Source organism: Salvelinus fontinalis, unplaced genomic scaffold (assembly GCF_029448725.1).
Source record: "Salvelinus fontinalis isolate EN_2023a unplaced genomic scaffold, ASM2944872v1 scaffold_0300, whole genome shotgun sequence".
In the NCBI taxonomy this organism is placed as follows: domain Eukaryota; kingdom Metazoa; phylum Chordata; class Actinopteri; order Salmoniformes; family Salmonidae; genus Salvelinus; species Salvelinus fontinalis.
The window spans coordinates 5,529-77,617 of NW_026600509.1; the positions used below are offsets into that span (position 1 = coordinate 5,529).

Below are 72,089 nucleotides of genomic sequence, written 5' to 3' on the forward strand. Positions count from 1 at the left end.
CTCTTTCCAACTTCATAGAGTACCACAGCATGAGTCATATTACCCATAAAACCTAGCTGTCAAACAGGGAAATAGTTCCATTCGTTTTTCCACCATTCATTTGTCCCATAGATTTTAGAAACACTTAAAATTATTACACTTCACTTGGCACCCAGCATCATAACATGTTATGACAAAGTCATAACCATGTCATATGTCATAACAGCTAACATAACGTGTCATAATATGGTCACAACACTGTCATGATACATATATTTAGACCTATTGTGACATATCTTACATTATTTTATGGTTGGCTATGACACCTACATAAGAGTCAAAACCCACAGAACCTACCACTGTTGTTATTTTATGGCTGGTTATGACACCTACATAAGAGTCAGAACCTACCACACAGGGCAAAACATTCCATTACAACATAGCCTATATGATTTGCTTAAATTTACCTTTGACCATTAAATGATCATTGTAATTGCCCACACATTGATGTCAGACATGTACCTACCCCAATGCTCTGTTGCTGATGACTGGGATGAATGCAGAATTTGTCATGAGGCTGAGAGAAACAGTCATGTTTTCTTCCCTCATATTTTAAATTAAACTTGTAGAAAATACACTTAATGACACTATCAAGAAGCATTATGACCATCCTAATCATGCAAGCCAGAAAGGCCTATCATGCCCTTATGTCAATCATCAGTCAAAAAGAGTGTGTCTTGTCCTGCTCCTGACATCTGCTCCTGCATTCATTCCATGTTTTGCCTTGTGTGGTAGGTTCTGTGGGTTTTGACTCTGAAAAGTGCAAATCAATCCCAGAACAACAGCAAAGGACGTTGTGAAGATAACCTTGAGGAAACTGGTACAAAAGAATCTATATCCACAGTAAAACGAGTCCTAAATTGACATAACCTGAAAGACCGCTCAGCAAGGAAGAAACCACTGCTCAAAAACCGCCATAAAAAAGTCAGACTACGGTTTGCAACTGCACATGGGGACAAAGATCGTCCTTTTTGGAGAAATGTCCTCTGGTCTGATGAAACAAAAATATAACTGCTTGGCCAAAATGACCATCGTTATGTTTGGAGGAAAAGGGGGACGCTTGCAAGCCGAAGAACACCATCCCAACCGTGTAGCATGGGGGTGGCAGCATCATGTTGTGGGGGTGCTTTGCTGCAGGAGGGACTGGTGCACTTCACAAAATAGTTGGCATCATGAGGATGGAAAATTACATGGATATATTGAAGAAACATCTCAAGACATCAGTCAGGAAGTTAAAGTTTGGTCGCAAACTGGTCTTCCAAATGGATAATGACCCCAAGCATACTTCCAAAGTTGTGGCAAAATGGCTTAAGGACAACACAGTCAAGGTATTGGAGTGAGATTGCCTATTTAACTAGGCAAGTCAGTTAAGAAAAAATTCTTATTTCATTGATGGCCTAGGAGCAGTGGGTTAACTGCCTTGTTTAGGGGCAGAACGACAGATTTTTACCTTGTCAGCTAGGAGATTCGATCTTGCAACCTTTTGGTTATTATTCCAACGCTCTAACCACTAGGCTACCTGCCGCCCTGAAGTTTTTGCATAAGTCGCATCCAGGTATGTCGAGAATGAAAGGCCTAGCGAGGTCATACGTCTGGTGGCCAAAGATGGACCACGACGTGGAAACTGAGGTTAGCCAGTGAGCAGATTGTCAGAGTAACAGGAAGTCACCCCCCACCGCACCATTACATCCATGGGAATGGCCGGAAAAACCATGGACACGACTACATGTGGACTACGCTGGACCTTTCCTAGGAAACATTTTCCTTGTGCTGATTGATTCTAATTCAAAGTGGATGGATGTTTACCCCATGAACACGTCCACATCGTACGCTACGATTGAGAAGTTGAGACAAAGCTTCAGTGTTATGGGATTGCCTCAACTATTGGTTCGTGACAATGCTACTTGTTTTACAAGCACTGCATTCACAAGTTTCATGAAACAAAATGGAATTCAACATGTAACGTCGGCCCCTTTTCACCCATCTTCAAACGGATTAGCAGAATGTGTGGTTCAGACCTTGAAGGAGGGGATGAGGAAGATGCAAGGGCCCATCATTGAAACAAATGTCTCAAGATTCTTGTTTAGCTACAGGATTACTCCTCAAGCTACAACTGGGTTGTCACCTGCAGAAATGTTGATGTCAAGGAGGTTAAGGTCAACCTTGGATCTCATCAGACCAGACCTGAAAGTGAAAATACATCAAAGGCAATGGAATCAAAAATGGAATCATGACAACCAAGCCAAACTCAGAAGTTTCTCACCTGGAGATGATGTCTATACAGAAACTATGGGTTTGGTCCTAAATGGATTCCAGCTACCATTGAGGATTGCTCAGGGCCAGTGTCCTATACTGTGATCATCGGAAATGGACAAAGACTAAGGAGACACGTGGATCAGATCCGAGCTAGAATTCCAGTTCCATCCGGTGATCTGGATCAATGTGTAAACGAGCAGGACAGGACATTGGAACGTTCACCAGAGTTGCAGTTGGACAAACCACCTGAGGCAAACAATGCTCAACTTCCTGAGACCACCAGTCTGGGACGACCTCCTCCTGTGAAGTCTCCACAAAAGGACTTTGTTTCACCATCAAGGGGTGAAGATCTGGTGGCACCAGCTACACCACCTCTGAGACGTTCTATTAGGGAGAGACGTCCGCCAGACTTTTTCCGATCCTAAAGGAGATCATGTTTGAAAAAATAAATATGTAAATAGCATAGCTCAGAATGGAATTAAGTTGTGTTATTAGCTTTAAAGGGGGGGAATGTAGTAACATGGTATATTTATGTTTACCAATAGATGGTGGTATTGACTCAAGACGGGGGTTTGCTTCCCGCTATCCGTAGCCATTTCCTATGTCTGCCTATATAACCGTGATTAACAAAGCTTCAGGTAGCTTCAGCCAGGTGCATTAGCGAATGTTATTCTAAGTTACAATTCAATACTAAACCGTACTTACGTGTCAGGAGTCATCAATCTACATCAGTAGTGATGGGGACTGTTATCAGCAGTGATGGGACCTGTTATCAGTAATGATGGTGCTTGTTATCAGTAGTGATGGGGGCTGTTATCAGTAGTGATGGTGCTTGTTATCAGTAGTGATGGGGGCTGTTATCAGTAGTGATGGAGCTTGTTATCAGTAATGATGGGGCCTGTTATAATTAGTGATGGGGCCTGTTATCATTAGTGATGGAGATTATCAGTAGTGATGGGAACTGTTATCAGTAGTGATGAAGCCTGTTATCAATAGTGATGGAGCCTTTTTTCAGTAGTGATGGGGGCTGTTGCCAGTAGTGACAGGTGCTGTTACCAGTAGTGATGGGGGCTATCAGTAGTGATAGAGAATGATATCAGTAGTGATGGGGGCTGTTTTCAGTAGTGATAGAGAATGATATCAGTAGTGATAGATCCTGTTATGAGTAGGTTTGGGGGCTGTTTTCAGTAGTAATGGAGAATGATATCAGTAGTGATGGGGGCTGTTTTCAGTAGTGATAGAGAATGATATCAGTAGTGATAGATCCTGTAATGAGTAGTGATGGGGGCTGTTTTCAGTAGTGATGGAGAATGATATCAGTAGTGATAGATCCTGTTATGAGTAGTGATGGGAGCTGATTTCAGTAGTGATGGAGATGTTATGAATAGTGGTGGAGCTTTTTAACAGTAGTGAAAGACAAATTCAACTCCATCTTTCATCGAATCATGGCTTATTCATCACAAAACCATTTGATGTTGCCAATTATTTTCATGATTACTTCATTTGCAAAGACGACAAATTTAGGCAGGAAATACCACCAGTGAACAGTGAGCCATTGTATTCCTGCATAAAATAAAAAATAGTAAAAGAAAAGCATTTTCTGGTTCTAACAGCAGACCTATCAGCTTGCTCCCAGCTCTGAGCAAACTGTTGGAAAAAAAATGTGTTTGACCAAATACAATACTTTTTCTGTGTAAACTAATTCACAACAGGCTTCCAGCATGCTTATTGAGAAGGGCACTCAACATGGACTGCACTGAAACAAATGACTGATGATTGGTTGAAAGAAATTAATAATAAGATGATTGTGGGAGCTGTACTGTTAGATTTCAGTTCAGCCTTTGATATTATCAGTGGTGTAAAGTACTTCAGTAAAAATATTTTAAAGTACATCTCTTATGTCGTTTGGGGGGTATCTGTACTTTACATTATTATTTATATTTTTGGCAACTTTTACATTTACTTCACTACATTCCTAAAAAAAAGAATGTACTTTTTACTCCGTACATTTTCTCTGACACCCAAAAGTACTCGTTACATTTTGACAGGAAAATGGTCCAATTCACATACTTATCAAGAGAACATCCCCGCTGATCCCTACTGCCTCTGATCTGGCGGACTGTGTTGGAGTGTGACCCTGGCTATCCGTCAGTAAAAAAATAAAAATAAAATTGTGCCATCTGGTTTGCTAAATATAAGGATTTTTAAATGATTTATACTTTTACTTTGACTTTTGATACTTAAGTACATTTTAGCAATTACATTTACTTTTTATACTTAAGTATATTTAAACCAAATACTTTTAGACTTTTCCTCAAGTGGTGTTTTACTGGCTGACTTTCACTTTTACTTGAGTCATTTTATATTAAGGTATCTTTACTTTACTTTTACTGTATGACAAGTATGACAATTGAGTCCTTTTCCACCATTGGATATTATTGACCACAACCTGTTGTTGAAAAAAACGATGTGTTATGGCTTTTCAATTTCTGCCATACCATGGACTCAGAGCTATCTATCTAATAGAACTCAAAGGGTTTTCTTTAATGGAAGCTTCTATAATGTCAAACCTGTAAAGTGTGATGTTACGCAGGGCAGCTCTCTAGGCCCTCTACTCTTTTCCATTTTTACCAATGACCTGCCACTGGCATTAAACAAAGCATGTGTTTCCATTTATGCTGATGAATTAACCATCTCCACATCAGCAACCAAAGCTAACAAAGTCACTGAAACCCTTAATAAAGAGTTGAAGTCTGTTTTGGAACGGGTCACCAGTAATAAAATGGTCCTGAACATCTCTAAAACTAAGAGCATTGTACTTGGTAAAAATCATTCCCTAAGTTCTAGACCTGAATCTGGTAATGAATGGTGTGGCTGTTGAGGAGACTAAATTACTTGGTGTTACTTTAGATTGTAAACTGTAATGGTCAAAACATATAGATTCAATAGTTGTAAAGATGGGGAGAGGTCTGTCCGTAATAAAGAGATGCTCTGCACACTCCAAAAAGCAAGTCCTGTAGGCTATAGTTTTGTCTTTTCTTGATTATTGTCCAGTCGTGTGGTCGAGTGCTGCAAGGAAAGACCTAGTTATGCGGCAGCTGGCCCAGAACAGAGCGGCACGTCTTGCTAATCATTATAATCAAAGGACTGATATACAGTGCATTCGGAAAGTATTCAGACCCCTTAAATTGTTTTTACGTCACAGCCGTATTCTAAAATGGATTTTTTTTAAATGATCCCCTCATAAATATACACACAATACCCCATAATGACAAAATGCAAAAACAGGTTTTTAGAAATGTTAGCAAATTTAGAAAAAATATATAAATAAATGAAATATCACATTTACGTACGTATTCAGACCCTTTACTCAGTACTTTGTTGAAGCACCTTTGGCAGCGATTACTGCCTTGAGTCTTCGTGGGTATGACGCTACAAGCTTGGCACAGCTGTATTTGGGGAGTTTCTGCCATTTTTCTCTGCAGATCCTCTCAAGCTCTGTCAGGTTGAATGGGGAGCATCGCTACACAGCTATTTCCAGGTCTCTTCAGAGATGTTAGATCGGGTTCAAGTCTGAGCACTCACTGGGCCACTCAAGGACATTCAGAGACTTGTCCCAGAGCCAGACCTGCGTTGTCTTGGCTGTGTGCTTAGGGTCGTTGTCCTGTTGAAAGGTGAACCTTCGTCCCAGTCTGAGGTCCTGAGCGCTCTCGAGCAGGTTTTCATCAAGGATCTCTCTGTATTTTGCTCCGTTCATCTTTCCCTCGATCCTGCCTAGTCTCCCAGTCCCTGTTGTTGAAAAACATCCTCACATTCCCAGGCGGTCTCCCGTCCCAGTACTAACCAACATGTGTGTTCAGGGGGTGTGGACACAAGTATATTTTTTGTTACCCCATTTTCTCCCTTGAATTAGGTCCCTTGATTCATCTCACCATCTTCTCAGTGGGTTCGGGGGATGCGAAGGTTGAGTCATCCGTCCTCCGAAACATGACCCGCCTGGCCGCTGTGGCGGCTGAATCAGAACTATCTTCTCCAGCAGGTCTGTGACCTGAGTGTGGTCCTCCCTCTCTCTATTGTTAAAGACATGAAACCTGTTCTCACAAACATTGATGACTTTCTGACGCTCATCACTCTCTGTCAGGAATGCCCTCCAGCTGATCCGGCCGAGTAAGTAAGATTGTGAAGGGTGAAGCGTCTGGGTGAAGCGTCTGCTCCAAAGTTCTCCTGGATCCACTTCACAGTGTTCCTCTCCTCCTCTGTGAACCTCCCCAGTCTGATCACCAGCAGGAACACATGGGGTCCTGGGACTGACATCTCAATGCTCTCATCCATTTCCCTCTTTATCTCCTGTTCAGACAGTGTTGTATCAATGAGGCCTGGGGTGTCATTTACTGTTATTTTTGTTCCTGGAACATACCTTTCACCTTTCGTGTTTGGTCACAGACTTTGGGGAGGCCTCTGCTTTAAACACGTTTCCTGTTGCACTCTTTCCTGCTCCAGTGTTCCCCACCATAACTATCCTCAGGTCAGAGGGTAGAGACACTATATGAAGTATAAAGAATAACAATGGAGAATAACTCAACAGAGTCGGGGTCAATTCCATTTCAATTCAGTCAATTCAGGGGTACAAATGTCCCAATGAGAAAATTGTTTTCCTTGAAAATGATTTTGTTAGTTATGATAAACAACAATAAACAGACGTTTAATTATCTCGTGAAAAACTAAAGACATCTGATCGTTGTCAAAATATTGTTAGAATGCACATGATTTCATGATTTCTATTGCCTGCTGAGATCTTTACTCAAGTTGTTATTTGTCCCTTGAATGAAAGATGAAGATGATGAAATGACGATTTGCAAGAAAACATAATGTCTCTCCATGCTAGTGACTTTATCTAGTGAATATTATGACTGCATGGAAATAAACCAAGGCTCTGTCAGCATCGACAGCAAAGTACTGAGATGTGTAGCAGTGGGTTCATGGGTTAATCCTTTACACACTACAAGGGTACAAGACCAATCATGTTTTTCCTGTTTATATATTTTTTTAATTGCTGCCTTAAATTCAATTAAATTTGTTTTCCTAGAGATCTACACAACCTACTTTTCAAAGTAAAAGGAAGTTATTAATAATCCCCTCCCCCATTTTCTTTTTAAAAGGTTGTGTAGATTTGTTGGAAAAAAATCGAATTGAATCCTCTTTAGAAGTAATTTTAATGCAGCAAAATGTCCAAAAACAATTTAAGTGTGTGATGAATTTCTATAGCCACTGTACATGTCACAGGTGTGCCAGATGCCCTAATTATTGTGCAGGCATTGGTCCAGGTGCACCTAATTGAGTGTTTGTTAACCTAGAGTCAATTTCTGCGACCCCGCGGAAATCTAATCAAAATCTAAAAATCCCCATCAAAATCCATCAGTTTATGCTAGAGATATGTTCTTGGATGGGTCTCAATCCACCACATCCGCAGATGTCACACTTCTGCATCTGCGGTGAAAGCTGACAGAGCTAGAGTGGTGTTTGTCAGACCATGAGAAAAATCGGTCTTCTCACAAAATTGCCTATAGCGTTTGAATGGTTTGGCCCCTCTATTATGACAAGATGAGACTCTCACAAACACAATGCTATTCTCCGCTTTGCTCTACGACCTCCACAAGAATCTTGGGATTCGTCAGACATCGGTACAGTCAATCTGCCAACTTCTCTCTGTAGCGACAAAACAGTTTGGGCTACACACTAATATGACCCCACTGTGGAAAGGTGAGACTCTCATTAACACCTACATGTCGTTTGCTCTAGGACCCCAACAGGCCTCACAAGACTCATCTGAATGTCCCCCGGTACCATTTTTAAAAAATGTATGGAAGTCTATATGGAGACATTTCAGTGCCAAAAATAAGGGGTTAAATACATATATTTCTCAAATGTAGGACAGACACTTCAGAACAAACTTCCTTTAGATGTGTGTGGGGGGGACAATCCATGTTACATGTTGTGAATCTGTTATTCTATGTGTTTTTTATGGGCTAATAGCATTGAGGACAAATTATATTGTTCCTCAAATAAGTTTTTTATTTATTTATTTTGAGACTTCAAGGGGTCTTAAAATTGCTAATAAAATAGCTTGATGTTTCTTGGAATGACCTCCTTTAAACAATTCCATATGTTAGCTTAGTTTAACCCCCCTGTAGAGGGTTAAACATTGTTTGAGCTACAGACTTTTGGATTTGTCTATTTCTTCTGCATCTGTAGATTTAACCATTGGTCTGTGTAATTAATGATTTAAGGAGAGTGAGGACAGGTGTGGAGGCTGAACAGTGATTAGTAGCACCTGATGCTTGTTGAGGAGCTGCGTTCAAGGCAACTAGAGTAAGTATTGGACGCAGGCGTGGAGGCTGATTGGCAATTAGTAGCAGCTGGTGCTTGTTGAGTTGATGGGGAGCTGAGTTCAGTGCAACTAGTTCAAGTCTGGTCCACTCTCCTGAATTTGTGTTAATTCTTCTCACCATCAAGTCTGTCTATCAGCATACTGAGCACAGCCCTTTTATAGCTCAAAGAACAACGTTTTTTATTTTTATTATTTAACCTTTATTTCGCTAGGCAGCTCAGTTAAGAAGAAATTCTTATTTAGAAATGTTGAAACTGTTCATTACTGTTCACAAAACAATGTCCATACAGGCTAGAACACTTTACAATGTGAGACGATACCGGTAGCTTCTAGCTTTAATTGTAGGCTAACTTTCCTTGCTAGCTTACAGCTGAATTCACTACCCCTAGTACTTTGTTTGTGATAGTATGCACACCATAATGCAAAATATGTTGATTTGAAAGCTGATTGCCACCAAAAACGTTATTAATAACCAATGTGAATCAATATAAGCAACATAATAACAACATACCCATCAAAATACATCAGTTTAAATAATATCCAAATTGATGAGTTTTCTAAATGAGATATTGTAAACTTTTTCCGAACTAATCTACATGAAGAACTTCTCAGCTTAATTAAAGTTTAATTCCCAAATAGCCTATACAGGTTTGATTTATCATTAAATTGATCAATCAGTAAAATGTGGGTTTTGCAAAACCCATTCAGTAATCCAGTACTGACAGAAGTCCTGCCCCAAGCGGGATTCCCATGTGGCTTGGGAGAAGTGTACCACAGTGTTGAATGTTCCCAACATTTGATCTACTGTTTACACATATGATATCCAATCAATGGAGATTGCATGGATTATCGTTTCATTCAATTGAATAAGTTAAATTGTTGAACATACCTTAATGTTCTTCCAATCAAATGAGACACGCTAGGGGTCAGATTATTATTTAATTTTTTAAACGTTCCCAACGTAAACGGACATTTTCTCTGGCCCAGATCGTAGAATATGCATACAATTTACAGATTAGGATAGAAAACACTCCAAAGTTTCCAAAACTGTCAAAATATTGTCTGTGAGTATAACAATACTTATTCTGCAGGCAAAAACCTGAGAAAATATAACCCGGAAGTGATCTTTTTTTTATTTTTTTATCTGTGTTTCCTGGACCGTCTATCCTCTATTTAAAGGAGTATCAACCAGATTAATTTTCCAATGGCTTCCTCAGGCTGTGACCAGGCTTTAGACATAGTTTCAAGCTTTTATTTTTAAAAATGAGCGAGATGTTTCATAAGTAGTCAGGTGTCCTCTGAATGTTTCCTGCACGCGAGACAGGGGCTCCCCATTTTCCTTTTCTCTCTTATAGAATAGGTTATGGTTCGGTTGAAATATTATCGATTATGTTTGTTAAAAACAACCTGAGGATTGATTATAAAAAACATTTGACATGTTTCTACGAACATTACGGAAACTTTTTGGAGTTTTCGTCGAATCGAACAAGGCTTTGGTTTTCTGAACATAACGCACAACCCAAATGGCATTTTTTTGTTATAAAAGTCATATTTATCGAACAAAAATAACATTTGTTGTGTAACGGTGAGTCTCATGAGTGCAAACATCCGAAGATTATTAAAGGTAAGCGATTAATTTTATTGCTTTTCTGACTTTCGTGACCATGCTAATTTGGGGCTATTTGTTGAAGCATTGATTGATACACTCACAAAAGCTTGGATTGCTTTCGCTGCAAAGCATATTTTCAAAATCTGACACGATAGGTGGATTAACAATAAGCTAAGCTGTGTTTTGGTATATTTCACTTGTGATTGCATGATTAAAAATATTTGTAGTAATATTTTTGAATTTGGCGCCCTGCAATTCAGCGGTTGTTTAGGAAAATGATCCCGCTAACGGGATCCATAGCGCAGTGAAGTTAAACTAGATGATAGGAACACTGTGGACAATTTTCAGCAAGTTTCAACCATGAAATAAAAATAAAAACTTTTCCATAAACAAGCTTAACTTCTTATGGCTGAAGGGGCAGTATTGAGTAGCTTGGATGAAAGGTGCACAGAGGTGCCCATATTAAATGGCCTGCTACTCAGTCCCAGTTGCTAATATATGCATATTACTATTAGTATTGGATAGAAAACACACTGTCGTTTCTAAAACTGTTTAAATTATGTCTGTGAGTATAACAGAACTCATATGGCAGGCAAAAACCTGAGAAGTTCCACTTCCTGTTTATATTTTTTCTGGGGGTGCCAAATTTTCAACCAAGGTCCCATTGAAATCATAGCGAGATATTCCACTAGATGTCAACAGTCAATGGAACTTTGTCTGATGAATCTATTGTGAAGGGGGACCGAAGGAGACAGGAATTAGTGACCACTGCCAGGAGGTGATCACGCATTGAACACGCGCGTTCACGTGATAGGCAGCTCCGTTCCTTCGGTCAACTGAAGTCGATGAAATTCTCCGGTTGGAACGTTATTCGAGATGTATGTTAACAAAGGCTTTTCAAGAGTCCTTCAGTAGAGTCAAGAGGGGAAAGGGAGAAAGATATTTATGGAGGGGTCATAAACCTTAGCCTGTGGGTAACGTCATGAGAGTCCCCTCATGTTGGGTTCAATCTTGCGATTAACCTGCACGTTGCAAACCAACATTAAAATGACTGTGGGTTGACCTGGTTGTGGACCATTGGACCAACCCCCTTTCCTTTGTGATACCAGCCATCATGTCGGCTCCGTCCACCAGGGACGTTTTCTGTATGACATAATTTGCATTCTTCATTCTGGGGCCCGTAATGTACTAGTTACATAGGTGGGGCCGGTAATGTACTAGTTACATAGGTGGGGCCTTAATGTACTAGTTACATAGATGGGGACATAATGTACTAGTTACATAGGTGGGGCCCATAATGACCTAGTTAAATAGATGGGGCCCATAATGTACTAGTTACATAGGTGGGGCCATAATGTACTAGTTACATAGGTGGGGCCATAATGTACTAGTTACATAGGTGGGGACATAATGCACTAGTTACATAGGTGGGGGCCATAATGTACTAGTTACATAGATGGGGCCCATAATGTACTAGTTACATAGGTGGTGCCATAATGTACTAGTTACATAGGTGGGGACATAATGTACTAGTTACATAGGTGGGGACATAATGTATTAGTTACATAGGTGGGGACATAATGTACTAGTTACATAGGTGGGGACATAATGTATTAGTTACATAGGTGGGGACATAATGTACTAGTTACATAGGTGGTGCCATAATGTACTAGTTACATAGGTGGGGACATAATGTATTAGTTACATAGGTGGGGCCCATAATGTACTAGTTACATAGGTGGGGCCATAATGTACTAGTTACATAGGTGGTGCCCGTAATGTACTAGTTACATAGGTGGGGCCCATAATGTACTAGTTACATAGGTGGTGCCATAATGTACTAGTTACATAGGTGGGGCCCATAATGTACTAGTTACATAGGTGGGGCCCGTAATGTACTAGTTACATAGGTGGGGCCATAATGTACTAGTTACATAGGTGGGGCCCATAATGTACTAGTTACATAGGTGGGGCCCATAATGTACTAGTTACATAGGTGGGGCCATAATGTACTAGTTACATAGGTGGTGCCATAATGTACTAGTTACATAGGTGGTGCCATAATGTACTAGTTACATAGGTGGTGCCATAATGTACTAGTTACATAGGTGGGCCCGTAATGTACTAGTTACATAGGTGGGCCCGTAATGTACTAGTTACATAGGTGGGCCCATAATGTACTAGTTACATAGGTGGGGCCTTAATGTACTAGTTACATAGGTGGGGCCCGTAATGTACTAGTTACATAGGTGGGGCCATAATGTACTAGTTACATAGGTGGGGCCCATAATGTACTAGTTACATAGGTGGGGCCCATAATGTACTAGTTACATAGGTGGGGCCCATAATGTATTAGTTACATAGGTGGGGCCATAATGTACTAGTTACATAGGTGGGGCCATAATGTACTAGTTACATAGGTGGGGCCCATAATGTACTAGTTACATAGGTGGGGCCATAATGTACTAGTTACATAGGTGGGGCCATAATGTACTAGTTACATAGGTGGGGCCCGTAATGCACTAGTTACATAGGTGGGGCCCGTAATGTACTAGTTACATAGGTGGGGCCCATAATGTACTAGTTACATAGGTGGGGCCATAATGTACTAGTTACATAGGTGGGGCCATAATGTACTAGTTACATAGGTGGGGCCCGTAATGTACTAGTTACATAGGTGGGGCCCGTAATGTACTAGTTACATAGGTGGGGCCATAATGTACTAGTTACATAGGTGGGGCCATAATGTACTAGTTACATAGGTGGGGCCCGTAATGTACTAGTTACATAGGTGGGGCCCATAATGTACTAGTTACATAGGTGGTGCCATAATGTACTAGTTACATAGGTGGGGCCCATAATGTACTAGTTACATAGGTGGGGCCATAATGTACTAGTTACATAGGTGGTGCCATAATGTACTAGTTACATAGATGGGGCCATAATGCACTAGTTACATGGGTGGGGTCCGTAATGTACTAGTTACATAGGTGGGGCCCGTAATGTACTAGTTACATAGGTGGGGCCATAATGTACTAGTTACATAGGTGGGGCCATAATGTACTAGTTACATAGGTGGGGCCATAATGTACTAGTTACATGGGTGGGGCCATAATGTACTAGTTACATAGGTGGGGCCATAATGTACTAGTTACATAGGTGGGGACATAATGTACTAGTTACATAGGTGGTGCCATAATGTACTAGTTACATAGGTGGTGCCATAATGTACTAGTTACATAGGTGGGGCCGTAATGTACTAGTTACATAGGTGGTGCCATAATGTACTAGTTACATAGGTGGTGCCATAATGTACTAGTTACATAGGTGGGGCCATAATGTACTAGTTACATAGGTGGGGCCCATAATGTACTAGTTACATAGGTGGGGCCCATAATGTACTAGTTACATAGGTGGGGCCGGTAATGTACTAGTTACATAGGTGGGGCCATAATGTACTAGTTACATAGGTGGTGCCATAATGTACTAGTTACATAGGTGGGGCCCATAATGTACTAGTTACATAGGTGGGGCCCGTAATGTACTAGTTACATAGGTGGGGCCATAATGTACTAGTTACATAGGTGGGGCCCATAATGTACTAGTTACATAGGTGGGGCCCGTAATGTACTAGTTACATAGGTGGGGCCATAATGTACTAGTTACATAGGTGGGGCCATAATGTACTAGTTACATAGGTGGGGCCCATAATGTACTAGTTACATAGGTGGGGCCATAATGTACTAGTTACATAGATGGGGCCCATAATGTACTAGTTACATGGGTGGGGCCCGTAATGTACTAGTTACATAGGTGGGGCCATAATGTACTAGTTACATAGATGGGGCCCATAATGTACTAGTTACATAGGTGGGGCCCATAATGTACTAGTTACATAGGTGGGGCCATAATGTACTAGTTACATAGGTGGGGCCCATAATGTACTAGTTACATAGGTGGGGCCCGTAATGTACTAGTTACATAGGTGGGGCCCGTAATGTACTAGTTACATAGGTGGTGCCCGTAATGTACTAGTTACATAGGTGGGGCCATAATGTACTAGTTACATAGGTGGGGCCCATAATGTACTAGTTACATAGGTGGGGCCATAATGTACTAGTTACATAGGTGGGGCCATAATGTACTAGTTACATAGGTGGGGCCATAATGTACTAGTTACATAGGTGGTGCCCGTAATGTACTAGTTACATAGGTGGGGCCATAATGTATTAGTTACATAGGTGGGGCCCGTAATGTACTAGTTACATAGGTGGGGCCATAATGTACTAGTTACATAGGTGGGGCCATAATGTACTAGTTACATAGGTGGGGCCCATAATGTACTAGTTACATAGGTGGGGCCCGTAATGTACTAGTTACATAGGTGGGGCCCGTAATGTACTAGTTACATAGGTGGGGCCCGTAATGTACTAGTTACATAGGTGGGGCCATAATGTACTAGTTACATAGGTGGGGCCCATAATGACCTAGTTACATAGGTGGGGCCCATGAAGACAATACATCTCTTGGCACTGAATAGATTCATACTATAGTCAGACAGGAAGAAATTCTTTAACTTCTCCAGCAAACCAACACTGGAATGAATGTAGTCCAACAAGAAAGACAGAAGAGAAAACTCCTTACAACACCGTTCAATTGAAATGGGACACCTTTCCCTTATCCAGATTGACATTCCTCTAAACTGTGAAGTAAAAGTGAGTTTAACATCATCACTCCCTTGTTCCAGCTTAATCTGTTCACTATCACATAGAGACAGATCAGATTCTTGCAAAAAGCATTAAGGCTTTTCAGATATATACTTTCTTGTGCCAAACTTTTAGGACGCTATAGAGAGAAGTAGGCAAAAATTAAAACAATTTCAAAAATGTAAAAAAATAGTAAAATAAAGAAAAACCCTTAAATGAGTAGGTGTGTCCAAACTTTTGACTGGTACTGTATATCAGCTTCATATCAAAATGTTGAAAATAGCATGAGATTAGCTGGGTACGTCTCACGTTACTGTGTCCGGTTACATATCTATCGCCATAGGATGGTGGGAAATCCTGCCTAAAATGTAATTTGCTCATCAGAGTGTCTGTTATATTCCTGTGGAAGGATACGCCCGACTGTCTCGACTACAACACTGCCCCCAGGTGACATGGTAGTGCCCTGTGTTTTGGTTGATCATGTCACATGACCTGGATTTTAACTTTTATTTAAAGCCTTTTCCGGAAATAAGAATTAGACCAAAACTTTAAGGAATTGTCTGAAGATGGTCCTGAACCATCTGACATAAAAGAAAAAGGGGACAGTTTGATGAAAAATAGTTAAGTAAAGGTTAATATCCAGGTCATGTGACATAATCAACCAAAACACATGACCTCATGATGTATTCTCATCATGTTGGTAGTTCGGGACCGCTGAGTTAAAATGAACCTTATAAAATGAACCTTAAAATTAAGTTATTTGAATAGAGCTTTGTATTGGTTGATTCTGATACCTCCCAAGTGGGAAACTCCAACTCTTCCACCTAGGTTAGCAAGTGGGAAATGTCTGAGTTCCCAACATGATGTGAAGTCGGCGTTAGACATGGGGAATTGCCAAAGTAAACTTTTCAGATTCCACAGAAAAGTATGCATCCTTCCAGTAATTGACAATAAAATGTGGACTTTATTTAGAAATCTACTATATAATGTTGATACATTCTCTGTAACAAGGTTTTGGTATTCTCTGAAACACTGAAAGTCTATCTGTAAATGTTGATATTACTAATATTGTATCCTAAATGTATATATTGACATAATGTAAAAATACTCACACTGTATATGTATAGACCAAGCTGTAGATTTAGAATTAAACTAAACAGAGCTTGTTATAAGTAGTAATGGGGCTTGATCAGTTGCAACAGTTTTATGATGCAGTCTGCTGTAAATGGGCCTGTCCTTTACCTTACTTACTGTATATCTTGTGAAAGTTGTATGGTGCTGCTGTAAATGGGCCTGTCCTTAACCTTACTTACTGTATGTCTTGTGAAAGGATGAAAAAGTATGAATATATGAATCAAAATGTGAATATGTTGGTAAGACGTTTTAGAAAAGTGATAATTCCCTCGAAGCCGGTGCTTGGAAATATAGGCACGGTTTGCAACACCAGTGGCACCGTTTGCAACACCTATCACCCCTAACACCTAACACCCCTAACACCTAACACCTAACACCTAACACCCCTAACACCTAACACCCCTAACACCTAACACCCCTAACACCCCTAACACCTAACACCCCGAACACCTAACACCCCTAACACCTAACACCCCTAACACCTAACACCTAACACCTAACACCTAACACCTAACACCTAACACCCCTAACACCTAACACCTAACACCCCTAACACCTAACACCTAACACCTAACACCTAACACCTAACACCTAACACCCCTAACACCTAACACCCCTAACACCTAACACCTAACACCTAACACCCCTAACACCTAACACCTAACACCCCTAACACCTAACACCTAACACCTAACACCTAACACCTAACACCTAACACCCCTAACACCCCTAACACCTAACACCCCGAACACCTAACACCCCTAACACCTAACACCCCTAACACCTAACACCTAACACCTAACACCTAACACCTAACACCTAACACCCCTAACACCTAACACCCCTAACACCTAACACCCCTAACACCCCTAACACCCCTAACACCTAACACCCCTAACACCTAACACCTAACACCTAACACACCTAACACCCCTAACACCTAACACCGTGCCAATAACACTCGTTTGTCACTTAATTAGAATTTTCTACTCAGCATTTTGACTCAGGGCTCGCAGGACAGGCAGAGGGTGAATTCTGATTCTGATTGGGTGTCGCTGTAATCAACCCCCTGACAACTTAACCCTGTCTGTCTGCCCAGAATCAGAAGGTAGACCACATCTCTGATGAAATGAAATGTGCCTGACACCTTTAGGGGAAAAGTTTTTTTTTTACAGCATTTTAAAATGTAACTATGTAGTTGTCTAGCCTGGTCCCAGATCTATTTGTGGTCTTTCCAACTCCATTGATCACTACATACTGTAGTTGTTTTGCCTGGTCCCAGATCTATTTGTGGTCTTTCCAACTCCATTGATCACTATCAAGCCATGACAATGAGTGAGAAGGAGTTGTAATGATAGCACAAACAGACTGGCACTCAGGGTATTAGTTGCCTAGTTTTTCTAATGTAATTGTTGTACATCATTTAGTTAGTAAGGTAGTTAAGCTGAATAGTCACTGTTAGTATAGTTGCATGAATCTGTTAATTGTTGTCGCCTGCTGAGAGGTGAAGCTATCAGCTGGACTTCACAGGTAACTGACAAAATAAAGGGAACACCAACATAATGAGTCTTAATAGGGCGTTGGGCACCACGAGACTCCAGATCTGCTTCAATGCTCCTTGGCATAGATTTGACAACTGTCCCATCCCTCTTATCATGTTGGTGTTTTGTTGAAGGTGATGGAAAGAGCCGTCTCAGGCGCCGCTCCAGAATCTCCCACTAGTGTTCAACTGGGTTTAGATCGCGGGACGGCCATGGCATATGGTTTACATAGTTTAATGATCATCAAGTCATTCAGTAACCACTCATGCCCTGTGGATGGGGGCATTATCATCCTGGAAGAGACCTCTCATGCCCTGTGGATGGGGGCATTATCAGCCAGGAAGAGACCACTCATGCCCTGTGGATGGGGGCATTATCATCCTGGAAGAGACCACTCATGCCCTGTGGATGGGGGCATTATCATCCTGGAAGAGACCACTCATGCCCTGTGGATGGGGGCATTATCATCCTGGAAGAGACCACTCATACCCTGTGGATGGGGGCATTATCATCCTGGAAGAGACCACTCCCGTCAGGATAGACATTATTCACCACAGGTTGAAGGTGATCACTCAGAATGGCTGTGTATTTACTGGTGTTTACCTTTGTCTCTAAGTGGTTGAGTGGACATAAACGATGCCAGGAAAAAGCACCCCACACCATAACAGAGCTGCCAGATCCCTCATTTACACAAGTGTTTCCTTTATTTTGGTAGATACCTGAACATTTCGAGTTAAGTTTCATTTCCCCTTGTAACTAGTCATTTAAAGCCAATGAGTGTTGCTAGGCAAAAATAATTCAAATCAGGACAGGCAGAGTCTGAAATCTGATTGGGTGTTGCTATTATCAAGCTCCTCCTGACAACTCAACATTGGCTGTCTGCCCAGAGACTCAAAGCCCACAGCTCTGAGTAAAATGACATGTGAAACACAGACACCATCTTCAGGGGGAAAGGTTGAATGAAATAAAAATGCTTTAGGAAATGTAAGTATAAAGTTGCCTAGCCTGGTCCCAGATCTGTTGGTACTCTTTTACAACTACTGCTCAGTGGCACCCTCAGCAGGGTCTGAAAGAAACTTTTTGGGACCCAAATCAGGCATCTATCTTACTCCAGCTGTGTTAGGTTAACTCAGTCTCTACCTGAGGCTCAACCTCTGTCCCTACAGTAGACCTACACCAGTGGATATCAACCAGGACTCTGTCCCTACAGTAGACCTATACCAGTGGTTCTCAACCAGGACTCTGTCCCTACAGTAGACCTCCACCAGTGGATATCAACCAGGACTCTGTCCCTACAGTAGACCTCCACCAGTGGTTCTCAACCAGGACTCTGTCCCTGCAGTAGACCTACACCAGTGGATATCAACCAGGACTCTGTCCCTACAGTAGACCTACACCAGTGGATATCAACTAGGACTCTGTCCCTACAGTAGACCTCCACCAGTGGATATCAACCAGGACTCTGTCCCTACAGTAGACCTACACCAGTGGATATCAACCAGGACTCTGTCTCTACAGTAGACCTACACCAGTGGATATCAACCAGGACTCTGTCCCTACAGTAGACCTCCACCAGTGGTTCTCAACCAGGACTCTGTCTCTACAGTAGACCTACACCAGTGGATATCAACCAGGACTCTGTCCCTACAGTAGACCTACACCAGTGGATATCAACCAGGACTCTGTCCCTACAGTAGACCTACACCAGTGGATATCAACCAGGACTCTGTTCCTACAGTAGACCTACACCAGTGGATATCAACCAGGACTCTGTCCCTACAGTAGACCTACACCAGTGGTTCTCAACCAGGACTCTGTCCCTACAGTAGACCTACACCAGTGGATATCAACCAGGACTCTGTCCCTACAGTAGACCTACACCAGTGGATATCAACCAGGACTCTGTCCCTACAGTAGACCTACACCAGTGGATATCAAACAGGACTCTGTCCCTACAGTAGACCTCCACCAGTGGATAACAACCAGGACTCTGTCCCTACAGTAGACCAGAGTGTTGTGTTCAAGGTAACCACTAGAGGGACCCATCAGGCCAGAGGGTGTTGTGTTCAAGGTCACCACTAGAGGGACCCATCAGACCAGAGGGTGTTGTGTTCAAGGTCACCACTAGAGGGACCCATCAGACCAGAGGGTGTTGTGTTCAAGGTCACCACTAGAGGGACCCATCAGACCAGAGGGTGTTGTGTTCAAGGTCACCACTAGAGGGACCCATCAGACCAGAGGGTGTTGTGTTCAAGGTCACCACTAGAGGGACCCATCAGACCAGAGTGTTGTGTTCAAGGTAACCACTAGAGGGACCCATCAGACCAGAGAGTGTTGTGTTCAAGGTCACCACTAGAGGGACCCATCAGACCAGAGAGTTGTGTTCAAGGTCACCACTAGAGGGACCCATCAGACCAGAGAGTGTTGTGTTCAAGGTCATCACTCAAGGGACCCATCAGACCAGAGAGTGTTGTGTTCAAGGTCACCCCTAGAGGGACAATCAGACCAGAGGGTTGTGTTCAAGGTCACCACTAGAGGGACCCATCAGACCAGAGGGTTGTGTTCAAGGTCACCACTAGAGGGACCCATCAGACCAGAGTGTTGTGTTCAAGGTCACCACTAGAGGGACCCATCAGACCAGAGAGTTGTGTTCAAGGTCACCACTAGAGGGACCCATCAGACCAGAGTGTTGTGTTCAAGGTCACCACTAGAGGGACCCATCTGATCAGAGTGTTGTGTTCAAGGTCACCACTAGAGGGACCATCAGACCAGAGTGTTGTGTTCAAGGTCACCACTAGAGGGACCCATCAGACCAGAGAGTGTTGTGTTCAAGGTCACCACTAGAGGGACCATCAGACCAGAGTGTTGTGTTCAAGGTCCCAACTAGAGGGACCCATCAGACCAGAGTGTTGTGTTCAAGGTCACCACTAGAGGGACCCATCAGACCAGAGTGTTGTGTTCAAGGCCACCACTAGAGGGACCCATCAGACCAGAGTGTTGTGTTCAAGGTCACCACTAGAGGGACCCATCAGACCATAGTGTTGTGTTCAAGGTCACCACTAGAGGGACCCATCAGACCAGAGTGTTGTGTTCAAGGTAACCACTAGAGGGACCCATCAGACCAGAGAGTGTTAGGTTCAAGGTCACCACTAGAGGGACCCATCAGACCAGAGAGTGTTGTGTTCAAGGTCACCACTAGAGGGACCCATCAGACCAGAGTGTTGTGTTCAAGGTCTCCACTAGAGGGACCCATCAGACCAGATAGTGTTGTGTTCAAGGTCACCACTAGAGGGACCCATCAGACCAAATCAGAAAAAGAGCGAAAGAACAATGATGAGTTCAGTTGTTATATAGTATTTATTATAAACTCCTCACAATATCTTGAATATATTTTCATAAATGTTTTTCCTTCAAAAATAATTTTTTGTAAAAACAAAAAACAGTCTGACCTAAACAAGTGACAGAGAAGTTTACACTACTGTTTGTTTGGAGATATTTTCAGAAAAAATGGATTCTTCACCCGAATTTGAATCTTTAGTTGCTTTCCCCTCCCTATAAGAAATCAAGAAATCATGGCTGTGGTTACAATCAGTGAAATGCATCCTGCTGCCAAACCTAATTATAATTGCTACTGATGTTGTCAGCAACTCAATTGGTGACACAAGCTCTGCTGTTCCAGCGATTAAAAAACAAGTTCCTGCCTTTGCTACGGCTTTCCCTAACGTTTCAATCTTTCTCCAACTGTCTGTCTGTTCTTGGGCTCTCAGAGCTTCCTGATACATCCCACTGGTGTAGTACTGTCCTCCATTCTCCTCCACCATCTCCTCTATCATCTCACTGGTGTAGTACTGTCCTCCATTCCCCTCCACCATCTCCTCTATCATCCCACTGGTGTAGTACTGTCCTAACTTCCCCTCCACCATCTCCTCTATCATCTCACTGGTGTAGTACTGTCCTCCATTCCCCTCCACCATCTCCTCTATCATCTCACTGGTGTAGTACTGTCCTCCATTCTCCTCCACCATCTCCTCTATCATCTCACTGGTGTAGTACTGTCCTCCATTCCCCTCCACCATCTCCTCTATCATCTCACTGGTGTAGTACTGTCCTCCATTCTCCTCCACCATCTCCTCTATCATCTCACTGGTGTAGTACTGTCCTCCATTCTCCTCCACCATCTCCTCTATCATTTCACTGGTGTAGTACTGTCCTCCATTCCCCTCCACCATCTCCTCTATCATCTCACTGGTGTAGTACTGTCCTCCATTCTCCTCCACCATCTCCTCTATCATATCACTGGTGTAGTACTGTCCTCCATTCCCCTCCACCATGTCCTCTATCATCTCACTGGTGTAGTACTGTCCTCCATTCTCCTCCACCATCTCCTCTATCATCTCACTGGTGTAGTACTGTCCTCCATTCCCCTCCACCATCTCCTCTATTATCTCACTGGTGTAATACTGTCCTCCATTCCCCTTCACCATCTCCTCTATCATCTCAGCAGCTCTGTGTCCTGAGAGCGATCTTTTGTGTGGTTGTTGAGAGAGTGATTTCTAAAGCCACAGATGTTTATAAGATCCTGAAGCTCATAATTTTCTCCCACAATCTTTGACTGATTACCATTTAACTGATCTTCACCAGTGAATAATAGAATAGTATATTTTGAAGGCTGCCCTGAATCTGTAAACCAAACATGAAAAGTAAAAATTACAATGCAAGCCATTGGTTTTAAAATTAAGAGAAATTCTAGAATAGTATATTTTGAGGCTTCTTCTCCAAAGTTCTCCTGGATCCACTTCACAGTGTTCCTCTCTTCGTCTGTGAACTTTGTCAGTCTGATCACCAGCAGCAACGTGTCCTGGCTTGTCTATACATCCATCTCACTCTTCATTGCCTTGTGTCAAAGAGACCAGGGCCCGGTTTCCTAAAAAGCTATGTTCATTGTTAGAACCTTTCACAGGAGCATTGTTAAATCTCTGAGCTGTGGTGACTGCAACTGTGCTGTTAGACTGTACATTCTTAAAATCAGAGCCTTTCTAGTTCAGAGTGCACACTGGACGATCTAGGCGATGAGTAGGGTTGATCCGAACATTCTGACCTCACAACTGCAGTCAAGCACCCAAGCTAGCTGGCTAACATTGGCTAGCTACTTCCAGACACATAATGAGAGAACACCCCACTCTGACCATTTTACCCACCCCAGCAGAGCTGGTTAGGCTGTTTTTATATTATCGAGAGCGTTGGTGACTGTAACTGTGCTGCTGGCAACAATTTAATTTCGCATATTTGCCGACAACGGCCATATTCAATGGGTGTTGAGCGTTCGTAAATGCATAAGTTATTTTGCTCTCTCTGGCACACTGAGACTAGAGTGCTCTGAAATCGGAGTAGATTGCCAGACTGAATTTACGAATGCACCCGAAATGTTTACTTCCATAGTGGAGTCTTTTGTTAAGACATGTAGATAGGTAAACAATGAACCATAATCGCAAATCATGACGTTACTACCCTGCATGAATCTGCAGGTAGCTAACCAACCAGGTTCAATGTTAGCTAGCTAATATTAGGCTATAGCTAGCCAAGTAAATGCCTCTTTCTGTCAAAATTAGAAACGTGTATTATCTGAAAATGTAGCTAGCTAGACAATTTTACAAGTATACATCATTCATGGTTGGACGCGTCTCCTGTCGGATGCCATGGTTGCCCTTAGTTTGAAAATGTAATCCGGTGACAGGTGTTTTCCCCATCTCCTTAGCTATCATACTTTAATTCCACTGATTTCAAAACTAAGTCCTCCAGAAAGTGGAGAGCAACACTAATGCAGTTTTAAAACCTCTTGAAGCTAGGGTGCAGAATTTTTATGTTTGGAAAAATAACGTTCCCAATGTAAGCTGCCTATTTCTCAGGTCCAGATACTAGAATATGCATATAATTGACAGAGTAGGATAGAAAACACTCTAAAGTTTCCAAAACTGTCAAAATATTGTCTGTGAGTATAACAGAACTGATTTTGCAGGCGAAAACCTGAGGCAGTCCAACCCGGAAGTGACTTTTATTTTGAAAAATCACTGTTCCATTGCCTGCCTTTCGTCCACTTAAAGGGATATCAACCAGATTCCTTTTCCAATGGGTGTGAACAGTCTTTAGACATAGTTTCAAGCTTTTATTCTGAAAAATTTGCGAGATTTATCAAAACGCGTCAGTGGATAGATGGATGTCCTTACATTAGTTCATGTTCTCGACACTGGTTGCTCGACATTTTCTTTCTCTCCAGTATTGAATAGTTTACAGTCCGGTTGAAATATTACCGATTATTGACATTGCTGCTAGGTGTTCTTAATGTTTTGTCTAGTGATTGATAAACTCACACAAACGCTTGGATTGCTTTCACTGTAAACGCTTATTTTCAAAATCTGACACGACAGGTGGATTAACAACAAGCTAAGCTGTGTTTTGCTATATTGCACTTGTGATTTCATGAATATAAATATTTGTAGCAATTTTTTTGAAATATGGAGCTCTGCAATTCAGTGGTTGTTTACGAAAATGATCCCTCTAAAGGGATCCGTGAGTCAAGAAGTTTTAATACACAATACATTTGTTTTTTAAACACGTTAGACAGGATTACCTGTCTAACGTTGGCTTTCTTTGGTGGAAGGAGAGGAGGACCAAAATTCAGCGTGGTACGTATCCATAATATATTTTTAAAAGAATGAATACAAAATACAAAAGAATAAGAGAATCAAAATGAAAAACCGAAACAGTCCTGAATGGTGAAAACACTGAAACGAAAAACAGGAAACATTCACCCACAAAACACAATAGAAAACAGGCTACCTAAATATGGCTTCCAATCAGAGACAACGACTGACACCTGCCTCTGATTGAGAACCATACTAGGCCAAACACATAGAAATATAACATACAGAACAAAACATAGAAAAACAACATAGAATGCCCACCCCAACTCACGCCCTGACCAAACTAAAATAAAGACATAAAAAAGGAACTAAGGTCAGAACGTGACACATACTGACCAGCTCAAATAGACAGAAGCATGCTAAATGGCAGACCAATCCAAACTTATCTCTCGGTATGTCCAGCCCACTCATTATCTCAGCCAACCATGGCTAGCGGGAAGGTTGCCAACTTTTTCTTTGGCTAAACCCACTAGGCTCGTAATTTAACAATTGTATTCGTATTTACAGATGGCATACAAGTTTGTTATTAAGGCACATGAAAGTTCACATGTTCCAGAAGGCATTTCGGCCAAAAAATGCATTTTAATAAATGCAGGGAGGGAGAACACAGACCAGGGAGGGAGCACACAGACCAGGGAGGGAGAACACAGACCAGGGAGGGAGAACACAGACCAGGGAGGGAGCACACAGACCAGGGAGGGAGAACATAGACCAGGGAGGGAGAACACAGACCAGGGAGGGAGAACACAGATCAGGGAGGGAGAACACAGATCAGGGAGGGAGAACACAGATCAGGGAGGGAGAACACAGACCAGGGAGGGAGAACACAGACCAGGGAGGGAGAACACAGACCAGGGAGGGAGAACACAGACCAGGGAGGGAGAACACAGACCAGGGAGGGAGAACACAGACCAGGGAGGGAGAACACAGACCAGGGAGGGAGGATAGAGGGAGAACACATATTATCCCTGAGCCTCTGAATGATAAACATGTTATATAACTGATCATATTAGAAAGTGATGAACAATCCCTGATGGTTGTCATTGTACAGTATTAATCTTCTGCTACTACTTGACATTAAGATGAGGAAGAGAGTGGTTCTTCACACTGCCACCTCTTCCTCATCTTTACTTTACTGAGAATCTTGAAAATGTTCAACTACATCTTCAACCACCTCTTTTGCAAGTACAGCAATTCCAACTGGAATTGCTGCTGGTCCTGCTAATACCGCTGTGACAACAGTTGCTACCAATCCCACAACTTTTCCCGGTAGGTCCTTTGATTTATTCATCCTCATCTCCTCCCGTTTCTTCCTCTCCTCCTCTCTCCCCTTCTCTTCCTGTTTCTCCCTCTCCTCCTGTTCTCTCTCCTTCTTCTCCTGTTTCTTCCTCTCCTCCTCCTTTTCGATCTTCCTCTGAACCTCCTGGTACATCTCGTTGGTGTAGTGTTTTCCTCCATTCTTCATCACCATCTCATCTATCTTCTTTAGCAGCTCTGTGACCTGAGTGTTGTCATTCTTCTTTTTATTATTGAAGACATGGTTTCTGCCCTTAAAGACCTTGACGAGTTTCATAAGCTCCTCACTATCCATTAGAAAGTCCAACAATGATATGTCCTCCAGCTGGTCTCCATGAGTGAACAGAATGATGGTGTACTTTGAGGCTTCTTCTCCAAAGTTCTCCTGGATCCACTTCATAGCGTTCCTCTCCTCCTCTGTGAACCTCCCCAGTCTGATCACCAGCAGGAAGGCGTGGGGTCCTGGAACTGACATGTAGATGGCATTTTCTATTTCACTTTTCATCTCTTCTTCAGACATTGTTGTGTCATAGAGCCCCGGGGTGTCGATGACATCAATCTTCCTCCCATCCACCATTCCACTCTGTTTCTTACAATGAACAGTCACAGACTTAGGGGAGAAGACATCTCTAAACACCTTTCTCCCCAGGATGGTGTTTCCTGTTGCACTCTTCCCTGCTCCAGTCTTCCCTACTAAAACTATCCTCAGATCAGAGGGCTGCCCTGAATCTGTGAAAACAGACAAGAAGTGCTTGAGTTGATAGTGATTGTCTTGATGAAAACCTAATGAAATGTGTGTGTGTGTCAGATTCTAACCGTGCAGAGCACATGCCCCTTTGTCCCTCCAGTCTCTAAATCACCCTTTTGGGTGGTGGTATAATTTACACCATAATATTATTATACTTGTTCAGAACCCACTGCTCGCAAGTTGTCGTCAAGTTCACCACCCCCCACCCTGTTTGTTGGTTACTCTTGTTTCCCAGTCTGCCCTGTAAGGAGTTGGCACACGGCCAGTATCCAAACATGAATGGCTTGAGAGATGTGGTCACCGATGGAGTGTGTGTAGCTAGCTACCTAGTTCAAATATCAACAGTACTGCTACAGCAGCATAACATATATTTAACACTTGATTTAGCCTACATCATTATCCTTATTCAGTCTGATTGGCTGATAGGAGCAGAGAGAGAGAGGAAGAAAAGACCCGTCTGATTGGCTGATAGGAGCAGAGAGAGAGGAAGAAAAGACCCGTCTCATTGGCTGATAGGAGCAGAGAGAGAGGAAGAAAAGACAGAGGTAAATCACAAACAGTAAAAAAGATAAAGCTAACCAGCAGATGAACATCAATCATCAACATCAATGATCAGCTGATAGCCCGCCCTCTTTTCCCCATGTCAAGCATGTCTTTAGGAGGCACTGAACTGAGTGTGTTGTTGCAGAAAGAAATAGGCCTATGATTAAAATGTAAACTACAGAGGCTTTTGGTTTTATTTTTATTTAGAGCACCTGCCCCTGAAAGGTCTGTGCATGGCCCTGGTGTGTGTACGTGCACGCATGTGTGTACGTGGGTGTGTGTTCTGTACCTTCACAGTGACAAGTGAAGGTTAGCAGACAGAGTGTCAACAGGAACAGAATCTTCAGAGTCCCTCCTCTTCCTCGTTCCATCGCTTCTATACCCTAACCCTAACAATCAGAAACAGACAATGACCTCATTACAAAAACTAAGTCCACATAAAATTAATTGGAATTTCTTCTCAGCTGTTTCACTTTAAAACAATGTGAACTATAAGAAGATTGATGCTATGTGGTGTAACTGTTGTAAAACAAAGTACATTCCCTAACAACGTAACCAGCATCAGGTGAACATAATGGACTCACATAGGGGGTGTCAAATGACATTCTAAACATGCGTATCATTCTACAGTTGACATTCTGCAGTGTGTTGGGACCAGATGGACCAGTTCTTGAACACCAGGGATGGGCAACTCCAATTCTCTGGGGCCTGATTGGTGTCACACTTTTCCCCCAGCCCTACAGCTAAAACACCTGATTCAACTAATTACATTCTAACCTGAAGACCATCATTAGTTGATTACTGGAGCCAGGTGTGTTAGCTGGGGCTAAAGTATGATCGTGTTTCCCTGCACAGGAGTGTCATTGCATCAACCAATGGTTGCATGCCACATCATCAACTGTGCTGTCGGGCCCCAGATTGCTACAGCATATGATGTGGATATCTGATATCAGTGGAGGCTGGTGGGATAATATATAGGAGGAGAGTCTCATTGTAATGGCTGTAACGGTGTCAAACACGTTGTTTCCATGTGTTTGATGTGTAGGTACCATTAAATGTATTCCATTCCAGCCATTACAATAAGCCATCCCTCCTACGGCTCCTCCCACCAGCCTCCTCTGGCTGGTATGTAAAATACTGATCCAGGTGTTGTAATATCTGTCATGCATCATCAATGTAGTCAGTCAGGAATGCATTCAAAGTCTCCAAACAGACCCCAGATGAATGGAGATGCTCAGTACCAAGAAATCTGCAGGTCAGTCCCTCACAACAACAACCTGCTATAAGTTGGGTTGACTCAAGGTTTGCTCACTTCAATAAGATATATAGCAGGGTTACCCAACTCGCGGTCCACAGGTTGAATTAGGCCCGCAGGTGGTTTAATTTGGCCCACCAATTTTTATGAGCAAAACATTAAGACTGAAACAACACGAGGAAATCGGCTCCAATACATTTTATTTAAGAAATCTGTTCCCATGTATTCTCACGAAAAACATAGAGATGTGATCGTACACAAATGTAAGCAAGTTATGAAATGATTATGTTTTAGTCAACATATCTGTTTGGGCTTCTTGCAGTCAATTTGCAGTCTACAAATGATTTGTAATTATGTTACGGCCCCCCGACCATCCCCTCTGGAAAAAAACTATCGGACCGTGGCTGAATCTAGCTGATGATCCCTGCAGGCTACTTAACCCTTGAACTCTCTTAGGTAAATATCATAGACCTGGACCTGTGCTGCACTACCTTGTCCAAGACCCTCTGGTTTCTATTCAATAAAACAAGATAAATGTTTCAGGTAAAAGTGAAAAACATAATTCTCCTTCCATTGTTATACAATATTAATTAATAATTAATAATTAATTATTGTCTTGACATGTCTAGTGATGTCATCGTTTGATTATGTATGCATCAATGTCAACAAACCTGGTATAAATAAAATGTTTACTCAATATTGTGCTACAGTTATTACAATACATTGTTGTACATTTAATCAGTAAGGTTGTTAAGTTGAATACTCACTTTTAGTGTAGTTGCACGTATCTGTTATTTGTTGTCCCCTGTTGTGACTGTGAGAGCTGAAGCTATGTGCTGCACCTTATAGTCCCAGTTAAGTTTCGTTTCACCTGTAACTAGTCATTTCTAGCCAATGAGAGGAAGAATTCACCTCAGGACAGGCAGAGGCTGAATTCTGATTGGGTGTCACTATTATCAACCTACTCTGACAACTCAACCTTGGATTAGCCACAACTCTGGGTAAAATGAAATCTGTTGGACAAAGACCTATTCTACTGCGAAAAAGGTTAAAATTAAAATAGCAAATAAAACATTTTCAAATGTAACTATGTAGTTGTCTAGCCTGGTCCCAGATCAGTTTGCTCTCTTTCCAACTCCATTGATCACTATCAAGCCATGACGATGAGTAACAAGGAGATTTAATGATACCACAAACAGACTGGCACTAAGGCTCATAGTTGCCTAGGTCTTCTAATGTATTTGTTTTAGTCATAACTGTCCTGCTCAGTTTATAGAGAAAAAAGTGCTGTCTAGAACCTCAAATATGTTTTTTATGTTTCTACATTTTATGTCATTTAGCAGACGGTCTGATCCAGTGAGTTAGTTTACTTCTGGTGCTGGAGGGGATGGCTGCTGTTTTTTATTTAACAAGGTTTGTTATTTAACGAGTCCGACGTAAAGGATATACTGCCTTCTCGAGAACAGGCCCAAATCCCCAACACTTGCGTGAAGAAAAGTCTGAGAAAAAGGAGGCACTAAAGTAGTGCACTAGGGTCCTGGTTAAAGTAGTGCACTAGGGTCCTGGTAGAAAGTAGTGCACTAGGGTCCTGGTAGAAAGTAGTGTACTAGGGTCCTGGTAGAAAGTAGTGTCCTAGGGTCCTGGTTAAAGTAGTGTACTAGGGTCCTGGTTAAAGTAGTGTACTAGGGTCCTGGTTAAAGTAGTGTACTAGGGTCCTGGTTAAAGTAGTGCACTATTAAGGGAACATGGTGCCATTTGTGACGCCTCCTACATGTGCCGATGTCTCTTTAGATACTTATCTGATCTTTTACCACATGACCATTATTATCCAATGGAACGATGATGAACTAGTTCTGCATGTTTCCACATGTCCATTATTATCCAATGGAACGATGATGACCTAGTTCTGCATGTTACCACATGTCCATTATTATCCAATGGAACGATGATGACCTAGTTCTGCATGTTACCACATGTCCATTATTATCCAATGGAACGATGATGACCTAGTTCTGCATGTTACCACATGACCATTATTATCCAATGGAACGATGATGAACTAGTTCTGCATGTTACCACATGTCCATTATTATCCAATGGAACGATGATGACCTAGTTCTGCATGTTACCACATGTCCATTATTATCCAATGGAACGATGATGAACTAGTTCTGCATGTTACCACATGTCCATTATTATCCAATGGAACGATGATGACCTAGTTCTGCATGTTACCACATGACCATTATTATCCAATGGAACGATGATGAACTAGTTCTGCATGTTACCACATGTCCATTATTATCCAATGGAACGATGATGAACTAGTTCTGTATGTTACCACATGACCATTATTATCCAATGGAACGATGATGAACTAGTTCTGCATGTTACCACATGTCCATTATTATCCAATGGAACGATGATGAACTAGTTCTGCATGTTACCACATGACCATTATTATCCAATGGAACGATGATGAACTAGTTCTGCATGTTACCACATGACCATTATTATCCAATGGAACGATGATGAACTAGTTCTGTATGTTACCACATGTCCATTATTATCCAATGGAACGATGATGAACTAGTTCTGCATGTTTCCAAACAGGGAAAGAGAAACTGTAGGTAACAGAAAAAAGTGATGGAGAGTCTCCGTAGCTCTTTACACATCTTCAGAGAATCTGTCACCTGTTTCCCCTTCAGCTGGTCTTTACAGGTGAACAGCAAGATGGTGTACATGGAGGCGTCCTCTCCAAAGTTCTCCTGGATCCACCTCACGGCTTTCCTCTCCTCCTCTGTGAACCTCACCCCCAGCCTGATCACCAGCAGGAAGGCGTGGGGTCCCGGGACGGACATGTTAACACACTCCTCTATATTCTCTTTCACTTCTTCGTCCGACCTGGCTGTGTCGAAGAGGCCTGGTGTGTCAACCACATGAACCGTCGTCCCGTTGACCTCTCCACTCTGTCTCTCACACTGTCCGGTCACTGACGCAGGCGAAGAGTCGACTTTAAACACCTTTCTCCCCAGTATGGTGTTTCCTGTTGCACTCTTCCCTGCTCCAGTCTTCCCTAGCAACACAATCCTCAGGTCAGGTGGTTGCTCTGAATCTGTGGAAATTGTAATGCAGTTTCATTCACAGGGACCACAGGAACCATATTCAGCTAACAGCAACAGTGAAGACTAGCTATTGCATCACTAGTTGTATTTGTCCAATACTGTTATCTTACCTGAATGGCTGTCATTCTCCTCGGGATAGGGTGATGAAACACCTATGGTTGTGGATCTTTCACGTGGGCAGTATCCATTTACAGAACCTGAAATGAAATGTTTTGTCCTAATAGCTTTGCAACATTGATTCAAGTATTAAATAGTACACTCTGAAATATGTATTATTCATGAGAGAATAATGTGATCTGGATTTCTGTACATTGGTTGGCTTGGTGATGCTGTACACATACTGTATTCTCTAGTTTAAAAAAGGTTAACCATTCACTGTTTGACAACAGATGGAATTGGGGTTTATTAATTATCTGACCATGAAGGAATGGAGCCATACTCACCGAAGTCTGATGTCTCTGCCTCCTTTAGTAAAGGAACTGTAGATGACATAAAACAATACATGTCTAATTGTATAACAGGTTTTTCTTATTTATTGTAACTTTTCAAAAAGTTTTCGCAAATCACTTCATATAATACCTATGTTGTAAAGCTGTTATTAAGTACTATATAACCATATGAACCTCTTATTAAGTACTATATAACCTTATGGACATCTTATTAAGTACTATATAACCTTATGGACATCTTATTAAGTACTATATAACCATATTAACCTGTTATTAAGTACTATATAACCTTATGAACCTGTTATTAAGTACTATATAACCATATTAACCTGTTATTAAGTACTATATAACCGTATGAACCTGTTATTAAGTACTATATAACCATATGAACCTCTTATTAAGTACTATATAACCTTATTAACCTGTTATTAAGTACTATATAACCATATTAACCTGTTATTAAGTACTATATAACCATATTAACCTGTTAATAAGTACTATATAACCTTATGGACATCTTATTAAGTACTATATAACCATATGAACCTGTCATTAAGTACTCACCACGTTCATCTGCCATGCTGGTTTATCTATCTCACATTTGAGGACTGAAGTTGATCCCAGGAAAGGTCCTTCAGCTCTCTTCTCCGCCACACAGATGTCCAGGTGAAGTTGAGTGCTTCTCTCTCTTGCCTTTAAGAAGGAGGATTGTGTTGTGGGAGGTACATGTGAGTTTCTTCCCAAATGGCACCCTGTTCCCTTTATAGTGCACTAGGGCCCTGGTCAAAAGTAGTGCACAATAAAGGTAATATGATGCCATTTGTGACACATCCCACATGAGTCGATGTCTTTCCTTCTATCTCTTTAGATACCTATCTGGTCTTTTACCACAGCTGTATGGAATGTATTTTGCTGTTGTTTTGAAGACAACATGTCTAAGCATGTTTCCTAACAGGGAAAGAGAAACTGTAGATACCTGACATGATGATAATAGATTAAAACAATCATGAGATTATTCAGGTCAGGCTCACTAGCATGGTGACTATAGTATTACAGTGCATTCGTAAAGTATTCAGACCCCTTGACTTTTTCCACATTTTGTTACGTTATAGCCTTACAGCACTCTAACAATCAGACCTTTATGGTAGAGCGGCCTTGAGATGTTTCTACAACTTGATGGTAGTCAATTCAATTGATTGGACATGATTTGGAAAGGCACACACCTGTCTATATAAGCGTCGACAGTGCATGTCAGAGCAAAAACCAAGCCATGTGTCACAACTTCCGCCGAAGTCCGTCCCTCTCCTTGTTCGAGCGGTGTTCGGCGGTTGACGTCACCGACCTTCTAGCCATCATTGATCCATTTTTAATTTTCCATTGCTTTTGTCTTGTCTTCCTTCACACCTGGTTCCAATCCCATCAATTACATGTTGTGTATTTAACCCTCTGTTTCCCCTCATGTTTTGTCGGAGATTGTTTTATTGTATGTGATGTGCATGTCATGTGTCGGTGTGCCACGGGTTTTGTACCCACTTATGTTATTTTTTGTATATTTTGGCTTTTGGAGTTTTATGAGCACTTATTAAACGACTCCGTTTATACCAAGTTTGTTTTCCTGCGCCTGACTTCCCTGCCACCGACACGCACCCATTACACCCTGAGGTCAAAGGAAGTGTCCGTAGATCCTCGAGACAGGATTGTGTCGAGGCACAGATCTGGGGGAGGGTACAAAAAAATGTGTGCAGCATTGACTGTCCCCAAGAACACAGTGGCCCCCCAAAAATTCTAAAATCTGGTTTTTGCTTTATCATTATGGGTTATAGTGTGTATATTGATGAAGGGGAATAAAACAATTTTATCCATGTTAGAATACTTTCCGAATGCACTGCATATTTGTCCAATTTAACTCGTTATTTTATTTATTTTTATTTAACCTTTAATTAACCAGGAAGGGCTCATTGAGATTTAAAATCTCTTTTTCAAGAACGTCCTGGCCAAGATAGGCAGCACCAAGTCATTACAAAAATTACAGACAAACAACATGAAAAACTACAAGTAATCTAGTAAAAACCATAGAATTCACAAGAGTATAACAAAATCAAAAACAGCAAATTAAAAACGTTGACAGGTCAGGGAATCAGTCTCAAGATCATTCATCAGTGATTTAAAAATACCAATCAGGACAAGTTCTTCCAGTTTAAAAGTATTTTGTAAGGCATTCCAAGACGATGGCGCAGAGTAAATAAAAGCCCTTTTACCAAATTCAGTTCAGACATTTGGAACAGTTAGCAGGATAAAGTCCAGCGAATGAAGAGAGTACTCACCACATTTCTGAACAATAAAAATGCCCAAATAAAAAGGTAGAAAACCCAAAATGGCTTTGTAAATAAAAGAATACCAGTGACTGAGCCTATGAGTGACTAGAGAAGGCCAGCCAACCCTGGTATACAAAGTGCAGTGGTGCGTAAGGGTTTTGCAGTTTAAAATAAATCTCAAAGTGCCATGGTAAAGGGTGTCAATTGATCTCAAACACTGAGCGGAAGCATTCATATATAAAATATCCCCATAGTCTAGTAAAGGCAGAAATGTAGCTGATACTAGCCTCCTTCTGGCTTCAAAAGAAAAACAGGCCTTATTCCTAAAATAAAATCCCAATTTCAGCTTCAATTGTTTTGTAAGTTGTTGAATATGCAATTTAAAATCAATTAATCAATCAATTAAAATTCCAAGATATTTATATGAGGTTACAACCTCAATCTCCTTGCCCTGACAGGTAGTAATAGGTGAAAGGTTCAGAGGTCTATTTCTTGCTTTAGAAAACACCATTCGTTTAGTTTTGTCAGTATTGAGGAGAAAGCTTTTGTAAGAGATGAGGCTCAACAGTAAATAACAGTATCATCAGCATAAAAATGAAGTTGTGCATTTTGGACATTTTTGTCTAAATCATTTATATAAATAGTGAATAATAGAGGACCAAGTACAGAGCCTTGGGGCACACCATTAAAGATAGACAATTTCACAGACATAAGCCCATCAAATTGAGTTCTATCAGATAGATAGTTAGCAAACCATGCAACTGCATGCTCCGAAACACCTACACTCGACAATCTCTGCCTTAGTGTAGCATGATCAACTGTATCAAAAGCCTTAGAGAGATCAATAAAAAGTGAGACACAGTGCTGTTTTTTGTCAAGGGCTTCAGTGATATCATTTAAAACCTTCATGGCTGCTGTAATTGTGGTATGCTTCTTCCTGAAGCCCGATTGGTACATTGATAAAATAGAGTTAGTAAATAAAAACTATTTTAGCTGTTCACTCACAAGGGTTTCAAGTATTTTCACCAGGGGTGACAGCTTTGAGATTGGCCTATAATTATTTAAAATAGTTGGATCTCCCCCTTTTAAAAGTGGTAGGACAAATGCTGATTTCCAGATCTTTGGAATTTCATTACATTTCAGGGTTAGATTGAACAGATATGTAAGTGGTTCAGCTATGAAATCAGCTGCCAGATTTAAAAAGCAGGGATCCAAAAGAACAAAGGATTGTTGTGTGTACTTGTGGGAATTGGAAATGTGCTTGTTGCATATCCCAACTCCCCTGAGAAGTCTGCGGAGAGTGGGGTCAAAGCCATGGTCAGCCTTGCTCACAAGCACAACAATGAAAGATGCTTCACCTTGTCAGCTCCGGGATTCGATCCAGGAACCTATCGGTTACTGTACCAAAGCTCTGACCTCAGGTAGCAGTACATAACTACGGCCAGGATTCAATCCAATGTGTGTTATAGAGCAGTGCACTAGACAGAAGATAATGGGTCTGTGAAGAAATTTCCCCGTTCACGAAAGATCGCTATGATGATGAATGCATAGATCGGCTCAAGCATAAATTACCTTTAAAAGATGCAGCTGTCTAGTGAGATGCTCTACAATGTGTCAAATCAAATTGTATTTGTCACATACACATGGTTAGCAGATGTTAATGTGAGTGTAGCGAAATGCTTGTGCTTCTAGTTCCGACAGAGCAGTAATATCCAACAACTAATCTAACAATTTCACAACAACTACCTTATACACACAAATATAAAGTGATTGAACAAGAATATGTACATATAAATATATGGATGAGCAATGGCCGTGCGGCATATGCACGATGCAATAGATGGTATGAAATACAGTATATACCGTACATACAGTTGAAGTCAGAAGTTTACATACACTTAGGTTGGAGTCATTAAAACTCGTATTTCAACCACTTCACAAATTTCTTGTTAACAAACTATAGTTTTGGCAAGTCGGTTAGGACATTTACTTTGTGCATGACACAAGTAATTTTTCCAACAATTGTTTACAGACAGATTATTTCACTTATAATTGTCACGACTTCGACCGAGGCAGGCTCTCCTTCCCGTTCGGGTGGCGTTCGGAGGTCGTCGTCACCGGCCTATTAGCTGCCACTGTTCCTTTTCTCCCCCTCCCTATGTGTTTATTGGGTGCACCTGTTTGGTATGAGGGTGTAATTAGTTGGGCTTATTAGTCAGCCGGCCTGCACGTTTCTTTGTGCAGGATTGTTTGTTAGTAAGAGTGGTGTTTGTTTCGTTCTTCGTGTTTGCTGGACTGTGTTCGTTTCCCCCGTGTCTGGGGTTGTTTGAGGAGTACACCCAGTGTGTTAGTAGGGTGGCCTGGTTTCTCCGTGTTCATTAAAGAACATTTGTTATTGCACCTGCTGTTTCCTGCGCTTGACTTCACACTCCGACACCCAGGCCTTACAATAATTCACTGTATCACAATTCCAGTGGGCCAGAAGTTTACATACACTAAGTTGACTGTGCCTTTAAACAGATTGAAATATTCCAGAAAAAGATGTCATGGCTTTAGAAGCTTCTGATAGGCTAATTGACATCATTTGAGTCAATTGGAGGTGTACCTGTGGATGTATTTCAAGGCCTACCTTCAAACTCAGTGCCTCTTTGCTTGACATCATGGGGAACTCAAAAGAAATCAGCCAAGACCTCAGAAATTTTTTTTGTAGACCTCTATAAGTCTGGATCATCCTTGAGAGCAATTTCCAAACACCTGTAGGTACCATGTTCATCTGTACAAACAATAGTACACAAGTATAAACATCGTCATACCGCTCAGGAAGGAGACGCGTTCTGTCTCCTAGACATGAACTTACTTTGGTGCGAAAAGTGCAAATCAATCCCAGAACAGGAAAGGACCTTGTGAAGATGCAGGAGGAAACAGGTACAAAAGTATCTATATCCACAATAAAACGAGTCCTATATCAAAATAACCTGAAAGGCCGCTCAGCAAGGAAGAAGCCACTGCTCCCAAACCGCCATAGAAAAGCCAGACTACGGTTTGCAACTGCACATGGGGATACATATCTTACTTTCTGTCTTCTGGTCTGATGAAACAAGAATAGAACTGTTTGGCCATAACGACTTTCGTTATGTTTGGAGGAAAAAGGGGGATGCTTGCAAGCCGAAGAACACCATCCCAACCGTGAAGCACGGGCGTGGCATAATCATGTTGTGGGGGTGCTTTGCTGCAGGAGGAACTGGTGCACTTCACAAAATAGATGGCATCATGAGGTAGGAATGGATATATATGGATATATTGAAGCAACATCTCAAGACATCAGTCAGAAAGTTAAAGCATGGTCGCAAATGGGTCTTCCAAATGGACAATGACCCCAAGCATACTTCCAAAGTTGTGGCAAAATGGCTTAAGGACAACAAAGTCAAGGTATTAGAGAGGCCATCACAAAGCCCTGACCTTAATCTTATTGAAAATGTGTTGGCAGAACTGAAAAAGCGTGTGCGAGCAAGGAGGCCTACAAACCTGACTCAGTTACACCAGCTCTGTCAGGAGGAATGGGTCAACATTTATTTTGGGAAGCTTGTGGAAGGCTACCCAAAACGTTTGACCCAAGTTAAACAATTTAAAGGCAATGCTACCAAATGCTAATTGAGTGTATGTAAACTTCTGACCCACTGGGAATGTGATGAAAGAAATAAAAGCTGAAATAAATTGTTCTCTCCACTATTATTTTGACATTTCACATTCTTAAAATAAAGTGGTGATCCTAACTGACCTAAGATAGGGAATTTTTACTTGGATTTAATGTCAGGAATTGTGAAAAACTGAGTTTAAATGTATTTGACTAAGGTGTATGTAAACGTCCGACTTCAACTGTATGACATGAGTAATGTAGGATATGTAAACATTATTGAAGTGGCATTATTTAAAGTGACTAGTGATACCTTTAGTAAATCCATTTATTAAAGTGGCCAGTGATTTGGGTCAGTATATTGGCAGCAGCCTCTATGTTAGTGATGGCTGTTTAACAGTCTGATGGCCTTGAGATAGAAGCTGTTTTTCAGTCTCTCGGTCCCAGCTTTGATGCACCTGTACTGAAATTGCCTTCTGGATGATAGTGGGGTGAACAGGCATTGGCTCAGGTAGTTGTTGTCCTAGACAATCTTTTTGGCTTTCCTGTGAAAACGGGTGCTGTAGGTGTCCTGGAGGGCAGGTAGTTTGCCCCCCGTGATGCGTTGTGCAGACCTCACTACCCTCTGGAGAGCCTTGCAGTTTAGGGTGGTGCAGTTGCCGTACCAGGCGGTGATACAGCCTGACAGGATGCTCTCGATTGTGCATCTGTATTTTTTGCATTTTCTTCAGCCTCCTGGGGTTGAAAGGCACTGCTGCGCCTTCTTCACCACGCTGTCTGTGTGTGTGAACCATTTCAGTTTGTCCGTGATGTGTACACCAAGGAACTTAAAACTTTCCACCTTCTCCATTACTGTGCTCCCTCTGCTGTTTCCTGAAGTCCACGATCATCTCCTTTGTTTTGTTGACGTTGAGCGTGAGGTTGTTTTCCTGACAACACACTCCGAGTACCCTCACATCCTCCCTGTAGGCCGTCTCGTGGGATGTATTTTGCTGTTGTTTTGAAGACAACCTGTCTAAGCATGTTTCCTAACAGGGAAAGAGAACCTGTAGATACCTGACATGATGATAAGATTAAAACAACATGAGATTATTCAGGTCAGGCTCACTAGCATGGTGTGTGTGTCTATAGAGTATTTGATTGAATCCCAGCCTGTGAGTGTCTGTGTCTATACAGTATTGGATTGAATCCCAGCCTGTGTGTGTCTGTACAGTATTGGATTGAATCCCTGCCTGTGTGTGTTGATACAGTATTGGATTGAATCCCAGCCTGTGTGTGTCTATACAGTATTTGATTGAATCCCAGCCTGTGTGTGTCTATACAGTATTTGATTGAATCCCAGCCTGTGTGTGTCTATACAGTATTGGATTGAATCCCAGCCTGTGTGTGTCTGTACAGTATTGGATTGAATCCCAGGCTGTGTGTGTCTATACAGTATTTGATTGAATCCCAGCCTATGTGTGTCTATGCAGTATTGGATTGAATCCCAGCCTATGTGTGTCAATACAGTATTGGATTGAATCCCAGCCTGTGTGTGTCTGTACAGTATTTGATTGAATACCAGCCTATGTGTGTCTATACAGTATTGGATTGAATCCCAGTCCATGTGTGTCTATACAGTATTGGATTGAATCCCAGCCTATGTGTGTCTATACAGTATTGGATTGAATCCCAGCCTGTGTGTGTCTATACAGTATTGGATTGAATCCGAGCCTGTGTGTGTTTATACAGTATTGGATTGAATCCCAGCCTGTGTTTGTTGATACAGTATTGGATTGAATCCCAGCCTGTCTGTGTCTATACAGTATTGAATTGAATCCCAGTCCATGTGTGTCTGTGTCTATACAGTATTTGATTGAATCCCAGCCTTTGTGTTTATACAGTATTGGATTGAATCTCAACCTGTCTGTGTTGATAAAGTATTGGATTGAATCCCAGCCTATGTGTGTCAATACAGTATTCAATTGAATCCCAGCCTGTGTGTGTCGATACAGTATTGGATTGAATCCCAGCCTATGTGTGTCTATACAGTATTGGATTGAATCCCAGCTTGTGTGTGTCTATATAGTATTGTTTTGAATCCCAGCCTGTGTGTCGATAGTTGACCATCATTTCTTATTTTGATATTGGAGTCTCTTGTAGTTCTAAAGTACAGTTGTGTTCTAATATAATGGAACCCTTCCACTTTACAATGGGAGTGTAACAATGGAGCAGAATATTCTAAAGTACAGTTGTGTTCTAATATATTGGAACCCTTCCACTTTACAATGGGAGTGTAACAATGGAGCAGAACATTCTAAAGTACAGTTGTGTTCTAATATAATGGAACCCTTTCACTTTACAATGAGAGTGTAACAATGGAGCAGAACATTCTAAAGTACAGTTGTGTTCTAATATAATGGAACCCTTTCACTTTACAATGGGAGTGTAACAATGGAGCAGAACATTCTAAAGTACAGTTGTGTTCTAATATATTGGAACCCTTCCACTTTACAATGGGAGTGTAACAATGGAGCAGAACATTCTAAAGTACAGTTGTGTTCTAATATAATGGAACCCTTTCACTTTACAATGGGAGTGTAACAATGGAGCAGAACATTCTAAAGTACAGTTGTGTTCTAATATATTGGAACCCTTTCACTTTACAATGGGAGTGTAACAATGGAGCAGAACATTCTGTTTTCTCTTTTCCAAACTGGTTGAATGACTATTTAATCCTGTAACCCAGAAACAAATCTGGCTGATACTAACTCACAGTCCTGCTGACTTCAGACTTAAAAGGTTCTTTTGATGTTGTTGGTACGATGACAAAGCAAATTTCTCTCTCGCTCGCTCTCTCAAATGTGAAATAAACCAAATGGCCTGTTGTGAAGATTTAGTTCTTTGAAAGAAATACAAGGAGAGGATTTTACTTTATTTTGTATTGTTGAAATCTGGGGAAATCATACATACAACACTTAGTTAACACTAACTATGACTAAAGGTTGTCCATCAAATGTCCATCGAAGGTTCATAAATCATGAAACATTATACAGCATAAGCACTGCACAAAAAATAATAATAATCAAATTGATAGACTTATATTTACATAATAGGGAAATCCTTCTCGGTAGGTATTCAATAAAAAAATCTCTCTGTAAGTATACAATATAGAAATCCCTCTTTGTAATTGACAAAGTAATAAAAATAGAAGTTCCTCTAATGTTTTAGTAATAATTGCTATACATTTCAGAGCCCCCATCCCTTCCCCTGAATTATGAGCTCGAATAGAAATACAGTCTAAATAGAATAACGGATTACAGTCGAAACAGAGTAACGAAGAACAGTATATTACAACATTACTCACTGGTAATCATGTGGTGTCCCCTCTAGTCTGACACTCTAGTCTGACACTCTAGTCTGACACTCTAGTCTGACACTCTAGTCTGACACTCTAGTCTGACACTAGAGGGAGACACCACAGATGAGGGACAGAGGGTTAGGGAGGGTAGAGGGAGAACACAGACCAGGGAGGGAGGGTATAGGGAGGGTAGAGGGAGAAGACAGACCAGGGAGGGAGGGTATAGGGAGGGTAGAGGGAGAAGACAGACCAGGGAGGGAGGGTAGAGGGAGAACACAGACCAAGGAGAGAGGGTATAGGGAGGGTAGAGGGAGAAGACAGACCAGGGAGGGAGGGTATAGGGAGGGTAGAGGGAGAACACAGACCAGTGAGGGAGGATAGAGGGAGAACACAGACCACGGAGGGAGGATAGAGGGAGAACACAGACCAGTGAGGAAGAGAAGAGGGAGGGTAGAGGGAGTACACAGACCAGTGAGGAAGAGAAGAGGGAGGGTAGAGGGAGTACACAGACCAGGGAAGAAGGGTAGATACATCAATACTGTAGATATCCAGAAACCTAGAATGTCTTTACCCATTCTAACTTATTATCTATCTCTGAGTTAATGAAACATGATTTTAGATATTTCTGTCTTTGTTTTTGTTGAATTATAAATGTCATCCTTCAGTATGTTACTATCCCTGAGCCTTTGAATGATAAACATGGTAAATAACTGACCATATTAGAAAGTGTTGAACAATCCCTGATGGTTGTCATTGTACAGTATTAATCTTCTGCTACTACTTGACATTAAGATGAGGAAGAGAGTGGTACTTCACACTGCCTCCTCTTTCTCATTTAATCAGAATCGTCTAAATGTTCAGCTACTTCATTTGCAAGTACAGCAGCTCCAACTGGAATTGCTAATGGTCCTGCTACCACCGCTGTGAAAACAGTTGCTAACAATCCCAAAAAGCCATTCGACGACGACTTCCTCGTCCTCTGATGTCTCGTCCTCTGATGTCTCGTCCTCTCCTCCTCTCTCGCCTTCGCTACCTGTCTTCTGATCTCCTCTTCATGTTTCTTCTTCTCCTCCTTTCTCTTCTCCACCTCCTGTCTCGTCCTCTCCTCCTCTCTCATCTTCTCTAACCGTTTTCTGATCTCCTCCTCCTGTTTCTGCTTCTCCTCCTGTCTCTTCCTCTCCTCCTCTCTTGCCTTCTCTGCCCATTTTCTGATCTCCGCCTCCTGTTTCTTCTTCGCCTCCTCCTCTCTCTCCTTCTCCTCCTGTTTCTTCCTCTCCTCCTCTTCTTTGATCTTCCTCTGGACCTCCTGGTACATCTCATTGGTGTAGTGTTGTCCTCCATTCTTCATCACCATCTCATCTATCTTCTTCAGCAGCTCTGGGACCTGAGTGTTGTCATTCTTCTTTTTATTATTGAAGACATGATTTCTTCCCTTAAAGACCTTGACGAGTTTCATAAGCTCCTCACTCTCACTTAGAAAGTCCACCATTGATTTGTCCTCCAGCTGGTCTCCACCGGTGAACAGAATGAGGGTGTACTTTGAGGCTTCTTCTCCAAAGTTCTCCTGGATCCACTTCACAGTGTTCCTCTCCTCCTCTGTGAACCTCCCCAGTCTGATCACCAGCAGGAAGGCGTGGGGTCCTGGAACTGACATGTAGATGGCCTTTTCTATTTCACTTTTCATCTCTTCTTGAGACATTGTTGTGTCATAGAGCCCTGGGGTGTCGATGACATCAATCTTCCTCCCATCCACCTCTCCACTCTGTTTCTCACAGTGATCAGTGACAGACTTAGGGGAGAGGTCTTCTCTAAACACCTTTCTCCCCAGGATGGTGTTTCCTGTTGAACTCTTCCCTGATCCAGTCTTCCCCACCAGAACAATCCTCAGTTCAGAGGGATGGCCTGCATCTGTGAAAACAGACAAGAAGTGCTTGAGTTGATAGTGATTGTCTTGATGAAAACCTAATGAAATGTGTGTGTCAGATTCTAACCGTGCAGAGCACATGCCCCTTTGTCCTTCCAGTCTCTAAATCACCCTTTTGGGTGGTGGTATAATTTACACCCTAATATTATTTGTTATACTTGTTCAGAACCCACTGCTAGCAAGTTGTCGTCAAGTTCAGCACCCCCCACTCCGTCCGCTGGTTGCGCCTGTTTCCCAGTCTGACCTGTAAGGAGACGCCCAGCTTGAGAGACCTTAACATTTATTTAACACTTGATAATACTTGATTTAGCCTACATCATCCATATTCAGTCTGATTGGCTGATAGGAGCAGAGAGGGTAAGAAAAAACTAAGATAAATTACAATCAGTAAAATAAATAAAGCTAACCAGCAGATGAACATCAATCATCAACGTCAATGATCAGCTGATAACCCACCTTCTTTTCCCCATGTCAATCATGTCTTCAGGAGGCACTGAACTAGTTTGTAATGATGAGTGTGTTGCATACATCAATAGGCCTATTTAAAAATGTTAAAGTTTACTCTACAGAGGCATGTGGTATTTTCTAGATTTCGCCCTTTTTTTTCATTTTGAGCACCTGCCCCCTGCATGGCCCTGGTGTGTGTGTGTGTGTGTGTACCTTGGCATTGGCCAGTGAAGGCTTGCAGACAGAGTGTCAACAGGAACAGAATCTTCAGAGTCCCTCTTCTTCGTCCCATATCTGTTACAGTGGCCAATCAAAACATGGAATTAGATGATGATCTCACTACAAATAACAAAGTCCACAAATTAAATTAGAATTTCTTCTCAGCTATTTCACTTCAAACAATGTTAACCAGGGGCGTAAAACTCATGGAGGGCCTAATGTCTGCAGGTTTTTGTTTTGTCCTTTCAATTAAGACCTAGACAACCAGGTGGGGACAGTTCCTTACTAATTAGTGACCTTAATTCATCAATCAAGTACAAGGGAAGATGGAAAACCTGTAGACCAGGGCAGCCCAGCCCTCTTCCTGGAGATCTACTGTCCTGTAGGTTTTCAGTCCAACCCTCTTCCTGGAGATCTACTGTCCTGTAGGTTATCGCAGATACCTTTTTTTATACCTATAAAAAAAGAGTAATCCCCCAAAAATGCAATAATAGTAACTATAATTGAGTGATGCTATGTGGTATAACTGTTGTAAAACGAAGTACATTCCCTGACAATGTAATTGTACAAAAAAAATTATGTTACTGGCTCCAACAGTGCAGTAGAAGGCCACGCAAAATACAATGCCAATACACAAGTAATCAAAAGAAGATATCAAGAAATTAATTACTAAGGTAGTTAACTTCTTCGGGAATATTGAATACTGAAGTCAACTTTAGTGTGGTTGCAACGATCTGTTAATTGTTGTCCCCTGTTGTGACTGTGAGAGGTGATGCTATGTGCTGCACCTTATAGTCTAAGTTTAGTAACTAGTCATTTCTAGCCAACGAGAGAAATCATTCACCTCAGGACAGGCACAACAACACAGAGTTACACATGGAATAAACAAGCGTACAGTCAATAACACAATAGAGAAAAAGTCTATATACAGTGTGTGAAAATGGCATGAGGAGGTAAGGCAATAAATAGGCCATAGTAGCAGAGTAATTACATTTTAGCAGATTCACACTGGAGTGGTAGATGAGCAGATGATGATGAGCAGATGAAGGTGTGCAAGTAGTGATACTGGTGTGCAAAAGAGCAGAAAAGTAAATAAAACAATATGGGGATGAGGTAGGTAGATTGAGTGGGCTATTTACAGATGGACTATGTACAGCTGCAGCGATCGGTTGGCTGCTCAGATAGCTGATGTTTAAAGTTAGTGAGGGAATCGTAAGTCTCCAGCTTCAGCAATTTTTGCAATTCGCTCCAGTCACTGGCAGCAGAGAACCGGAAGGAAAGGCGGCCAAAGGAGGTGTTGGCTTTGGAGATGACCAGTGAGATATACCTGCTGGAGCGCGTGCTACGGGTGGGTGTTGTTATCATGACCAGTGAGCTGAGATAAGGCGGAGCTTTACCTAGCAAAGACTTATAGATGACCTGGAGCCAGTGGGTCTGGCGACGAATATGTAGCGAGGACCAGCCGACTAGAGCATACAGGTCGCAGTGGTGGGTGGTATAAGGGGCTTTGGTAACAAAACGGATGGCACTGTGATAGACTACATCCAATTTGCTAAGTAGAGTGTTGGAAGCTATTTTGTAGATGACATCGCCAAAGTCAAGAATCAGTAGGATAGTCAGTTTTACTAGGGTAAGTTTTGCGGCGTGAGTGAAGGAGGCTTTGTTGCAAAATAGAAAGCCGATTCTAGATTTGATTTTGAATTGGAGATGTTTGATATGAGTCTGGAAGGAGAGTTTACAGTCTAACCAGACACCTAGGTATTTGTAGTTGTCCACGTATTCTAGGTCAGAACCGTCCAGGGTAGTAATGCTAGTCGGGCGGGTGGGTGCGGGCAGCGAACGGTTGAAAAGCATGCATTTGGTTTCATTAGCGTTTAAGAGCAGTTGGAGGCCACGGAAGGAGTGTTGTATGGCATTAAAGCTCGTTTGGAGGTTGGTTAACACAGTGTCCAAAGAAGGGCCAGATGTATACAGAATGGTGTCGTCTGCGTAGAGATGGATCAGGGAATCACCCGCAGCAAGAGCGGCATCGTTGATATATACAGAGAAGCGAGTCGGCCCGAGAATTGAACCTTGTCGTACCCCCATAGAGACTGCCAGAGGTCCGGACAACAGGCCCTCCGATTTGATTGGGTTTCACTATTACACAACGCTGACGTCTCCTTCTGGTTAAACAAAATGTTAAAAATGAAATAACAAATTAAACAACATTTTCAAATGTAACTTTGTAGTTCCCTAGTCTGGTCCCAGATCTGTTGATATTCTTTCCAACTCCATTGATCACTACATACTGTAGTTGCCTAGCCTGGTCCCAGAACTGTTTGTGCTCTATCCAACTCTATTGCTTTCTATCAAGCCAAAGACAATGAGAGACAATGAGATGGAAAGTTGGCACAGGAGAGCAGCACACTCTAGGAGCTCAGATGCAATAATGGAATAACCAACGAATAACCAACGTTTGGACAGACAAGCTGTCTTCATCAGGTTATAATGACAAACACTGCGGGTACCTTATCAACAAGGCGTGAGGGGGTGTGGTATATGGCCAATATACCACGTCTAAGGGCTGTTCTTCGGCACAACGCGCCTATTATAAACTGCTTACCAATGTAATTAGTACAGTACAAATATTTTTGGAATCATACCCATGTTATATGGTCTGATATACCACCAATCAGCATTCAGGCTCGAACCACCCAGTTTATAATAGTTTATATAGTTTGAAAGGACACACACAGGTGTCTATAATCATGGATGGTTGTGGTTTGATTTCATTGGTCGATTTACAAATATAAAAAGAACATGTAAAAATGTTCTCTCTCTACTGGTACTATGAGGACAGCTGTCTCCCTCATCTCTCTACTGGTACTATGAGGACAGCTGTCTCCCTCATCTCTCTACTGGTACTATGAGGACAGCTGTCTCCCTCATCTCTCTACTGGTACTATGAGGACAGCTGTCTCCCTCATCTCTCTACTGGTACCATGAGGACAGCTGTCTCCCTCATCTCTCTACTGGTACCATGAGGACAGCTGTCTCTCTCATCATTCTCTACTGGTACCATGAGGACAGCTGTCTCCCTCATCTCTCTACTGGTACTATGAGGACAGCTGTCTCCCTCATCTCTCTACTGGTACTATGAGGACAGCTGTCTCCCTCATCTCTCTACTGGTACTATGAGGACAGCTGTCTCCCTCATCTCTCTACTGGTACTATGAGGACAGCTGTCTCCCTCATCTCTCTACTGGTACTATGAGGACAGCTGTCTCCCTCATCTCTCTACTGGTACTATGAGGACAGCTGTCTCCCTCATCTCTCTACTGGTACTATGAGGACAGCTGTCTCCCTCATCTCTCTACTGGTACTATGAGGACAGCTGTCTCCCTCATCATTCTCTACTGGCACTATGAGGACAGCTGTCTCCCTCATCTCTCTACTGGTACTATGAGGACAGCTGTCTCCCTCATCTCTCTACTGGTACTATGAGGACAGCTGTCTCCCTCATCATTCTCTACTGGCACTATGAGGACAGCTGTCTCCCTCATCTCTCTACTGGTACCATGAGGACAGCTGTCTCCCTCATCATTCTCTACTGGTACCATGAGAACAGCTGTCTCCCTCATCATTCTCTACTGGTACTATGAGGACAGCTGTCTCCCTCATCATTCTCTAATGGTACTATGAGGACAGCTGTCTCCCTCATCATTCTCTACTGGTACCATGAGGACAGCTGTCTCTCTCATCATTCTCTACTGGTACCATGAGGACAGCTGTCTCCCTCATCATTCTCTACTGGTACCATGAGGACAGCTGTCTCCCTCATCATTCTCTACTGGTACCATGAGGACAGCTCTCTCCCTCATCTCTCTACTGGTACCATGAGGATAGCTGCCTCCCTCATCTCTCTACTGGTACCATGAGGACAGTTGTCTCCCTAATCATTCTCTACTGGTACCATGAGGACAGCTGTCTCCCTCATCTCTCTACTGGTACCATGAGAACAGCTGCCTCCCTCATCTCTCTACTCGTACCATGATGACAGCTGTCTCCCTCATCTCTCTACTGGTACCATGAGGACAGCTGTCTCCCTCATCATTCTCTACTGGTATCATGAGGACAGCTGACTCCCTCATCTCTCTACTGGTACCATGAGGACAGTTGTCTCCCTCATCTCTCTACTGGTACCATGAGAACAGTTGTCTCCCTCATCTCTCTACTGGTACCATGAGGACAGCTGTCTCCCTCATCTCTCTACTGGTACCATGAGGACAGTTGTCTCCCTCATCTCTCTCTACTGGTACCATGAGAACAGTTGTCTCCCTCATCTCTCTACTGGTACCATGAGGACAGCTGTCTCTCTCATCATTCTCTACTGGTACCATGAGGACAGCTGTCTCCCTCATCATTCTCTACTGGTACCATGAGGACAGCTGTCTCCCTCATCTCTCTACTGGTACCATGAGGATAGCTGCCTCCCTCATCTCTCTACTGGTACCATGAGGACAGTTGTCTCCCTCATCATTCTCTACTGGTACCATGAGGACAGCTGTCTCCCTCATCTCTCTCTACTGGTACCATGAGGACAGTTGTCTCCCTCATCTCTCTACTGGTGCCATGAGAACAGTTGTCTCCCTCATCTCTCTACTGGTACCATGAGGACAGCTGTCTCCCTCATCTCTCTACTGGTACCATGAGGACAGTTGTCTCCCTCATCTCTCTCTACTGGTACCATGAGAACAGTTGTCTCCCTCATCTCTCTACTGGTACCATGAGGACAGCTGTCTCTCTCATCATTCTCTACTGGTACCATGAGGACAGCTGTCTCCCTCATCATTCTCTACTGGTACCATGAGGACAGCTGTCTCCCTCATCTCTCTACTGGTACCATGAGGATAGCTGCCTCCCTCATCTCTCTACTGGTACCATGAGGACAGCTGTCTCCCTCATCATTCTCTACTGGTACCATGAGGACAGCTGTCTCCCTCATCTCTCTACTGGTACCATGAGGATAGCTGCCTCCCTCATCTCTCTACTGGTACCATGAGGACAGTTGTCTCCCTCATCTCTCTCTACTGGTACCATGAGAACAGTTGTCTCCCTCATCTCTCTACTGGTACCATGAGGACAGCTGTCTCTCTCATCATTCTCTACTGGTACCATGAGGACAGCTGTCTCCCTCATCATTCTCTACTGGTACCATGAGGACAGCTGTCTCCCTCATCTCTCTACTGGTACCATGAGGATAGCTGCCTCCCTCATCTCTCTACTGGTACCATGAGGACAGTTGTCTCCCTCATCATTCTCTACTGGTACCATGAGGACAGCTGTCTCCCTCATCTCTCTACTGGTACCATGAGGACAGCTGTCTCCCTCATCATTCTCTACTGGTATCATGAGGACAGCTGACTCCCTCATCTCTCTACTGGTACCATGAGGACAGTTGTCTCCCTCATCTCTCTACTGGTACCATGAGAACAGTTGTCTCCCTCATCTCTCAACTGGTACCATGAGGACAGCTGTCTCCCTCATCTCTCTACTGGTACCATGAGGACAGTTGTCTCCCTCATCTCTCTCTACTGGTACCATGAGGACAGTTGTCTCCCTCATCATTCTCTAATGGTACTATGAGGACAGCTGTCTCCCTCATCATTCTCTACTGGTACCATGAGGACAGCTGTCTCTCTCATCATTCTCTACTGGTACCATGAGGACAGCTGTCTCCCTCATCATTCTCTACTGGTACCATGAGGACAGCTGTCTCCCTCATCATTCTCTACTGGTACCATGAGGACAGCTGTCTCCCTCATCTCTCTACTGGTACCATGAGGATAGCTGCCTCCCTCATCTCTCTACTGGTACCATGAGGACAGTTGTCTCCCTCATCATTCTCTACTGGTACCATGAGGACAGCTGTCTCCCTCATCTCTCTACTGGTACCATGAGAACAGCTGCCTCCCTCATCTCTCTACTGGTACCATGAGGACAGCTGTCTCCCTCATCTCTCTACTGGTACCATGAGGACAGCTGTCTCCCTCATCATTCTCTACTGGTATCATGAGGACAGCTGTCTCCCTCATCATTCTCTACTGGTATCATGAGGACAGTTGTCTCCCTCATCTCTCTCTACTGGTACCATGAGGACAGTTGTCTCCCTCATCATTCTCTAATGGTACTATGAGGACAGCTGTCTCCCTCATCATTCTCTACTGGTACCATGAGGACAGCTGTCTCTCTCATCAGTATCTACTGGTATCATGAGGACAGCTGTCTCCCTCATCTCTCTACTGGTACCATGAGGATAGCTGCTTCCCTCATCTCTCTACTGGTACCATGAGAACAGCTGCCTCCCTCATCTCTCTACTGGTACCATGAGGACAGCTGTCTCCCTCATCTCTCTACTGGTACCATGAGGACAGCTGTCTCCCTCATCATTCTCTACTGGTATCATGAGGACAGCTGACTCCCTCATCTCTCTACTGGTACCATGAGGACAGGTGTCTCCCTCATCTCTCTACTGGTACCATGAGAACAGTTGTCTCCCTCATCTCTCTACTGGTACCATGAGGACAGCTGTCTCCCTCATCTCTCTACTGGTACCATGAGGACAGTTGTCTCCCTCATCTCTCTCTACTGGTACCATGAGGACAGTTGTCTCCCTCATCATTCTCTACTGGTACCATGAGGACAGTTGTCTCCCTCATCATTCTCTACTGGTACCATGAGGACAGCTGTCTCCCTCATCTCTACTGGTACCATGAGGACAGCTGTCTCCCTCATCTCTCTCTACTGGTACCATGAGGACAGTTGTCTTCCTCATCATTCTCTACTGATACCATGAGGACAGCTGTCTCCCTCATCATTCTCTACTGGTACCATGAGGACAGATCAAATTGAAACTTAATCCCTTAGTAATCTTATAGTAGACCAGTCAACCTGGAAAAAGTGCTGGGATTTATTTTTGCTTATTACAGACTTTCATCAATGCTTGATAAAACATGTTTGCTGTGATACAAGGTCATTTTGGATTTCTAACACCATTTTCAACAGGTCAAAAGGTCAAATGTGGTGAAAATTGTTAAATGTATATAGATTTAGGTGGAATGTTCAACACAAACAGAGTGGATTATCAAACAACACTTAGACTGTAGAGTGTCTGCATTAGTAGTTGCTTTTACATGCAGTTATTTTGCTTTCAGACACGCACATCCAGCTCAGCAAATGTTTTACAAATGGTGTATTTGTGTGTCATAGGGAACATTAATGGTATTTTAGTCTTTTTTTTTAAAGGCCTTTTTCAATACATTTGTAAATGCCCATAAACCCATTGAATACCTGCAACAGCTGGAACTGCAACAGCTGCCTTTCAGTAAACATTGTTTGACTCTAGCACTGAGACCTTGCTTCCCTTGTTTTAATATAACAACTACAGGACGTCAAGAGGCCTAATGGTTAGAGTGTTGGGGCGGCAGGAGGCCTAGTGGTTAGAGTGTTGGGGCGGAAGGAGGCCTAGTGGTTAGAGTGTTGGGGCGGCAGGAGGCCTAGTGGTTAGAGTGTTGGGGCGGAAGGAGGCCTAGTGGTTAGAGTGTTGGGGCGGCAGGAGGCCTAGTGGTTAGAGTGTTGGGGCGGCAGGAGGCCCAGTGGTTAGAGTGTTGGGGCGGCAGGAGGCCTAGTGGTTAGAATGTTGGGGCGGCAGGAGGCCTAGTGGTTAGAGTGTTGGGGTGGCAGGAGGCCTAGTGGTTAGAGTGTTGGGGCGGCAGGAGGCCTAGTGGTTAGAATGTTGGGGCGGCAGGAGGCCTAGTGGTTAGAGTGTTGGGGCGGCAGGAGGCCTAGTGGTTAGAGTGTTGGGGCGGCAGGAGGCCTAGTGGTTAGAGTGTTGGGGCGGCAGGAGGCCTAGTGGTTAGAGTGTTGGGGCGGCAGGTGGCCTAGTGGTTAGAGTGTTGGGGCGGCAGGAGGCCTAGTGGTTAGAGTGTTGGGGCGGCAGGAGGCCTAGTGGTTAGAGTGTTGGGGCGGCAGGAGGCCTAGTGGTTAGAGTGTTGGGGCGGCAGGAGGCCTAGTGGTTAGAGTGTTGGGGCGGCAGGAGGCCTAGTGGTTAGAGTGTTGGGGCGGCAGGAGGCCTAGTGGTTAGAGTGTTGGGGCGGCAGGAGGCCTAGTGGTTAGAATGTTGGGGCGGCAGGAGACCTAGTGGTTAGAGTGTTGGGGCGGCAGGAGGCCTAGTGGTTAGAGTGTTGGGGCGGCAGGAGGCCTAGTGGTTAGAGTGTTGGGGCGGCAGGAGGCCTAGTGGTTAGAGTGTTGGGGCGGCAGGAGGCCTAGTGGTTAGAGTGTTGGGGCGGCAGAAGGCCTAGTGGTTAGAGTGTTGGGGCGGCAGGTGGCCTAGTGGTTAGAGTGTTGGGGCGGCAGGTGGCCTAGTGGGTAGAGTGTTGGGGCGGCAGGTGGCCTAGTGGTTAGAGTGTTGGGGCGGCAGGAGGCCTAGTGGTTAGAGTGTTGGGGAAGCAGGTGGCCTAGTGGTTAGAGTGTTGGGGCGGCAGGAGGCCTAGTGGTTAGAATGTTGGGGCGGCAGGTGGCCTAGTGGTTAGAATGTTGGGGCGGCAGGTGGCCTAGTGGTTAGAGTGTTGGGGCGGCAGGTGGCCGAGTGGTTAGAGTGTTGGTGCGGCAGGAGGCCTAGTGGTTAGAGTGTTGGGGCGGCAGGTGGCCTAGTGGTTAGAGTGTTGGGGCGGCAGGTGGCCGAGTGGTTAGAGTGTTGGTGCGGCAGGAGGCCTAGTGGTTAGAGTGTTGGGGCGGCAGGAGGCCTAGTGGTTAGAGTGTTGGGGCGGCAGGTGGCCTAGTGGTTAGAGTGTTGGGGCGGCAGGTGGCCTAGTGGTTAGAATGTTGGGGCGGCAGGAGGCCTAGTGGTTAGAGTGTTGGGGCGGCAGGAGGCCTAGTGGTTAGAGTGTTGGGGCGGCAGGAGGCCTAGTGGTTAGAGTGTTGGGGCGGCAGGTGGCCTAGTGGTTAGAGTGTTGGGGCGGCAGGTGGCCTAGTGGTTAGAATGTTGGGGCGGCAGGTGGCCTAGTGGTTAGAGTGTTGGGGCGGCAGGTGGCCTAGTGGTTAGAGTGTTGGGGCGGCAGGTGGCCGAGTGGTTAGAGTGTTGGGGCGGCAGGAGGCCTAGTGGTTAGAGTGTTGGGGCGGCAGGAAGCCTATTGTTTAGAGTGTAGGGCCGGTAACCTGAAGGTTGATACTCTTAGAAAAAAAAGGTGCTATCTAGAACCTTAAATGGTTCTTCGGCTGTCCCCATAGGAGAACCCTTTGAATAACTATTTTAGGTTTCATGTAGAACCCTTTTGGTTCCAGGTGGAACCCTTTCCACATATTTTTCTGTATGGAACCCAAAAGGGTTCTATCTGGAAACAAAATTGGTTCTGCTGAAGCGAAAACCGAAACAATCTTATGAAAGCCTTTTTTCTAAGAGTGTAGTCCTAATCCACGACCCGACAAGGTGATGCAAGGCAGTTAACCCCCCCCACAACAACTGCTCCCCAGGTGCCCAGTGCGGCACGTACTCAGAGGGGTCGGGTTAAAGTGTTTCACTTTCACTTTTATTTTTTTATCAGTGATAGAGTGAAGTTGTATCATTACGCCATTTTGTGGTCTAGTCATTTAATCTCAGTAAGGACAGACATGGGAACGACAAGTTGTCTCATCATTTCTTTGCCGTTCAACAGTAAAAGTTGTGTTTTTGCATTTCTGAGTAAAAGTCCATTTAAAATGTATTGTTTCCATGGCATTGCTATTAAATCTTTATGGTGTTGCTGCTAGAAATATGTTCACATTTTAACTTAGAAATATTTGTAAATACATTTGTGAATAAATGTTCTTACCGTTTTCCTTCTCTTTTTCCTGGATGTTCTTAGAAAGCTGTTCTGTAGTTCATCAGCTCCAGTTCTCAATGAAACTCTGGTTAGTTGGAGGAGAAGACAAACAATGATCTCAGATCCAACTCTTCAGTCTTTTAATGTTGCTTCAAACTAGTGACTACACCCTCTACTGCTGTTTTACCAGAACTGAGACGTTTCCAAGAAACGTGTGTGTGTGTGTGTGTGTGTGTGTGTGTGTGTGTGTGTGTGTGTGTGTGTGTGTGTGTGTGTGTGTGTGTGTGTGTGTGTGTGTGTGTGTGTGTGTGTGTGTGTGTGTGTGTGTGTTGTTTAAGGCTTTCTGCTTAGTCATAGGGTCTCAAAAAAAACAGGATATGGTACTACCAGAACAGGCATTCTGTGGGCATTTCAGAGAAACATGTGGGTGTGTATGTGCAATTGTGTAGGTGTGCCTGTTACTATGGAGGCAAATTATGTGCCAAAATGACACATTTTAAATGAAAAGTGGACACTTTTGTCATAAACCAGTAGGCTGCGTCTCTGTTAAGAGTTTGGTTGGACCTCCGTACCCTTGAGATTTCACTCTCTATCGCTGGTCAGTGTTTATCCTCATCAAATCTGACTTGAACCCTAACTCTAACCTTGATCCAACCTTAACCAAACTCCTAAGGCCTTTTTTTTGGTTTTCATGAATTTTTACAATGTAGCCACATTTGGAATTTGCAGCTCGCCCTATCTAGCAGAAATCCAACGCCTCTCCATCCCTCTGTCCCTCCTGCCACTCTCTCCTGTCCTGTCCTCTCTTCTTCTCATCTCTTATTTTATTCTTTCTCCTCCTTTTCTCCATTTCCCCTCCTTCTGCTATATCCATCCTCTCTCCATCTCTCCTCTATATCCATCCTCTCTCCATCTCTCCTCTCTTAGTGTGTGCATCTCTCCTCTATATCCATCCTCTCTCCATCTCTCCTCTCTTAGTGTGTACTGTGTGTATCTCTCCTCTTTATCCATCCTCTCTCCATCTCTCCTCTCTTAGTGTGTACTGTGGGTATCTCTCCTCTATATCCATCCTCTCTCCATCTCTCCTCTCTTAGTGTGTACTGTGGGTACCTCTCCTCTATATCCATCCTCTCTCCATCTCTCCTCTCTTAGTGTGTACTGTGGGTATCTCTCCTCTATATCTATCCTCTCTTAGTGTGTACGGTGGGTATCTCTCCTCTATATCCATTCTCTCTCCATCTCTCCTCCTGTCCGTATCTCAGTTCTAATCTGTTCACTGCCCCTGTGAACCACTGCCCTGATTGCAATGTTGAGTAACATATACCTACCTTACTTTCACTCTCAACACCTTGCCTTGCGTGCCAGCAAGGCTTTTGCCCATACACACATGCACGTACACACAAACACACATGCACGTACACTAACACAGACTCATACAAACACATAGCCCTTTCTTTGTGAGTGTATGTCCCAGGTCAGGGTTAGGTCCCTCTAATGGTAGTCTGTCAGAATCAGAGGCATGAGGGTCAGAGGCATGAGGGTCAGAGGCATGAGGGTCAGAGGCATGAGGGTCAGAGGCATGAGGGTCAGAGGCATGAGGGTCAGAGGCATGAGGGTCAGAGGCATGAGGGTCAGAGACATGAGGGTCAGAGGCATGAGGATCAGAGACATGAGGGTCAGAGGCATGAGGGTCAGAGGCATGAGGGTCAGAGACATGAGGGTCAGAGGCATGAGGGTCAGAGACATGAGGGTCAGAGAGGGTGAACATATTGAGAGGGCAAAGAGAAAACAGAATACATGTACTGTTGAGTATGTTCAGTTAACTCCACAAAGTGAAAGTTGAAAAACGAACTTACTCTGAGCTAACATTGCCCCTTCCCCCTCCCCCGCTTCCTCTCAAAAGTACCACAAAGACAAACGGGTAACTCAATGAGTCACAAGGTTGTGCTAACCACTGTAGTGTTGGGAAAAAAACATCAGTCACAACAACAAATAATGTGGTTGAATGTAGACAGAAAACAAGCTCAATAAACTATGTAGAATGTGGGCTAGCTGTCTATATCATTAATGTGGGCTAGCTGTCTATATCATTAATGTGAGCTAGTTGTCTATATCATTAATGTGGGCTAGTTGTCTATATCATTAATGTGGGCTAGTTGTCTATATCATTAATGTGGGCTAGTTGTCTATATCATTAATGTGAGCTAGTTGTCTATATCATTAATGTGAGCTAGTTGTCTATATCATTAATGTGAGCTAGTTGTCTATATCATTAATGTGGGCTAGTTGTCCATATCATTAATGTGGGCTAGTTGTCTATATCATTAATGTGAGCTAGTTGTCTATATCATTAATGTGAGCTAGTTGTCTATATCATTAATGTGAGCTAGTTGTCTATATCATTAATGTGGGCTAGTTGTCTATATCATTAATGTGGGCTAGTTGTCTATCATGAATGTGGGCTAGTTGTCTATATCATTAATGTGGGCTAGTTGTCCATATCATTAATGTGGGCTAGTTGTCTATATCATTAATGTGGGCTAGTTGTCCATATCATTAATGTGGGCTAGTTGTCTATATCATTAATGTGGGCTAGTTGTCTATAGTTGTCTATATCATTAATGTGGGCTAATTGTCTATCATGAATGTGGGCTAGTTGTCTATATCATTAATGTGGGCTAGTTGTCCATATCATTAATGTGGGCTAGTTGTCTATAGTTGTCTATATCATTAATGTGGGCTAATTGTCTATCATGAATGTGGGCTAGTTGTCTATATCATTAATGTGGGCTAGTTGTCTATCATGAATGTGGGCTAGTTGTCTATATCATTAATGTGGGCTAGTTGTCTATCATGAATGTGGGCTAGTTGTCTATATCATTAATGTGGGCTAGTTGTCTTTATCATTAATGTGGGCTAGTTGTCCATATCATTAATGTGGGCTAGTTGTCCATATCATTAATGTGGGCTAGTTGTCTATATCATTAATGTGGGCTAGTTGTCTATATCATTAATGTGGGCTAGTTGTCTATATCATTAATGTGAGCTAGTTGTCCATATCATTAATGTGGGCTAGTTGTCTTTATCATTAATGTGGGCTAGTTGTCTATATCATTAATGTGGGCTAGCTGTCTATATCATTAATGTGGGCTAGTTGTCCATATCATTAATGTGGGCTAGTTGTCTATATCATTAATGTGGGCTAGTTGTCCATATCATTAATGTGGGCTAGTTGTCTATATCATTAATGTGGGCTAGTTGTCCATATCATTAATGTGGGCTAGTTGTCTATATCATTAATGTGGGCTAGTTGTCTATATCATTAATGTGGGCTAGTTGTCCATATCATTCATGTGGGCTAGTTGTCCATATCATTAATGTGGGCTAGTTGTCTATATCATTAAAGTGGGCTAGTTGTCTATATCATTAATGTGGGCTAGTTGTCTATAGTTGTCTATATCATTAATGTGGGCTAATTGTCTATCATGAATGTGGGCTAGTTGTCTATATCATTAATCTGGGCTAGTTGTCTATCATGAATGTGGGCTAGTTGTCTATATCATTAATGTGGGCTAGTTGTCTATCATGAATGTGGGCTAGTTGTCTATATCATTAATGTGGGCTAGTTGTCTTTATCATTAATGTGGGCTAGTTGTCCATATCATTAATGTGGGCTAGTTGTTCATATCATTAATGTGGGCTAGTTGTCTATATCATTAATGTGGGCTAGTTGTCTATATCATTAATGTGGGCTAGTTGTCTATAGTTGTCTATATCATTAAATGTGGGCTAGTTGTCTATATCATTCATGTGGGCTAGTTGTCTATATCATTCATGTGGGCTAGTTGTCTATATCATTCATGTGGGCTAGTTGTCCATATCATTAATGTGGGCTAGTTGTCTATATCATTAAATGTGGGCTAGTTGTCTATATCATTAATGTGGGCTAGTTGTCTATATCATTAAATGTGGGCTAGTTGTCTATATCATTCATGTGGGCTAGTTGTCTATATCATTCATGTGGGCTAGTTGTCTATATCATTCATGTGGGCTAGTTGTCTATATCATTCATGTGGGCTAGTTGTCTATATCATTCATGTGGGCTAGTTGTCTATAGTTGTCTATATCCTTAATGTGGGCTAGTTGTCTATATCATTAATGTGGGCTAGTTGTCTATATCATTAATGTGAGCTAGTTGTCTATATCATTAATGTGGGCTAGTTGTCTATATCCTTAATGTGGGCTAGTTGTCTATATCATTAATGTGGGCTAGTTGTCTATATCATTAATGTGAGCTAGTTGTCTATATCATTAATGTGGGCTAGTTGTCTATATCATTAATGTGGGCTAGTTGTCCATATCATTAATGTGGGCTAGTTGTCCATATCATTAATGTGGGCTAGTTGTCTATATCATTAATGTGGGCTAGTTGTCTATATCATTAATGTGAGCTAGTTGTCTATATCATTAATGTGGGCTAGTTGTCTATATCATTAATGTGGGCTAGTTGTCTATCATGAATGTGGGCTAGTTGTCTATATCATTCATGTGGGCTAGTTGTCTATATCATTCATGTGGGCTAGTTGTCCATATCATTAATGTGGGCTAGTTGTCTATATCATTAAATGTGGGCTAGTTGTCTATATCATTAATGTGGGCTAGTTGTCTATATCATTAAATGTGGGCTAGTTGTCTATATCATTCATGTGGGCTAGTTGTCTATATCATTCATGTGGGCTAGTTGTCTATATCATTCATGTGGGCTAGTTGTCTATATCATTCATGTGGGCTAGTTGTCTATATCATTCATGTGGGCTAGTTGTCTATAGTTGTCTATATCCTTAATGTGGGCTAGTTGTCTATATCATTAATGTGGGCTAGTTGTCTATATCATTAATGTGAGCTAGTTGTCTATATCATTAATGTGGGCTAGTTGTCTATATCCTTAATGTGGGCTAGTTGTCTATATCATTAATGTGGGCTAGTTGTCTATATCATTAATGTGAGCTAGTTGTCTATATCATTAATGTGGGCTAGTTGTCTATATCATTAATGTGGGCTAGTTGTCCATATCATTAATGTGGGCTAGTTGTCCATATCATTAATGTGGGCTAGTTGTCTATATCATTAATGTGGGCTAGTTGTCTATATCATTAATGTGAGCTAGTTGTCTATATCATTAATGTGGGCTAGTTGTCTATATCATTAATGTGGGCTAGTTGTCTATCATGAATGTGGGCTAGTTGTCTATATCATTAATGTGGGCTAGTTGTCTATATCATTAATGTGGGCTAGTTGTCCATATCATTAATGTGGGCTAGTTGTCCATATCATTAATGTGGGCTAGTTGTCTATATCATTAATGTGAGCTAGTTGTCTATATCATTAATGTGGGCTAGTTGTCTATATCATTAATGTGGGCTAGTTGTCCATATCATTAATGTGGGCTAGTTGTCTATATCATTAATGTGGGCTAGTTGTCCATATCATTAATGTGGGCTAGTTGTCTATATCATTAATGTGGGCTAGTTGTCTATATCATTAATCTGGGCTAGTTGTCTATCATGAATGTGGGCTAGTTGTCCATATCATTAATGTGGGCTAGTTGTCTATCATGAATGTGGGCTAGTTGTCTATATCATTAATGTGGGCTAGTTGTCTTTATCATTAATGTGGGCTAGTTGTCCATATCATTAATGTGGGCTAGTTGTTCATATCATTAATGTGGGCTAGTTGTCTATATCATTAATGTGGGCTAGTTGTCTATATCATTAATGTGGGCTAGTTGTCTATAGTTGTCTATATCATTAAATGTGGGCTAGTTGTCTATATCATTCATGTGGGCTAGTTGTCTATATCATTCATGTGGGCTAGTTGTCTATATCATTCATGTGGGCTAGTTGTCCATATCATTAATGTGGGCTAGTTGTCTATATCATTAAATGTGGGCTAGTTGTCTATATCATTAATGTGGGCTAGTTGTCTATATCATTAAATGTGGGCTAGTTGTCTATATCATTCATGTGGGCTAGTTGTCTATATCATTCATGTGGGCTAGTTGTCTATATCATTCATGTGGGCTAGTTGTCTATATCATTCATGTGGGCTAGTTGTCTATATCATTCATGTGGGCTAGTTGTCTATAGTTGTCTATATCCTTAATGTGGGCTAGTTGTCTATATCATTAATGTGGGCTAGTTGTCTATATCATTAATGTGAGCTAGTTGTCTATATCATTAATGTGGGCTAGTTGTCTATATCCTTAATGTGGGCTAGTTGTCTATATCATTAATGTGGGCTAGTTGTCTATATCATTAATGTGAGCTAGTTGTCTATATCATTAATGTGGGCTAGTTGTCTATATCATTAATGTGGGCTAGTTGTCCATATCATTAATGTGGGCTAGTTGTCCATATCATTAATGTGGGCTAGTTGTCTATATCATTAATGTGGGCTAGTTGTCTATATCATTAATGTGAGCTAGTTGTCTATATCATTAATGTGGGCTAGTTGTCTATATCATTAATGTGGGCTAGTTGTCTATCATGAATGTGGGCTAGTTGTCTATATCATTAATGTGGGCTAGTTGTCTATATCATTAATGTGGGCTAGTTGTCCATATCATTAATGTGGGCTAGTTGTCCATATCATTAATGTGGGCTAGTTGTCTATATCATTAATGTGAGCTAGTTGTCTATATCATTAATGTGGGCTAGTTGTCTATATCATTAATGTGGGCTAGTTGTCCATATCATTAATGTGGGCTAGTTGTCTATATCATTAATGTGGGCTAGTTGTCCATATCATTAATGTGGGCTAGTTGTCTATATCATTAATGTGGGCTAGTTGTCTATATCATTAATGTGGGCTAGTTGTCCATATCATTAATGTGGGCTAGTTGTCCATATCATTAATGTGGGCTAGTTGTCTATATCATTAATGTGAGCTAGTTGTCTATATCATTAATGTGGGCTAGTTGTCTATATCATTAATGTGGGCTAGTTGTCCATATCATTAATGTGGGCTAGTTGTCTATATCATTAATGTGGGCTAGTTGTCCATATCATTAATGTGGGCTAGTTGTCCATATCATTAATGTGAGCTAGTTGTCTATATCATTAATGTGGGTTAGTTGTCTATATCATTAATGTGGGCTAGTTGTCTATATCATTAATGTGGGCTAGTTGTCCATATCATTAATGTGGGCTAGTTGTCCATATCATTAATGTGGGCTAGTTGTCTATATCATTAATGTGAGCTAGTTGTCTATATCATTAATGTGGGCTAGTTGTCTATATCATTAATGTGGGCTAGTTGTCCATATCATTAATGTGGGCTAGTTGTCTATATCATTAATGTGGGCTAGTTGTCCATATCATTAATGTGGGCTAGTTGTCTATATCATTAATGTGGGCTAGTTGTCTATATCATTAATGTGGGCTACTTGTCCATATCATTAATGTGGGCTAGTTGTCCATATCATTAATGTGGGCTAGTTGTCTATATCATTAATGTGGGCTAGTTGTCTATATCATTAATGTGGGCTAGTTGTCTATATCATTAATGTGGGCTAGTTGTCTATATCATTAATGTGAGCTAGTTGTCTATATCATTAATGTGGGCTAGTTGTCCATATCATTAATGTGGGCTAGTTGTCCATATCATTAATGTGGGCTAGTTGTCTATATCATTAATGTGGGCTAGTTGTCTATATCATTAATGTGGGCTAGTTGTCCATATCATTAATGTGGGCTAGTTGTCTATATCATTAATGTGGGCTAGTTGTCCATATCATTAATGTGGGCTAGTTGTCCATATCATTAATGTGGGCTAGTTGTCCATATCATTAATGTGGGCTAGTTGTCTATATCATTAATGTGGGCTAGTTGTCTATAGTTGTCTATATCATTAATGTGGGCTAATTGTCTATCATGAATGTGGGCTAGTTGTCCATATCATTAATGTGAGCTAGTTGTCTATATCATTAATGTGGGCTAATTGTCTATCATGAATGTGGGCTAGTTGTCCATATCATTAATGTGGGCTAGTTGTCTATATCAAGAATGTGGGCTAGTTGTCCATATCATTAATGTGGGCTAGTTGTCTATATCATTAATGTGGGCTAGTTGTCTATATCATTAATGTGGGCTAGTTGTCTATATCATTAATGTGGGCTAGTTGTCTATAGTTGTCTATATCATTAATGTGGGCTAATTGTCTATCATGAATGTGGGCTAGTTGTCTATATCATTAATGTGGGCTAGTTGTCCATATCATTAATGTGGGCTAGTTGTCTATATCATTAATGTGGGCTAGTTGTCTATAGTTGTCTATATCATTAATGTGGGCTAATTGTCTATCATGAATGTGGGCTAGTTGTCTATATCATTAATGTGGGCTAGTTGTCTATCATGAATGTGGGCTAGTTGTCTATATCATTAATGTGGGCTAGTTGTCTATATCATTAATGTGGGCTAGTTGTCTATATCATTAATGTGGGCTAGTTGTCTATATCATTAATGTGGGCTAGTTGTCCATATCATTAATGCGGGCTAGTTGTCCATATCATTAATGTGGGCTAGTTGTCTATATCATTAATGTGGGCTAGTTGTCTATATCATTAATGTGGGCTAGTTGTCCATATCATTAATGTGGGCTAGTTGTCCATATCATTAATGTGAGCTAGTTGTCTCTATCATTAATGTGAGCTAGTTGTCTATATCATTAATGTGGGCTAGTTGTCCATATCATTAATGTGGGCTAGTTGTCTATATCATTAATGTGAGCTAGTTGTCTATATCATTAATGTGAGCTAGTTGTCTATATCATTAATGTGAGCTAGTTGTCTATATCATTAATGTGGGCTAGTTGTCTATATCATTAATGTGGGCTAGTTGTCTATCATGAATGTGGGCTAGTTGTCTATATCATTAATGTGGGCTAGTTGTCCATATCATTAATGTGGGCTAGTTGTCTATATCATTAATGTGGGCTAGTTGTCCATATCATTAATGTGGGCTAGTTGTCTATATCATTAATGTGGGCTAGTTGTCTATAGTTGTCTATATCATTAATGTGGGCTAATTGTCTATCATGAATGTGGGCTAGTTGTCTATATCATTAATGTGGGCTAGTTGTCCATATCATTAATGTGGGCTAGTTGTCTATAGTTGTCTATATCATTAATGTGGGCTAATTGTCTATCATGAATGTGGGCTAGTTGTCTATATCATTAATGTGGGCTAGTTGTCTATCATGAATGTGGGCTAGTTGTCTATATCATTAATGTGGGCTAGTTGTCTATCATGAATGTGGGCTAGTTGTCTATATCATTAATGTGGGCTAGTTGTCTTTATCATTAATGTGGGCTAGTTGTCCATATCATTAATGTGGGCTAGTTGTCCATATCATTAATGTGGGCTAGTTGTCTATATCATTAATGTGGGCTAGTTGTCTATATCATTAATGTGGGCTAGTTGTCTATATCATTAATGTGAGCTAGTTGTCCATATCATTAATGTGGGCTAGTTGTCTTTATCATTAATGTGGGCTAGTTGTCTATATCATTCATGTGGGCTAGCTGTCTATATCATTAATGTGGGCTAGTTGTCCATATCATTAATGTGGGCTAGTTGTCTATATCATTAATGTGGGCTAGTTGTCCATATCATTAATGTGGGCTAGTTGTCTATATCATTAATGTGGGCTAGTTGTCCATATCATTAATGTGGGCTAGTTGTCTATATCATTAATGTGGGCTAGTTGTCTATATCATTAATGTGGGCTAGTTGTCCATATCATTCATGTGGGCTAGTTGTCCATATCATTAATGTGGGCTAGTTGTCTATATCATTAAAGTGGGCTAGTTGTCTATATCATTAATGTGGGCTAGTTGTCTATAGTTGTCTATATCATTAATGTGGGCTAATTGTCTATCATGAATGTGGGCTAGTTGTCTATATCATTAATGTGGGCTAGTTGTCTATCATGAATGTGGGCTAGTTGTCTATATCATTAATGTGGGCTAGTTGTCTATCATGAATGTGGGCTAGTTGTCTATATCATTAATGTGGGCTAGTTGTCTTTATCATTAATGTGGGCTAGTTGTCCATATCATTAATGTGGGCTAGTTGTCCATATCATTAATGTGGGCTAGTTGTATATATCATTAATGTGGGCTAGTTGTCTATATCATTAATGTGGGCTAGTTGTCTATAGTTGTCTATATCATTAAATGTGGGCTAGTTGTCTATATCATTCATGTGGGCTAGTTGTCTATATCATTCATGTGGGCTAGTTGTCTATATCATTCATGTGGGCTAGTTGTCTATATCATTCATGTGGGCTAGTTGTCTATATCATTAAATGTGGGCTAGTTGTCTATATCATTAAATGTGGGCTAGTAGTCTATATCATAAAATGTGGGCTAGTTGTCTATATCATTAATGTGGGCTAGTTGTCTATATCATTAAATGTGGGCTAGTTGTCTATATCATTCATGTGGGCTAGTTGTCTATATCATTCATGTGGGCTAGTTGTCTATATCATTAATGTGGGCTAGTTGTCTATATCATTCATGTGGGCTAGTTGTCTATATCATTCATGTGGGCTAGTTGTTTATAGTTGTCTATATCCTTAATGTGGGCTAGTTGTCTATATCATTAATGTGGGCTAGTTGTCTATATCATTAATGTGAGCTAGTTGTCTATATCATTAATGTGGGCTAGTTGTCTATATCCTTAATGTGGGCTAGTTGTCTATATCATTAATGTGGGCTAGTTGTCTATATCATTAATGTGAGCTAGTTGTCTATATCATTAATGTGGGCTAGTTGTCTATATCATTAATGTGGGCTAGTTGTCCATATCATTAATGTGGGCTAGTTGTCCATATCATTAATGTGGGCTAGTTGTCTATATCATTAATGTGGGCTAGTTGTCTATATCATTAATGTGAGCTAGTTGTCTATATCATTAATGTGGGCTAGTTGTCTATATCATTAATGTGGGCTAGTTGTCTATCATGAATGTGGGCTAGTTGTCTATATCATTAATGTGGGCTAGTTGTCTATATCATTAATGTGGGCTAGTTGTCCATATCATTAATGTGGGCTAGTTGTCCATATCATTAATGTGGGCTAGTTGTCTATATCATTAATGTGAGCTAGTTGTCTATATCATTAATGTGGGCTAGTTGTCTATATCATTAATGTGGGCTAGTTGTCCATATCATTAATGTGGGCTAGTTGTCTATATCATTAATGTGGGCTAGTTGTCCATATCATTAATGTGGGCTAGTTGTCTATATCATTAATGTGGGCTAGTTGTCTATATCATTAATGTGGGCTAGTTGTCCATATCATTAATGTGGGCTAGTTGTCCATATCATTAATGTGGGCTAGTTGTCTATATCATTAATGTGAGCTAGTTGTCTATATCATTAATGTGGGCTAGTTGTCTATATCATTAATGTGGGCTAGTTGTCCATATCATTAATGTGGGCTAGTTGTCCATATCATTAATGTGGGCTAGTTGTCCATATCATTAATGTGGGCTAGTTGTCCATATCATTAATGTGAGCTAGTTGTCTATATCATTAATGTGGGCTAGTTGTCTATATCATTAATGTGGGCTAGTTGTCTATATCATTAATGTGGGCTAGTTGTCCATATCATTAATGTGGGCTAGTTGTCCATATCATTAATGTGGGCTAGTTGTCTATATCATTAATGTGAGCTAGTTGTCTATATCATTAATGTGGGCTAGTTGTCTATATCATTAATGTGGGCTAGTTGTCCATATCATTAATGTGGGCTAGTTGTCTATATCATTAATGTGGGCTAGTTGTCCATATCATTAATGTGGGCTAGTTGTCTATATCATTAATGTGGGCTAGTTGTCTATATCATTAATGTGGGCTAGTTGTCCATATCATTAATGTGGGCTAGTTGTCCATATCATTAATGTGGGCTAGTTGTCCATATCATTAATGTGGGCTAGTTGTCTATATCATTAATGTGGGCTAGTTGTCTATATCATTAATGTGGGCTAGTTGTCTATATCATTAATGTGAGCTAGTTGTCTATATCATTAATGTGGGCTAGTTGTCCATATCATTAATGTGGGCTAGTTGTCCATATCATTAATGTGGGCTAGTTGTCTATATCATTAATGTGGGCTAGTTGTCTATATCATTAATGTGGGCTAGTTGTCCATATCATTAATGTGGGCTAGTTGTCTATATCATTAATGTGGGCTAGTTGTCCATATCATTAATGTGGGCTAGTTGTCCATATCATTAATGTGGGCTAGTTGTCCATATCATTAATGTGGGCTAGTTGTCTATATCATTAATGTGGGCTAGTTGTCTATAGTTGTCTATATCATTAATGTGGGCTAATTGTCTATCATGAATGTGGGCTAGTTGTCCATATCATTAATGTGAGCTAGTTGTCTATATCATTAATGTGGGCTAATTGTCTATCATGAATGTGGGCTAGTTGTCCATATCATTAATGTGGGCTAGTTGTCTATATCAAGAATGTGGGCTAGTTGTCCATATCATTAATGTGGGCTAGTTGTCTATATCATTAATGTGGGCTAGTTGTCTATATCATTAATGTGGGCTAGTTGTCTATATCATTAATGTGGGCTAGTTGTCTATAGTTGTCTATATCATTAATGTGGGCTAATTGTCTATCATGAATGTGGGCTAGTTGTCTATATCATTAATGTGGGCTAGTTGTCCATATCATTAATGTGGGCTAGTTGTCTATATCATTAATGTGGGCTAGTTGTCTATAGTTGTCTATATCATTAATGTGGGCTAATTGTCTATCATGAATGTGGGCTAGTTGTCTATATCATTAATGTGGGCTAGTTGTCTATCATGAATGTGGGCTAGTTGTCTATATCATTAATGTGGGCTAGTTGTCTATATCATTAATGTGGGCTAGTTGTCTATATCATTAATGTGGGCTAGTTGTCTATATCATTAATGTGGGCTAGTTGTCCATATCATTAATGCGGGCTAGTTGTCCATATCATTAATGTGGGCTAGTTGTCTATATCATTAATGTGGGCTAGTTGTCCATATCATTAATGTGGGCTAGTTGTCCATATCATTAATGTGGGCTAGTTGTCTATATCATTAATGTGGGCTAGTTGTCTATATCATTAATGTGGGCTAGTTGTCTATAGTTGTCTATATCATTAATGTGGGCTAATTGTCTATCATGAATGTGGGCTAGTTGTCTATATCATTAATGTGGGCTAGTTGTCTATCATGAATGTGGGCTAGTTGTCTATATCATTAATGTGGGCTAGTTGTCTATCATGAATGTGGGCTAGTTGTCTATATCATTAATGTGGGCTAGTTGTCTATATCATTAATGTGGGCTAGTTGTCCATATCATTAATGTGGGCTAGTTGTCCATATCATTAATGTGGGCTAGTTGTCTATATCATTAATGTGGGCTAGTTGTCTATATCATTAATGTGGGCTAGTTGTCTATAGTTGTCTATATCATTAATGTGGGCTAGTTGTCTATATCATTCATGTGGGCTAGTTGTCTATATCATTCATGTGGGCTAGTTGTCTATATCATTCATGTGGGCTAGTTGTCTATATCATTCATGTGGGCTAGTTGTCTATATCATTCATGTGGGCTAGTTGTCTATATCATTCATGTGGGCTAGTTGTCCATAGTTGTCTAAATCATTCATGCGGGCTAGTTGTCTATATCATTAAATGTGGGATAATGTGGGCTATCAAGGACAGGTTTGTATGGTTGCTATCAAGGACAGGTTAGTGTGGTTGCTATCAAGGACAGGTTAGTGTGGTTGCTATCAAGGACAGGTTTGTATGGTTGCTATCAAGGACAGGTTTGTGTGGTTGCTATCAAGGACAGGTTTGTGTGGTTGCTATCAAGGACAGGTTTGTGTGGTTGCTATCAAGGACAGGTTTGTGTGGTTGCTATCAAGGACAGGTTTGTGTGGTTGCTATCAAGGACAGGTTTGTGTGGTTGCTATCAAGGACAGGTTTGTGTGGTTGCTATCAAGGACAGGTTTGTGTGGTTGCTATCAAGGACAGGTTTGTGTGGTTGCTATCAAGGACAGGTTTGTGTGGTTGCTATCAAGGAGAGGTTTGTGTGGTTGCTATCAAGGACAGGTTTGTGTGGTTGCTATCAAGGACAGGTTTGTGTGGTTGCTATCAAGGACAGGTTTGTGTGGTTGCTATCAAGGACAGGTTTGTGTGGTTGCTATCAAGGACAGGTTTGTGTGGTTGCTATCAAGGACAGGTTTGTGTGGTTGCTATCAAGGACAGGTTTGTGTGGTTGCTATCAAGGACAGGTTTGTGTGGTTGCTATCAAGGACAGGTTTGTGTGGTTGCTATCAAGGACAGGATACGCCAATCATGGTTCTGAACGCTCTGAACGGTTGGTTCTGAACGCGGTTCTGAACATGGTTCTGAACGCTTCACTTCTTTGTGTGAATGAAATAGGACCTCACATTTCTGTGTGTGTGTGTGTGTGTGTGCTCGCGTTTCCATGCTCACTCGTGTGTATGTCGGATATGAGTGTGAATGCCTGCCATTCAATCCCACATTGTGTAGTTGTGCATTGTCCCACATTGTGTAGTAGTGCATTCCCACAGTGTGTAGTTGTGCATTGTCCCACAGTGTGTGGTTGTGCATTGTCCCACAGTGTGTGGTTGTGCATTGTCCCACAGTGTGTGGTTGTGCATTGTCCAACATTGTGTAGTTGTGCATTTTCCCACAGTGTGTAGTTGTGCATTTTCCCACAGTGTGTAGTTGTACATTTTCCCACAGTGTGTAGTTGTGCATTGTCCCACATTGTGTAGTTGTGCATTGTCCCACATTGTGTAGTTGTGCATTGTCCCACATTGGGTGGTTGTGCATTGTCCCACATTGTGTGGTTGTGCATTGTCCCACAGTGTGTAGTTGTGCATTGTCCCACAGTGTGTAGTTGTGCATTGTCCCACAGTGTGAGGTTGTGCATTGTCCCACAGTGTGAAGTTGTGCATTGTCCCACAGTGTGTAGTTGTGCATTGTCCCACAGTGTGTAGTTGTGCATTGTCCCACAGTGTGTGGTTGTGCATTGTCCCACAGTTTGTGGTTGTGCATTGTCCCACAGTGTGTGGTTGTGCATTGTCCCACAGTGTGTAGTTGTGCATTGTCCCACAGTGTGTAGTTGTGCATTGTCCCACAGTGTGTAGTTGTGCATTGTCCCACATTGTGTGGTTGTACATTGTCCAACATTGTGTAGTTGTGCATTGTCCCACAGTGTGTGGTTGTGCATTGTCCCACATTGTGTGGTTGTACATTGTCCAACATTGTGTAGTTGTGCATTGTCCCACAGTGTGTAGTTGTGCATTTTCCCACTATGTGTAGTTGTGCATTGTCCCACAGTGTGTGGTTGTACATTGTCCCACAGTGTGTGGTTGTGCATTGTCCCACAGTGTGTAGTTGTGCATTGTCCCACAGTGTATAGTTGTGCATTGTCCCACAGTGTGTAGTTGTGCATTGTCCCACAGTGTGTAGTTGTGCATTGTCCCACAGTGTGTAGTTGTATATTGTCCCACAGTGTGTGGTTGTGCATTGTCCCACATTGTGTGGTTGTGCATTGTCCCACATTGTGTGGTTGTGCATTGTCCCACATTGTGTGGTTGTGCATTGTCCCACATTGTGTAGTTGTATATTGTCCCACAGTGTGTAGTTGTGCATTGTCCCACAGTGTGTAGTTGTATATTGTCCCACACTGTGTGGTTATACATTGTCCCACATTGTGTAGTTGTGCATTGTCCCACAGTGTGTAGTTGTGCATTGTCCCACAGTGTGTAGTTGTGCATTGTCCCACAGTGTGTAGTTGTCCATTGTCCCACATTGTGTAGTTGTGCATTGTCCCACAGTGTGTAGTTGTGCATTGTCCCACAGTGTGTAGTTGTCCATTGTCCCACAGTGTGTAGTTGTGCATTGTCCCACAGTGTGAGGTTGTGCATTGTCCCACAGTGTGAAGTTGTGCATTGTCCCACAGTGTGTAGTTGTGCATTGTCCCACAGTGTGTAGTTGTGCATTGTCCCACAGTGTGTGGTTGTGCATTGTCCCACAGTTTGTGGTTGTGCATTGTCCCACAGTGTGTGGTTGTGCATTGTCCCACAGTGTGTAGTTGTGCATTGTCCCACAGTGTGTAGTTGTGCATTGTCCCACAGTGTGTAGTTGTGCATTGTCCCACATTGTGTGGTTGTACATTGTCCAACATTGTGTAGTTGTGCATTGTCCCACAGTGTGTGGTTGTGCATTGTCCCACATTGTGTGGTTGTACATTGTCCAACATTGTGTAGTTGTGCATTGTCCCACAGTGTGTAGTTGTGCATTTTCCCACTATGTGTAGTTGTGCATTGTCCCACAGTGTGTGGTTGTACATTGTCCCACAGTGTGTGGTTGTGCATTGTCCCACAGTGTGTAGTTGTGCATTGTCCCACAGTGTGTAGTTGTGCATTGTCCCACAGTGTGTAGTTGTGCATTGTCCCACAGTGTGTAGTTGTACATTGTCCCACAGTGTGTAGTTGTATATTGTCCCACAGTGTGTGGTTGTGCATTGTCCCACATTGTGTGGTTGTGCATTGTCCCACATTGTGTGGTTGTGCATTGTCCCACATTGTGTGGTTGTGCATTGTCCCACATTGTGTAGTTGTATATTGTCCCACAGTGTGTAGTTGTGCATTGTCCCACAGTGTGTAGTTGTATATTGTCCCACACTGTGTGGTTATACATTGTCCCACATTGTGTAGTTGTGCATTGTCCCACAGTGTGTAGTTGTGCATTGTCCCACAGTGTGTAGTTGTGCATTGTCCCACAGTGTGTAGTTGTCCATTGTCCCACATTTTGTAGTTGTGCATTGTCCCACAGTGTGTAGTTGTATATTGTCCCACACTGTGTGGTTATACATTGTCCCACATTGTGTAGTTGTGCATTGTCCCACAGTGTGTAGTTGTGCATTGTCCCACAGTGTGTAGTTGTGCATTGTCCCACAGTGTGTAGTTGTCCATTGTCCCACATTTTGTAGTTGTGCATTGTCCCACAGTGTGTAGTTGTGCATTGTCCCACAGTGTGTAGTTGTCCATTGTCCCACATTGTGTAGTTGTGCATTGTCCCACATTGTGTAGTTGTGCATTGTCCCACATTGTATGGTTGTGCATTGTCCCACATTGTATGGTTGTACATTGTTCCACATTGTGTGGTTGTACATTGTCCCACATTGTGTAGTTGTATATTGTCCCACATTGTGTGGTTCTGCATTGTCCCACATAACGAGTCAGTCAGTCTGTCTATACCAGAGAAGCTGTGTGGCCGAGTGACTGTGTCGTTTGTAAAGCCGACCTCTGTCAGAGGGGTCACAGGCAGACCAACATTCCAACAAAACAACCCAGCAGTCACATGCCTTCATGTGGCAGACGGTTTCCTGCAATGTGAACCTTCCAGCACGTGACTGGCTGCACAGTGGTGGGGGCCAAAATGTAGGGTGGTTTCCTGCAATGTGAACCTTCCAGCACGTGACTGACTGCACAGCGGTGGGGGCCAAAATGTAGGGTGGTTTCCTGCAATGTGAAACCCACAGCAGGGAACTGTAAAATGGTTGGGGAGGGGTTGAGGAGGAGACAGCCCCAGAAACCGACAGGGAAATAAAGAGAGAGAGAGACCTCCCTTTTACTCGATGATTGTTGAAAGGCTCAATCTGCAGTGGCGGTTTTAGTATGTAAATCTTGGTGGGGAAAACTCAACCAATGTTTTTATATGCATGCCAGCAAAGCCACTACACAACACAACACAGCAGTATACCGGTGACAAACTGTGCCCACTTACTGTTAGGGCCTACATAAAGCTGTCCCAACAGACTACATAAAGCTGTCCCGACAGACTACATAAAGCTGTCCCGACAGACTACATAAAGCTGTCCCGACAGACTACATAAAGCTGTCCCAACAGACTACATAAAGCTGTCCCGACAGACTACATAAAGCTGTCCTATCAGACTACATAAAGCTGTCCCAACAGACTACATAAAGCTGTCCCGACAGACTACATAAAGCTGTCCTATCAGACTACATAAAGCTGTCCCAACAGACTACATAAAGCTGTCCCATCAGACTACATAAAGCTGTCCCGACAGACTACATAAAGCTGTCCCAACAGACTACATAAAGCTGTCCCGACAGACTACATAAAGCTGTCCCGACAGACTACATAAAGCTGTCCCGACAGACTACATAAAGCTGTCCCGACAGACTACATAAAGCTGTCCCGACAGACTACATAAAGCTGTCCCGACAGACTACATAAAGCTGTCCCGACAGACTACATAAAGCTGTCCCGACATACTACATAAAGCTGTCCCGACAGACTACATAAAGCTGTCCCGACATACTACATAAAGCTGTCCCAACAAACTACATAAAGCTGTCCCAACAAACGACATAAAGCTGTCCCAACAGACTACATAAAGCTGTCCCAACAGACTACATAAAGCTGTCCCAACAGACTACATGAAGTTGCCCCAA

At 42.1% G+C, this 72,089-nt stretch overlaps 1 protein-coding gene across 1 annotated transcript; it reads right to left on the reverse strand.

The window, feature by feature from the left end:
- Positions 1–6,432: 6,432 nt before the first annotated feature.
- LOC129845416 (GTPase IMAP family member 8-like) lies at positions 6,433–44,851 on the reverse strand. The gene is made up of 8 exons (XM_055913337.1): positions 44,005–44,851; positions 43,664–43,744; positions 42,356–42,987; positions 30,842–31,311; positions 27,546–27,630; positions 27,251–27,344; positions 25,624–26,399; positions 6,433–6,642 (listed from the first exon to the last, which is right to left on the reverse strand). Exons 2-8 carry the CDS (start codon positions 43,740–43,742, stop codon positions 6,433–6,435), a joined length of 2,346 nt encoding a protein of 781 aa, XP_055769312.1. The 5' UTR covers positions 43,743–43,744; positions 44,005–44,851.
- Positions 44,852–72,089: the final 27,238 nt, after the last annotated feature.

What these genes read in the sequence shown, in the direction of transcription:
- LOC129845416 (XM_055913337.1), bottom strand. Translation starts at nt 43,742, where the DNA reads ATGGGACGAAGAAGAGGGACTCTGAAGATTCTGTTCCTGTTGACACTC. An exon ending in GGAAGATCAAAGAAGAGGAG is followed by an intron (nt 31,312 to 42,355) that starts GAGAGGAAGAAA and finishes CAACCACCTGAC; the next exon opens with CTGAGGATTGTGTTGCTAGG. An exon ending in TGTCATTTGACACCCCCTAT is followed by an intron (nt 27,345 to 27,545) that starts GTGAGTCCATTA and finishes TGTTAGGGTTAG; the next exon opens with GGTATAGAAGCGATGGAACG.